General features: G+C 36.7%; 10 protein-coding genes and 1 pseudogene across 11 annotated transcripts in view; 5 read left to right on the forward strand and 6 right to left on the reverse strand.

Moving 5' to 3' along the window:
* The window catches only part of LOC119189848 (YLP motif-containing protein 1-like), a 3,173-nt gene extending 3,152 nt beyond the window's left edge, over positions 1 to 21 (forward strand). The window contains exon 3 of the mRNA XM_037440522.1: positions 16 to 21. Within this exon, the coding sequence (XP_037296419.1) occupies positions 16 to 21 (6 nt within the window). The remainder of the gene's footprint in view (positions 1 to 15) is intronic.
* Positions 22 to 3,094: 3,073 nt separating this feature from the next.
* Positions 3,095 to 4,555, forward strand: LOC119189796 (pupal cuticle protein G1A-like). Its single transcript, XM_037440410.1, has 2 exons — positions 3,095 to 3,116; positions 3,453 to 4,555. The coding sequence occupies exons 1-2, from the start codon at positions 3,105 to 3,107 to the stop codon at positions 4,488 to 4,490; spliced, it is 1,050 nt and encodes a 349-aa protein (XP_037296307.1). The 5' UTR covers positions 3,095 to 3,104; the 3' UTR covers positions 4,491 to 4,555.
* A 3,370-nt stretch (positions 4,556 to 7,925) lies between these two features.
* LOC115441962 (cuticle protein 16.5-like) lies at positions 7,926 to 8,914 on the forward strand. The gene is made up of 2 exons (XM_030166898.2): positions 7,926 to 7,953; positions 8,181 to 8,914. Exons 1-2 carry the CDS (start codon positions 7,942 to 7,944, stop codon positions 8,838 to 8,840), a joined length of 672 nt encoding a protein of 223 aa, XP_030022758.2. The 5' UTR covers positions 7,926 to 7,941; the 3' UTR covers positions 8,841 to 8,914.
* Positions 8,915 to 12,448: 3,534 nt separating this feature from the next.
* LOC119189800 (DNA-directed RNA polymerase II subunit RPB1-like) lies at positions 12,449 to 13,581 on the forward strand. The gene is made up of 2 exons (XM_037440416.1): positions 12,449 to 12,540; positions 12,626 to 13,581. Exons 1-2 carry the CDS (start codon positions 12,529 to 12,531, stop codon positions 13,484 to 13,486), a joined length of 873 nt encoding a protein of 290 aa, XP_037296313.1. The 5' UTR covers positions 12,449 to 12,528; the 3' UTR covers positions 13,487 to 13,581.
* A 2,833-nt stretch (positions 13,582 to 16,414) lies between these two features.
* Positions 16,415 to 24,811, reverse strand: LOC115455028 (calphotin-like). The gene is made up of 4 exons (XM_037440523.1): positions 24,800 to 24,811; positions 23,939 to 24,610; positions 17,086 to 17,233; positions 16,415 to 16,972 (listed from the first exon to the last, which is right to left on the reverse strand). Exons 1-4 carry the CDS (start codon positions 24,809 to 24,811, stop codon positions 16,443 to 16,445), a joined length of 1,362 nt encoding a protein of 453 aa, XP_037296420.1. The 3' UTR covers positions 16,415 to 16,442.
* A 6,349-nt stretch (positions 24,812 to 31,160) lies between these two features.
* LOC115441969 (cuticle protein 16.5) lies at positions 31,161 to 39,661 on the reverse strand. Of its 2 annotated transcripts, XM_030166906.2 has the most exons (3): positions 39,564 to 39,661; positions 38,489 to 39,385; positions 31,161 to 31,268 (listed from the first exon to the last, which is right to left on the reverse strand). In XM_030166906.2, exons 1-3 carry the CDS (start codon positions 39,573 to 39,575, stop codon positions 31,239 to 31,241), a joined length of 939 nt encoding a protein of 312 aa, XP_030022766.2. In that variant the 5' UTR covers positions 39,576 to 39,661; the 3' UTR covers positions 31,161 to 31,238. The 2 variants fall into 2 exon arrangements, with proteins under 2 accessions (XP_030022766.2, XP_037296351.1); XM_037440454.1 differs by lacking the exon at positions 38,489 to 39,385 and having other exon boundaries at positions 31,161 to 31,997; positions 39,564 to 39,638.
* Positions 39,662 to 40,983: 1,322 nt separating this feature from the next.
* LOC115445147 lies at positions 40,984 to 41,488 on the forward strand (annotated as a pseudogene).
* A 593-nt stretch (positions 41,489 to 42,081) lies between these two features.
* LOC119189817 (keratin-associated protein 19-2-like) lies at positions 42,082 to 42,850 on the reverse strand. Its single transcript, XM_037440455.1, has 2 exons — positions 42,702 to 42,850; positions 42,082 to 42,626 (listed from the first exon to the last, which is right to left on the reverse strand). The coding sequence occupies exons 1-2, from the start codon at positions 42,711 to 42,713 to the stop codon at positions 42,132 to 42,134; spliced, it is 507 nt and encodes a 168-aa protein (XP_037296352.1). The 5' UTR covers positions 42,714 to 42,850; the 3' UTR covers positions 42,082 to 42,131.
* A 4,894-nt stretch (positions 42,851 to 47,744) lies between these two features.
* LOC115441973 (cuticle protein 64) lies at positions 47,745 to 48,871 on the reverse strand. The gene is made up of 2 exons (XM_030166910.2): positions 48,808 to 48,871; positions 47,745 to 48,330 (listed from the first exon to the last, which is right to left on the reverse strand). The coding sequence occupies exons 1-2, from the start codon at positions 48,817 to 48,819 to the stop codon at positions 47,953 to 47,955; spliced, it is 390 nt and encodes a 129-aa protein (XP_030022770.2). The 5' UTR covers positions 48,820 to 48,871; the 3' UTR covers positions 47,745 to 47,952.
* Positions 48,872 to 57,784: 8,913 nt separating this feature from the next.
* On the reverse strand, positions 57,785 to 59,300 carry LOC115441952 (cuticle protein 16.5). Its single transcript, XM_030166887.2, has 2 exons — positions 59,209 to 59,300; positions 57,785 to 58,727 (listed from the first exon to the last, which is right to left on the reverse strand). The coding sequence occupies exons 1-2, from the start codon at positions 59,218 to 59,220 to the stop codon at positions 57,861 to 57,863; spliced, it is 879 nt and encodes a 292-aa protein (XP_030022747.2). The 5' UTR covers positions 59,221 to 59,300; the 3' UTR covers positions 57,785 to 57,860.
* Positions 59,301 to 65,504: 6,204 nt separating this feature from the next.
* Positions 65,505 to 66,346, reverse strand: LOC115441954 (larval/pupal cuticle protein H1C). The gene is made up of 2 exons (XM_030166889.2): positions 66,335 to 66,346; positions 65,505 to 66,205 (listed from the first exon to the last, which is right to left on the reverse strand). Exons 1-2 carry the CDS (start codon positions 66,344 to 66,346, stop codon positions 65,519 to 65,521), a joined length of 699 nt encoding a protein of 232 aa, XP_030022749.2. The 3' UTR covers positions 65,505 to 65,518.
* Between the last annotated feature and the right edge of the window lie 5,743 nt (positions 66,347 to 72,089).

The raw sequence follows: 72,089 nt of genomic DNA on the forward strand, positions 1-72,089 counted from the left end.
ATATGTTTGGCGCAGTTGTAACGCGTACACGGTATGCGTTGAACTACCGCGTTGAGGTCCTGGGTTCGAATCAGTTCGGTTAAGTTCATTATTATAGATATTTATGGGTCTATTTATAGTATCAGGAACTATTGGTTCGAATTGTTAAATTCTTTTTGAGTTTAATATCCCATTTATCGATGAAGGCTATATGTAAACCATATAACATCACGCTATGGCCATAAGGCGCAGAGTATTAGTTAAATGGTGCCGAAACGAGGAAAAAATATTTCTTTTGAAAGCTTCCGTTGCGTGCGCTGTTTAAACGGTAAAAGTTACGCAACAATTATGTATGGCGGAATTGTTCCGTTTAAAAAGTTCTATAAAATATATTATAAAACATAGTCCCCCGCCGTATCTGTCTGACTATCTGTAAGGGATAGACTCAAAAACTACTCAACTGGTCTCGATGAAATTTGGTGTGGAGATAGGATGAGATCCTGGAAGGGATTAGGCTAGACTTTCTATCTCGAGTAAATATGTAACGGGACTTTAATTTCGGAAAACTAGATACCGGAAATGTTTATAGCGCGGACGGAGCCGCGAGCAAAAGCTAGTTGCCAAATAAAACTTACTTGAAACTTGAGAGACAGGCTGTGAAAATAAGAACTTATTATTACGTCATTAATGGTAATTATGAAAAATGTTAACTCAAGGACAACCACTGAACTTCTGAAACCAAGAAAACAGAAGAAAGGTCATTATTTCCGATTACGACATCGTTTGCTTCCATTCCGACAACTTTTACTTTGATTAATCCTTTTGTTTCTCACCTTTTACTACCAAGGCCAACTTCTACTTGATTTTGGCATCTTTGGCCGTCATAAAAAGGCCAGCGTTACATATAAGTGATTACTATGATTGGTGTCATGGCAGTTACGTCTATAATACAGTAGCCTACTAATAATATTCTTCATAAATAGCATTACTCGGTCCTTATTTTATAACAACTGAATGACGAGACCAGCATGTCGCTAGCCTGATGGTAATCGATTCGACCGCCTATAAACAGTAACGAACAATACAAAATCATCACAAAGACTGTAGAAGAACTCCTTTGCATTGCATTCATCATTACTCCATTGCATTCGTCGCCATGAGATTTAGATGTTAAATCTTGTAATGCCCTGTAAATATGCTGGCTACAATTTGGGCTTGATGGGCAATCATATCTAAGCGACAATTTGCCAATTTTTCAGTAGAGCGGTTTAAAGTTAGATTTAAAAAATCAACAATTAAACTACTTACTAAACTAAAATAATTGTAACTGTTTTCGGGTAACTCTTATTCTTAAAAAGCATTTTATGTAATATGCGCTATTATTTTAGATATTGATGCACTCTGATGACATGTTAACTTCTTCCAACTTTACTAGAAAGAGAGAAAATTTTATTCGCACAATATACTAGGACGCACACACACACATTTATAACAAGGTACAAAAATACTAAATACATTATAATGGGAAAATGTAATAATACCAGGCTAATTATTAAAAAAAACAATAACGTTGATAGTGAATGAATGGGATATGGTTTAAACTTAAAGTCATATTTTAACCCTGATTAGTTTATCATTTTCATATTGACTAGCTACTTATTAATCTTGCGGGGTTAAAATACAGTTACGGATGCTATATGATAAGCCTTCAATATTTGTCCCAATGCCGTAATGTTTTTGTAGCAAACTACTTTCTGTTAACTACTTCTTATATGTTTAAGATTAAATACTATACTTTTTAAAAAGGCTACAAGATAAAAATACGTCAAGTAAATCGATTGCATTTATGTAAGTTGTCTATAAAAGGATTTTGTTTATACGCATGTTTTAATTCATGATTTTAAGGTCCTTCCTTACTAATAATACTTGAGATCAATTTAAAGAGTGTTTGTTGCTCTCACAAATTATTTTACAGAAGAAATATATGACAAAATAATTATACCTTACCTGGAGATCAATTTAGACACTGATTATTAAACGATATATATCGCCTTGTTTGAATTTTAAACAAATGGCTTCCTAGGAAGATTCCCAGATAAATTTCATTTCCAATAGAATTTCGTTTAAAATCGGAAGTCCTATAAATGAACTACCTGCAAATAACATTCAAATACAGGAAATATAAATACAGTCCCTTCCACTGGTACGAGTCGAGGCAAAGTAATAAATATTATAATTTTCTTAAATCTTGTTAATTGGCGGGCAAGTTAATATTTCATCATAGACAGTGGGTATAATTCGCTGGTGGGTGGTTACAAGATACATTATATTATTTACAGGATTTTTCCAGCGGGTCTGCCTGCATGAAAAGGTTTTTCCGGGATAAAAATCCCCCTTTAGAATTTTCGGAGATAAAATGGTGCCTATATTTTAAGCTAGACTTCTTGCAATGCATCGGTAAATATCTTGTTAGAATGTGAACAGTAGTGTTCGTTTTATGTTTATTAATGCAGTACTTGTGTAATTTCTTTCTTTACTTTTTTAATGTGTTACTGTATTTTGTTCTTCTTAGGTAAATACTAAAAAAACTATTCAATTTCAAGCAGTAGTTTTTGCATGATGCACGTGCACACATACAGACGGACAAAAAATATAAAAACTGTTATCTTGGCTTTCGCTGCTCTAGTAAAGACCCCCATATTAGCTTTTACTCAATTTCTATAATGTAAAAAATTCGGCCTGTTGCAATTATTTTATAGTTATTGTGGTTTACTGAATTGCGAAGTCACTACCTTAGTCCTTAATATGTTAAAAAACGTTATATGGTTGTATTATAGCCCTTCCAAAATTATATTGACGAGTTTACACAGAGAGTGATTAATGGTTGGAGATAGGCTTTAAGAAAAAATAATGAAAAACATGAATAAATTTGCAAAATATATTAATTTACAATATTTAGCTCATAATAAATTCCTAAAGTATAATGGGAAGGAACGACACTGTAAATAAAGTTCAATTCACTTGACAATGAAAGTGGATTGATCAACACAGACTCGGTCCAGTGGTATAAATACCGAAGCACTCCTTGTCGAAATTATTCAGTTGCCAACATCAACAGCACAAACATGTACGCCAAGGTGTGTTATGAAGTTACCTCATTACTCTATTACAACATAAGGATGTCAGTTTGAAGTTATAACTTCAGTGCGAAGGATTGTCGTGAAGTTCAATAATTATGTGCCTTAATATAATTAAATATTTGTAATCAGTGATTAATCTTGTCAGCATTTTGTTTATGACTTTTTAATTATGTATCGCAAAAAGTGTCAAAAAAGTGACAAGTTGATCTACAGTAATTAGTATCGCTTATCAATCCTTTTGCATTGTTGACATGAATACTCGCATCAAATCTTAATACTTCACTAATTTTGTTCTGTAGATGTGTGTTTATTATTTCTATTGTAAATTTACAGTTGATCATCGCTCTGTGCGCCGTGGGTATTGCCCATGCGGGTGGTTTGTTGGGAGCTGCTCCTTTGGCCTACACCAGCCACGCCATCGCCGCCCCTGCCGTTTCGTCTGTGTCCTCCTACTCGACGCACACCGCTCACGCCAGCCCCATCGCTACATACGCTGCCGCTCCCGCAGTAGCCCACTACGCCGCGCCCGCAGTAGCATCTTATGCTGCTCCTGCCGTAGCATCTTATGCTGCTCCTGCCGTAGCGTCTTACGCTGCCCCCGCTGTGGCGACCTATGCTGCTGCCCCCGTCGTAGCCAAGACCATAGCTCCCGCCGTGAGCTCTGTGTCATCTTACTCCTCCCACACCGCTCACGGCGGTCCTGCGTATGCCGCCTACTCCGCTCCAGTCGTAGCCAAGACTTATGCTGCTCCTGCCGTCGCTGCCTACTCTGCCCCCATTGTGGCTAAAACCTACGCTGCTCCCGCCGTGGCGACTTACGCTTCTGCCCCCGTTGTTGCCAAGACAATCGCGCCTGCCGTGTCATCCGTATCGTCCTACTCCACCCACACGGCTCACGGCTCTCCCGCATATGCTGCATACTCCGCTCCCGCGGTCGCCGCCTACTCTGCTGGTCCTGTGATCGCTAAGAGCTACGCCGCTCCTGCAATTTCTGGTTACTCAGCTGGTTCTCTCTACGCCAAGAGCTACGCTACCCCAGGCATCTCTACATACGCTGCCGGGCCTATCTACGCCAAGAGCTATGCTGCTCCAGTCATCTCTTCCTATGCCGCTGCCCCCGTCATCGCTAAGAGCTATGCTGCACCAGCCATCACAAGCTATGCTGCCGGCCCCATCTTCGCCAAGAGTTACGCTGCCCCCGCCTACTCCACATACGCCGCTGCTCCTTTGGTAGCTAAGGCATACGCCGCCCCTGCCTACACCTCATACGCCGCCGCCGCGCCCGTTCTGAAGTCAGCTGTGGCGTACTCTGCTGCTCCCGCTGTATCTCATATTTCATACAGCGGTCACGGTGCCGCTTACGGTTGGTAGACTGAATAGATGTTATAGTTAATATTGTAACTAGACCAAATGAATAAATGATATATTTTTATCTATTCAATGTTTTAATTACCTTAATTTAAAGTTATTACCTTCTTTATAATTATGACGCAGATAAACTATGAGAGTTATCATTGAGAACACTGGATTAGATCTAGTTTTAGATACAATTTTAGTCTTTCGACAGTCACTTAAATTAAGCCGGTCTGGCTTACGGGCTACACCAGTTAACCCTGGGATGCGGTCTGTGAAAGCGCCTCACTATAGGCAGCTTTTTTGTGACGCGTATGATGGTTATCCACACTAACACAAAATAATTATATCACTTGAGTTTACACTTCGGAAATAGAAAGGGCGTGGCCTTACTGTTAAATAATTGTGACAGTAATTGGATCAAGAAGAGCGACTTATCGCTCGCAATATTTATCATCAAGCCGGCTGACAAAGTAACAAAATATTTTATATGTACCTAGGTTTGTAGTGAAATACCCTCGAGGGATCGGTTGCCATACGCATGACGGTTTCTTTTACGTGTAAGTATTTCATGATGGTCACTCATTCTTGGTCACCCTTCGAGATAACTAAAACGAAAAACCCAACTTAAAAGGTTGCTCGAACCTTTTTCTAGATTATGGTTTCTATATTGATGTAAAAAAGGGAAAAATTTATCTTTTAAAAAAGCACAATGACTCGTCATTACATATCCCAGGGTGACGTGCAGTCTTGTGCAAAGTAGTAGGGTGTTTATAAAATGTAAATATAATGTGGGTAGGTTTAGAGGTGAATAAAGTTTGTCTTGTTTATGTCGTGGCGTTTGATTAGCGCATAACCTTTAGTGTTATTTAAACTTTTGGTTTGTATTGTCACTATTTATGGGCATTGCTTACCATCCGAAGAGCGGTTTGCCCGTCTTAGGATTCATTTGAATAAAGAATGTTTTAATTACATAACTACTCCACCTCTTACGATCTGAGGTACCGGCTTCAAAAGCCGGATGGAGAAAAGTACTATTGGGCCTTTCTGTTTGGATAAAAGCGTGATGTGTGTTTGGTTGGTTTTTTTTTTAAACATGCAAATCGATTTCATACATATAAAAGAGGACAGTTCTAATAAGTACAGAGAGGATTAGAGGTATTTACCGTTAGGGATTTTTTTGCAAAATATTGCTAACAGCAGTTTTGAACTAGCGATCTTAATCTCAATCTCCAATCTGATTCCGAGAATTAACTAATCAAAATAACTCATTTGTAGGTATGTCAAAAATACATTATTCTGATTGGTTCATTTTTAAGACAGATCGAAAAATCGATTGGGATCTTTTATTAAAGTGGCGGTAAATCGCCAACTTTAGTAAGAGTAGTATATAACAATGATACCGGTCTGGTATGGATGTGACATAGATATAAAACTTTGAGATCTGAAATATTAGCAGATGGTATATTGTGGGGTAGCATAACTCTCTCAATTGAGCGATTTGTTTATACAGGTTGGCAGCTGTATAAGAATAAATATGGGCTTAGTAAAGTAATTCCGTTATAACTATAGGATATATTCTGGTGGGATTGAATAAAAAACATGGTAGACCTGTATAATAATATATAAAAAATATAACAATATATAAAACATAATATATAAAAAAATATCCCCGTTAACACTATAGTTATACTGTTGAAAGTATTCTTAAAATTTCTTTGACACGGTATAAAAGTTAAAATTTGAAAGCACGTACATAATTATTAAGATTAAGAATAACCGAAGTGCGATGTGGACTCGCGCAACGAGGTTGCCGTACGAATTTACTTATATTTGTTAATAATGTACATATATACGGTTTTCTGATTTTTTCCTTTACATGTACCTTAAAATATAACTGAGAAATACCCAATACGGTTTGATTCTCTTGTGAAATCGCAAAATATGCGTCATTAACGGTCGTATCTTTTCATCGCGTTGACTTCAAGTTTGATTTTTTTTACAGCAGAAAGACCCGAGTATTTGATATAAATTTTAAGTTGATCCCTTGGGGATATGATGTGTACTAATATAATGTATAATGTGTATCTAAAAAAAGATCTTGAAAGACGGACAGACGGACAATAAAGTGCTGCTATAAAGGTTCCTATTTGAAGTACGAAATCTGAAAAACAACTTTTTTCCTCGAATATCGACTTGAGCAAACCACTCTCGTGATCGCACCGCGTAGAACTTGATTTTTTTGTTAAAAGTATTACATAGAATTCAATCGAACACAAATAATATATACCCATAATAATTACAAGCAATGCGCGACATTACGTTGCATTCTTTACCCTTAGACATAAGATGTTAATAAATGAATGACACTCCCTAAAATCTTTCGAACTGGAACAGAATAGTGCCCCATGTTGCTTGATGGTTGAAGTACACATTGCGATTGGACTTCGACAGACTTTTATTTATGAAAAAGGTATCTTCAAGTAAATATTGGTTTTACCGTTTCAAAATTAGATACGATATATTTCATATTAAACAAATTGAATGAAAAAAATATATTCGGCCAAATTGGTAATCACCTTTTTGAAGTCAGTTAATAACCTATTGTATTATTTATGTCTTAATTGGTATTTATGAACCATAGTGCCTAAATCACATCCTACTTACATTGTTTACGAAATCCCTTGAAAAAGAAACTAGTGAGTGATCAACAAAGATTATGATATTTTTATCATTTTTTTTTTAAAGTAAATAAGAATGACTATATACATTATATTATCACCCCATAATTATAATTTATCGCTATAAATATGAATCCTCTTTTATTTATTTTTTTAATTAAAGATACTTTTATTATACTAAGTAATGCAATATAATGTTCAAAAATAAACAAAATTAGTAGATTATATGCCAAACCTTAAACCATTGGAATTTATAGTGCTACCAGTATCAATTTGTTGCAGGAAACGAAACGTGTTCCTCCCAGTAGATGCCAAGGAAAAATATACAAGTCTAATTCATTCATTTCTAGATTAATTTAATGTAGTCGCTATTAACAAGTCTTAGGGCCTGTTTCGCAATGACTAAGTAACTTTTACTCTCTAATGTGTTAAATGTGGTTTAACAATTAACACATTAGAGAGTAAAAGTTAGTATTAAATTAAATTTTTTTTAATTGATAATTTTAAATTGATTATCTGACTTTTCAATTTGATCTTGATATATAAAAAAAAATCTTAGTCAGACGTGGAGAAATAGGCCCTTAATATTTTACGATAAGCTATTGCCTGTAATTATGTTCGATTTACATAAACTAAAATATGTGCAGTAGGAAGGAACGCCAGACTAAATAAAGTTCAATTCACTTGACAATGAAAGTGGATTGATCAACATAGACTCGGTCCAGTGGTATAAATACCGAAGCACTCCTTGACGAAATTATTCAGTTGCCAACATCAACAGCCTAAACATGTACGCCAAGGTGTGTTATGGTGTTTATTACTGTATTAAAATATTGGACTGTCTGACGTAATAAGTTCAGTGCGAATGGGTTTCTATGGACCTTACCTAGTAGTTGAACCGATTTCAATTCAGGAAATTATACAAGCGCATTAAATTGTTACTTCAAAATGTCACTTATATAATTTTCTAGTCCATAAAATATATTTTTGGTGTAGTGTACTAATTATTTAAATTGTGAATTTGCAGGTGATCGTCGCTCTGTGCGCCGTGGGAATCGCCCATGCGGGTGGTTTGTTGGGAGCTGCTCCTTTGGCCTACACCAGCCACGCCATCGCCGCCCCCGCCGTGTCGTCCGTCTCCTCCTACTCGACCCACACCGCTCACGCCAGCCCCGTCGCCACATACGCCGCTGCTCCCGTCGTCGCCAAGGCCATCGCCGCCCCTGCTGTGGCTGCCTATGCTGCTCCCGCTGTAGCATCTTATGCTGCTCCTGCCGTAGCGTCTTATGCCGCTCCTGCCGTAGCGCATTACGCCGCTCCTGCCGTAGCGTCTTACGCTGCACCTGCCATAGCCTCTTACGCCGCTCCTGCTGTGGCATCTTACGCTGCCCCCGCCGTTTCCTCCGTGTCGTCCTACTCAAGCCGCACCTCTCACGGAGCACCCGCGTACGCCGCGTACTCCGCGCCCGCGGTAGCTTCTTACGCCGCTCCCGCTGTCGCCACCTACGCCGCTGGTCCCGTCATTGCTAAGAGCTACGCTGCTCCCGCGATCGCCGCATACGCCGCCCCTGCCTACGCTAGTTACGCTGCTGCCGCCCCTGTCCTGAAGACATCTGTGGCGTACTCCGCCGCTCCCGCTGTAGCTCACGTTGCCTACGGCGGTCACGGTGCCGCCCACGGTTGGTAGACTGAATCCACGTATACGAATACATATTTAATGTTGTAAATAGACCAATAAAATAAAGAACATTTACGTAAATATTCCATGTTTTCAATTGTATGTTAACCTTATTTATTACACCCACTTGAAAGTTTTTCATCACTGAAGTTTAATATTTTTAAGTTACGTATAAATTAAGTCAGATTATAATTATATCAATTGAGAGTTCATTATTCTTTATACATTGTAAACTTAGTGTACTTATTACAAGTCACTTTTACAAGGTAGTTTACCTAATAGATTTTTAGCAGTTCTAGTTAAAAAACAAAATATAGGTCATAACTATTCTGTTAGTGATACATCGAGTCAAAAGAGAGCAGTCGAAAATACATCTATAAAAGTACGTTGTACATATGTATTAATGTATAAAACAGTTAATATTTTTGACATAATTATGATGTTTTTGTATGCCATTTTGGACTCGATGCTGAAGCCATTTTTTGAACAACGAATAGGCGCTTTGATCTAAAAGCTTTCGTATTTTAAATATTTAGATTTTTATCCAACTCTGCCATATCAGTTGAATACTCTACACCTGATAACTAAGAAATTCTCTTGACACGGCATTTACTATTTGCATATTACCTTCGTGATATAAGTAGATTGGTTGTAAAAGGGGCGCGACTAGTCAGAATGACCAGCATAGTATAGCGGATTTCCATCACGTATTGAGAATTCGGTGATCGATAGATGGTCACATCTTTTGTCTGATTCTTTCTTCAAGTAATATGATTAATCTCGGGCCAAATTTTCAGGAAAGGGACATATTTTATATCGTATTAGAGATTTATCGAAAGTTTGAGTGTTTATAATAATAATAATCCTGTAGAGGTGGTTTTGTGGTAAGGCAACCTTGAGTGGCGAGGTCTCCTACCCTGATACCGTGTGGCTAAATAAAATATCCTTTGGCTTACCTTAACTGATCGGCTAGGAGTAGAAGTCACAAGAGCTAAGAACCAAGGTGGAAGTGCTCAATCTGTATCACAGCGAGGAAACCTGGTCAAGAATGCATGTCATGTGGCATCCTTCGCATACGTTACGTTTGAGATGTTCAATGTCTATCTAGTGAGAGGCAGTTGAGACATTTTACTTAGCAGGCATACCGTTCTCTCAATCGATACCCCAGCAACCGGTCCATCTAGATCCTATCTATAGACCCAGTATCATTCACATCATCTTAGCAATAGTTTTTTCACCTTGAGGATGATGTTTTTTGCTGTTTTTTGACTCCGTAAGACAAGGAACCTGCAAGGTCTACACATCCTTGAAATGGCAGCCATGGAAGAAACTCTTTATTAGATATTCAAATAAACTAAAATATATTTAAATTATAAACAGTTTTAAAACTTTCTATAAATAAATTTAAATGCGTTTTAGGTATAAGAGTATCTACTTTAAATGCAAATGCGTGTCACAATCAACTTGGGAATGCAATGAATAGTGAAAAAACAAAACTGACCTATCATATTATCTAAAATTAATGAGCATCTGACGCGGATATTATAAATATACTTGGGATACGTCGCGGTTTCGTTCGGGTTATAAATTAAAGGAAATACACATACACACAAAATCACGCATTTATCCCTGAAGGGGTATGCAGAGGCATAACCAGGGGACCCACTTTTCGCCAAGTGTGTTCCGTCCCATGATGTGGTAGGGGACGAGCCTATCGCCATATCGGGTACAAATTCCAGACTTCGGATTGAGTAGAAAAACCCAATATTACTTTGTCCGATCCGGGATTTGAACCCAAGCCCTTAGTACAGCAGTCGATAATATTTTTTAGTTATCAGATAAAATATTCGTAAAGTCAAATGCAACACGAACATATTAAAATTTCAGCTGTATGAATAAAGTTGTTCAATTTTCTTAGTTTTATATTTAGTCAGGTTATAATTTATATAATGCGTAACTGACAATCGAAAAAGCAGTTAATTAAATGTGACAGTTCCAATGATAAAATTGATAACCACGAGTCTCACTTTCATATTCAACCAGGGGCCTTATTCTCTATCCCGCACGTTATTTTGACAGTGCGTAACAAGCACGTAACACAACGCATCATGTTTAGTACTATAGAAATTTGGCTTACAGAATACCATTCCACACACATTTCTCGAAGATAACATGACACGGCCGCGTTACGCGTTTACACTATCATACAGAATAAGGGCCCAGAAGCATTATTCTCTATACTACACGTTATTTTGACGTTGGGTAACAAACACGAAACGCACCGCATCGCGTTTGAGACTCTGAGTTTGAGACAAAAGTAATTGGCATACTGAATACCATTCCACGCTAATTTCACGAAGATAACGTACCCATGATCGCATTTACCGTACTGTAGCTTTCACAGTCATAGAGAATAAGGCCCCAGGATATCATAAATCATATTTTGTGGATAAGATTTATAGTCCATTGAAATGTTACATTTTTTAGGCCTTACCTTGCGTTTTTTAGAGGACGCAATTTTATTTTTTTGAAGTGTAGGGGGGGTCAGTGTAAAGCTAAAACCAAGTTTGTGGGGTCGCCACCCTTGTCCCACGGCCGCCATCTTGAAAATAGGGGTTGAAATGGTTTTTACGATGTATCTCTTAAACTATTTATCTGACAAAAAATATAAACATTTTTGTTGCAAATTAAATTCTCTACAACTTTGGTTCAGTAACTTTTTGTCGTAGAACTATAAATAAAAAAGTTATAAGCGAAAATGTTAAGAAATTCAATGTTAAGCAATGTCCATTGCAACGTCATCAGAACGTGTGTTTATAAGGTTCATAATACTTTTTTTTGTACTCTCATTACGTACAACACAATCCCGCTGTTGTAGGCTTGTACGCGAATTACTTGGATCCTGAATCGCTTTGGCACAGATGAAGCAATTGTTCACAAAATCAAAGTCTTTGGGTGGTAGGAGGATCTTGTAAGACGTTACGATGCGTTACACGGGCGGGAGGGGGGTCTCGTACAAAGCGTTGCAGCAGGTTACAAAGGTTACAAAGTTGTATCAGGAAATAAAAGACTTTTAAATTATATTAAATTTAAAGGTAACTATTTTTTGGTTTTCATCTATTACCTTAGTTACACCATACAAAGAGATAGTCATAAATTGACTAGATGACCTAATTGAGAAACAGGGGAATTGTTTTTGATAATAATATTCATATGACTAAAATCTCTAGATAAATTCATATTTTTTTTACTTATTAATAAATTGAATTACAATCTGTTCACTATACAATATGAAAAACTCATTAAAAAAAACATTTTTTTATGTAATGTTCCATAATTTCTCCATCTTTAGTAAATTATGTTATATTTTTTGCATTAAATGGTGATATTATTCATGTTTCTTGATATGACCCGTCATTTCTTACCATTAATTTTCCTATGACCTATACAATAGTTTGAATTAATGTCATAAGGTTGCCGTAGTATTGTTATCATGCTAAACACAAGTCGATTGACAAACTTGTATCTGCAGATATTTAAATCTTAGTTCGAAGCTTATAAGGTCAATTCGCAGTGAGTCAGTAAGTTTCCATTTGCATGAATCCACACAGATGATTAAATACCAGTTTGACCCATGAGCTATAAAAGAAGATGCAAATTATTTTTTAAATTAAATTGTCATCGGAACGGCTGAAATATGTACACGAAGGTATACTGTTTCATTTAAATTATATTAAGATAATATTTTTATACAATAATTTATACATTATATTAATAATCATATTTATTTATAGGCGGTGATATTGTTTTGCGCTACAGTTGTGGTGATAAGCCACGAAATAGAAATCACCACGCCAACACCTCTAAGTAGTGCTGAACTAGCGCTTGCGTCTCAACCAGTAATCTCGAGCTATTCAGTTCCAGCCCATTCAAGCCACATCTCCAACACGTACCTGCCTGCAGCTGCCAGCTCCGAAGTGAAGATCGGCAGTTACTACGACAAACACTCTAGCGCTCATTCAACATATGTTCCACTGCATGCTGGCCATTCTACGTATCACTCTTCACCACAGTATACTACAGTAGCTCCAGTTTATTCAACAACTCCAGTTAGTTACCAGTCTCACTCCAGTAATTTTAAATCTTATCCTTCTGTAGCGTCGTATACCAAGTCGACTTTCGCACCTAGATACAGTTATAGTATTGCCTCCAACCCCGTGAGCCACGTAGCGTCTTATCCTTCTCAGTCGTATTCTTACTCCCACGGATCTTCGTATAGCCAACCTCAGTCTCATTACCATTCTGCACCTGTATCGTATACTGTCAGCCCGTCGTATTCAACATATTCTGGTCAGAATTATGTTTCGTATCCATCCTCAACCCCAGCTCCTTTGGTAAGCAGCACACTGGGATACGGTAGCAGTTCAGCATTATCTTATTCCGTAGCTCCATCAGTGGTTTCCTATAGTTCCCCTTCATATTCTATTCAACAAGCTCCTTTGAAAGCCCAATTTTCGTACGCAGTTCCTTCACACGGTGTAGCATATGGTGGCCAACAATGGGCCCATGGTGCTAGTGTTCCTTACCACGGGGGACATTATGATTATTCCTCATACTCTTCTGTACCACACGTTAGCTCCGGCTGGAAAAAATAGAATATCATAAACTATGTAACTTTTGTTATTGTTATTATCTTGTGTATGAAATTTACCTTCATTATGTGTCTATTAATAAAACGATTCTAAAGTAATTATTTTTAATTTATGTAAACCTTTTTAATTAAATTTATGATTTTTTCAAAGCTACACACCCAAAACAATAATAATAAGTTGGAACATCAATCAGCATCGATGTCGCTTTTATTTGGTGTTATATGGATTCCGTCTGCATCCATTTAAATGTCACTATAATTTAGCGTATCTAATAGGAAGTATTTAAAGTTGTCAAAGGTTAATTACCAAAATAGAATCTAATATGACGAATTAATGATAGACCTAACTTGTTCTAGAGACATTTCGGGATGTAACTAAACCGACCGCCTATAAACAATACCAACCTGCAACATTCAGAACTTTAAATTACAAAGTATTGCCTGTTTATCCACTGCGCTCGGCATCCTGAGATATAAGTTGATAATAGTATATTAGCTGCTATGTATATATATATTCCAATGAAAGAAAAAACGGAAATAAAAGCAGAAACAATAGAGAAAATATCTTCCACATTTAAACAAGCAAATGAAATTATATTGAATAAAATGATTTAAATGTTTTTTTTTGTGTTACAAACAAAATAGAGACTGTATGGTAACAGAAAATGAAATAACATGTGAAAAGATCAAAATGTATATATTTAATAGGGTTACATTTGTTTAAGGACACACTTACAAACCATAGCCAATAAAATAATAAAAGCTTTAAAACGATTTTATCTAGTACTAATTATTTTAATACAACAATAATAAAGTAATAAATAATTTCTAGGAAGTTAATCTTTGCATATCTTCGCCTTCTTAGGAAACAAAAATTTCGGGGTGCATTACTACAAAGCAAAAAAACTCATGCCTGTTGCATATTATAAAATTATGAATAATAACCTTGAGATAGAAAGAGCAAGCGACTGATATCCGTTCTGTGAAGATTCACATTAATAATCTGAAGGCGATAGATAATATAAAAGCGAATTTATTATTATTTTATTTAGGATTACCAGTACACGATGCATAGTAACATAACAAACCAAAAAATATACATTATCTTAATTCTGTGCTCTTCAAGTAGGCATGCACAGCATACATGTATTATACTTACACCACAATACTGGTCTCTCACAAGTCACATGTGGGTGTCCGTGAGTAACACCGGGGTAGGCTGAAGGACATTGTAACCAGTGTAACTACTGGACATAATGAGATTTAACATCTCATGTATCAGGATGGCGAGCGCAGTGAAATAACAAACGTGTATTGGATGGTGTTTCTACTGTTTATGGGCAATCGTATCGCTTACCATCAGGCGAAGAGCAAGCTTGTCTCGTCATTCAAAGCAATAAAAAATACAATATATTATGGTTTACGACAAAATTGGTAAGTCTAACAAATAAAGCAACGACAGTTGGTTAAAAAATGCACATACACACACACAAACACTTCCAAAATCTCAGATATACCTATATACATACATACACATTCATTTTCAAGTAGACATAAAAGTAAGACTTAATTTGTTCCTTAATTTCTGCAAATATGCATATATGCGTATTCGTGATATACATCAAGTAAACGTAGGAATAGAAGAGATCTAGAATTGTTAGTCCATCCAGAATACACGTCATGTACCTACAAAAATAAATCACGTCCGTTTCAAATTATTTTTAATTTGCAGAGTTCTAACATTATATAGAGCTGAAATTGGAAAATTTGTCATACAACATTTTGCGCTCATGCGATGTTTATTCACCCTATCATGAAATAGTAAAAAACCAATCCAAAATACTTTATATTCTTTCTATATCGTGATTTGCCTATTTAGTGCGCCTATTAGCATATTTTCTGTAAATATGTTATTTTTATATTAATATATAAGGACGCTGCGACATCTTGTCACTCGGACCGGATATTTCAAATAAGACAACGACTTATGACAAATTGGTTATTACTTTTGCAGCACTGGTTCTGATGTCCAGTTTTCAACTAACTGTACTTTTTAATGCTTTTGTTAGTTAGAAATTTAGTTCAACTACGTTTTGCTGAATACTATTGATGAGCACTTCACACAGTAAATGTACGTAATAAAATAGTTTTTACGAAATATTATTTCGATGTTTTCTTTTCATATATATTTTTTTGTTGTTTGACTAAATTAATTTATTCCACGTATTATTAAAAAGGAATGTAAAATAAAACAAATAAAAATAAATATAGATGAGAATTTTGTAACAATATTAAATGAAAACAATTTCGTTACGTACATTTATCTTGAGAAATACCCTAATTGCTTGCATAAATGTTGATACCGTTGACCGTACTACGTTTCGTAGATATCTGTTAATCCCCTATTTTTTTCCAACTGGAGTCTCTACTGTGCGCAGTGGGCATTGCGTCCATTTTTTCATAATATAAAAGTGTATAACACCACTGTAAAGGTTAGTGTCCGATCGAAGTGTCGTTTTCAGTTTCGATCTCCGAAAAGGAAAATTAGAGACTGAAATTATAGACGTACCTATTAGGTACTAGTACATAATTGTGAGTTTCTACAGAGTATAATATTACAAGCCTTAGAAATAAAAAAACTATTATAATTAAATTAATTAAGGAAAACATAAGTATACGTGAAATCATTTTCACTGTAGTGTTCTATGAGCAAACCCATTGGATCTTTGCACGATCAAGATTCAAAACGGTCTTATTTCAATTATATTCATCACACATAAATAAACAAACTACAATCTGGATGTTAAAATAAGAGCTAATTGTGTGTTGTAAGAACGGTCATTATGTGATTAGGGGGTGAGTGACTTTGAAGAAAAATCTTTAGTCAATTTTAATATTTTTTATTTTTAAATCAGCTTTTGTAGTTCTTAAATCATTAATTTAAAACAAAATCAATACGCTCATTTTTTCCATGCGGGGAGGTAGGCCGACATAACAGGCGACGAATGTACGGCTGAGATAACATCAGCGTGGTGGACGGCTGAAACAACCGGTGCAGCATCGAAAGCCGAAACAACGGGTGCAACTTGGACGGCTGAGATGACCGGGCTAGCGGAAACTGCTGCCACGGCAGGGGCAGCTTGGTAGGCAGACACTACAGGGGCAGCATGGTAGGCAGACACTACAGGGGCGGCACGGTAGGCAGATACTTGGTGAACTGGAGCTGAAACAGTCTCAGTCACAACTGGAGTAACTGTTTTGCTGACCACTGGACCGGACGCGTAGGTCTTAGACGCGACGGGCGCGACGTGTGAGACGTGGCTGGAGTAGGCGGGAGCAGCACTGTAGGCCAATGCGGGAGCAGCGGTGACTGCTACTGCGGGGGCAGCGCTGTACGAGACTGCAGGAGCGGCACTGTACGCCAGGGCGGGAGCAGCCGTAACGGCTGCTACTGCGGGAAGCAACCCTGTACGAGACTGCGGGAGCAGCTCTGTATGCCAATGCGGGGGCAGCGGTGACTGCTACTGCGGGGGAGCAGCGCTTGTACGAGACTGCAGGAGCGGCACTGTACGCTAGGGCGGGAGCAGCCGTAACGGCTGCTACTGCGGGAAGCAGCACTGTACGACAGCGCGGGTGCAGCGCTGTATGCCAATGGGGGAGCAGCGGTGACTGCTACTGCTTTGTATCCTAGCGATGCCCCGTGCCAGGGAACAGCAGACGCGATCCCTAGGGCGCACAGGAAAGATACCACCTGGAAGAAAAACAATCAATTCAATATAATGTTAAAAAACTAAGTGAAATTAATTAAGAAAATAGTATATATAATATAATATATTATTTAGTCATACAAAGTAATTTTTTTTTGTTATACTGCACCAATTTATTATACTCGTAATAATTAACTTTTTGCATATTTGTAAATATGATGGGATTTTGGTACCTTGGTGAACATGTTTGTGCCGCTGCAGGTGCTGGTTGGAATATTTTTTAGATCACTTGCATTCGCTTTTATATGATCGTTTTCGAACTGGTATTATTACTTGTGAATCCTCAAACTTGTCGTATAAACTTTCTGTTTCAAGGTCAGAAGCACTAAGCAACTAGTTTATAGCTTAATAAATTATATTAAAAATAGTTATTTTCAAAAAAAAATTTTTTTTTTAAGGGCTGGTTTGTAATTTATGTACTTTTAAGTTTGTACGGGCTAACGCCCTACATTTTACTGTAGCTTTTGTGCATCGCGCATCATTAGCCATGTAGGTAATTAGTACGTAAGCAATTATCATCCGCGTCGCGTGTACTCAAGCTAGCAACTTATTATCAATTATAATATTTAGCTTTTATCCATTCATCGTCATCATCATTGGATATAATTAAATATCCCGCATAATAACAAGCTAATATCATTTACTAAACTCTACAAAGCTAGTCGAGCTTTCCAACCTATTTCAAAAACATTTATAATTTATGTTTATTTATACTAGTTTTTGCTTGCGACTTTATGCGAGTAATTTTATTGAACAAAAGTTACTTTTAGCATATTGATGAGGTAAATTTATAACTTATGTCGTTATACGGTACGGTATACACAAAATTTGCGATTTATGCGAAATGGAATACGGAAATAAAAATATCTTGAAAACAACTATTTTTAATTTATTATTAGGATTAAGTCAGTGTCAACAGAGGTCAATTGTTGTGTGCTTTTGTAACCTCAGTTAGTAGCAGCGCATTCGGTCCACAACTATACGATATTGGGTTTTACTTCATAATAAAGCAAATCATATTATGCAAGTATTTTTACAGGAAAATAAAAAATATTTTTATTGCCTCAGTAGGCAAATGGATAATTGGTGATGATAAGCAGCATCCGCCGGTCATGGATTGTAGCAATGCCCGGGGCACATCAAGCCGTTGCCCACCAGGAGGTGATCACTTTTTTTAAGTCTCGTTTAAAGGACAGGCATGTGTTGTCAGTGCTCGGGAAACACCTATACAGGGGGTGCATTCCAAAGTTTGCACGTACGTGGTAGAAAGGGTCGTCGAAAGCACACCGTGGTACTACAGACGGACTCATCGTAGGATGGATGAGCTCCTGCTGTGGCGAGTGGTGCGGTGATTAGCAGTACCTGGGTACACTCCTCGTGGAAGTGGCGTTAAAATGTACAGAGAGATGCGATTAAAAAAATTGTCATACATCTTGCGCTCATGCGATGTTTACTCAATCTACCGTGAAATAGTAAAACATTAATCTAAAATACTTCAGATCCTTTCCATATCATGATTTGCACGGTTTTAATACGATTATTAGCATATTTTCAGTAATATGTTAGTTTTGTATTAATTTTTAAGGACGCTGCGACACCTTGTCTGCCGGACCGGTTATTTCAAATAATTTCACATACTTAACAGGTATATGATGGATAGCAATTTTTGAGTGGGTGCCTAATTAAAATTGTTTGTTAAGCTATATGAAACCCACATTTAACCAGCTATATGTAATAAGGGAAGCATTGGGGAAGTGGAGTTTGTTCGCTGACAGCACATTGTTTTCGTATATTTGTTTATCTATTTATCAAGCGTAACTAACAATTTTATTAGGCACCGACTCTTAAATTTACTTTCAGCATATACCTGTTATGTGAAATTATTTTTTGGTTTCGAGTGGTTTTTGAAGGTGGTTTAATTTTTTGACACTTTTATTTAGTTTTTGCTTTGCTGTGTTAGTAAAAAATAGACTATCTCGATGGCGTACTTGTGTTTCGTTGTTAGGCGTCTGTCTATCCCTGAAAAGGGGAAAAGGTGTTATGCTATATTTATAAATATGTCCATAAATGAGCGAGTTCTGAGGTAACATTGAATAAAAAATATGCGTCGAATTGATAACCTCCTTTTTTAAGTCGGTTAATAGCAACGACTTATGACAAATTGGTTATCACTTTGCAGCACTAGTCCTGATGTCCAGTATTTAACTAACCGTACTGTTGAACGTTTTTGTTAATTTGAAATTTAGTTCAACCACGTTTTGCTGAATACTCATTACTAAATATTCATGAATATCTCACAAAATAAATCAGTAGATAATAAAATAGTTGTTTCGAAATATTATAACGATGTTTTGTACTTAATATTTTATTTTGTTTATTGACTAAATAAATTCATTCTATATATTATTCAAAATAATGTAATAAAGTAAATAAAAATAAATATAGATGATACAAAAATGTTGTAACAATATTTAATGAAAACAATTTATTTACGTAGATATATTTTGAGAAATATAGAAAAGAAAGAAAGAAAGAAAATACATTTATTGCGGTAACTCACACTAAACATAATTTATAAGTATTAACAGTAATTATACCAAATTATAGTAATTTAAAAATAAAAGGAAAAGAAGCTACAACTAATAGGACAAGACTACAAGCCGCACAGGTATAACAAGCAATGTGTACCATACCTATTTAACAGTTGTTTGCATTATTGTTGGTACCGTTGACCGTACTACGTATCGTAGATATCTATCTGGTAAACCCCTATTTTTTTCCAGCTGGTATCTCTACTGTGCGCAGTGGACATCGCCTGCGCTGGTTTTTGGCATTGAGCATCGTCAGTAATCAGTATACAGTTTTTTTTTATAATATGCACCACCGTAAAGTTGTTATATAAACCAGAATTTAGCAAACACGCAGTGTTATAGGTAAATAGCGACCAACCGATCATGTTGTGTTTGCCTGTTTAATATTACAATTTTTTTTTTTTTCTCTTGACTGAAAAATTATGATTGTAAATGTAGGCGAATATACGCTGTACGCCGTTATTTAAGTATGAATTTATGTTCTCTTTTATTTCCTATCTTTAATTTTATTTTATGCCACTCCAGGTTTAATCGATTGGTTTTCATCTTATCCCATGTTAACGGTGATGTGCATGCATTAGCTTATATAACTATTGTGACTATGTACAAGAAAGACTTGGAAAAAAAATACAAAATATGTACTGAACAATTGATGACAAAAAAGAAAGTCTGGGGTTTCTTTCTGCCTTTCTTCTTCGAGTAGTCACCACATGGGTAGCTGAGTGAAAGACTGATGGGTTAGCAAGGTTAGGGCTCATGTTCTCGCCGGTGAGGATCGCGACACGTTATCCTTCTATTCCCCCTACCTGCCAGCCCGAGCTGGTTACTTCGGTTTGTACCTTGTTTTTATTATAAATTTTATTCTTATTTAAAATGTCCATAGTTATATAAGTAATTTCAATAGTTGTTTAGAAATAATAATAATTATTCTTATGCTTTGTTTTGTATCATAAGTTGTTCGCCTAGGTGATAAATAAAGTATTTTATTTATTTTATTTTAAATTTCAACTACATCACCATCATCACCCACAACCTGTAGAGTCCCATTGCTGGGTATAGGCCTCTCTCACATCAAGCCACCTTTTTCGGTCCCGAGCCAATCGCATCCAGGTTCGACCCGCAATTCTTACAATATCGTCCACCCATCTTGCCGCTGGACGGCGCACGCTACGCTTGCCTTGCCTTGGCCACCACTCAGTCAGCGCTTTACTCCACCTATCATGGCTGCGTCTAACTATATGGCCTGCCCAACTCCATTTGAGTCGCATAACGAATTGTCCGATATCCCGAACTTTTGCACGTCGTCGAATTTCGCTGTTTGGGATTCGATCTTGTAATTTGATGCCGAGCATAGATCGCTCTATAGCCCTTTATGTCACGCGAAATTTTTGCAGGATATCGTATGTGATGGTCCATGTCTCGGCACCGTATGTCATGGTGGGCAGAACGCATTGGTCAAAAAGACGAGCTTTTAAGCTATGCGGAATTTGGCGTGACAGGAATATGTCCTTCAACCGTCCGAAAGTAGCCCAACCGAGTTGTAAACACCTCAATATCTCCCTTGTTTGGTGATCCTTACTAAAAGACAGAACATGACCAAGGTAAACATAGGTTTTAAGGATTTCCAGCCTCTCACCTCCCACCATGATATTCGGAGACGAGACGTTGGAAAGATTAGTTAGGACTTTGGTCTTAGTCATATTCATTCTTAGGCCTACCCTCAAGGAAGTATCAAAAAGGTCTTTAAGCATGCACTGGAGATCTTTAAGACTTGTTGCAAACAACACCAGGTCATCTGCAAACCTAAGATGAGACAAATAGGCACCACTGATATTTTCACCAGAAGCATTCAATGCAAGCATTTTTACGACGTCTTCCAAAACAGCCGTAAATAGCTTGGGTGAATTGTGTCACATTGCCTCACCCCTCACTTGATCGGGATAGGTTCGGTTAAGTTATGTAGCTTGACTTGAATTGTAGCCGAATTGTAAAGCTCACAGATTAGATCTACATAGCGGGCATCGATCGAACAGCGATGTAGAGAGTCAATCACGGCCCAGTGTTCGATACTGTCAAATGCCTTCTCGTAATCAACGAAGGCCATACAAAAAGGCTGGTTAAACTCTCCACTTTTCTCCATAAGTTGTTTTACCGTATGGATTTGGTTTATAGTAGAGAAACCACTCCGAAAGCGGGCTTGCTCGATGGGCAGGCATTCATCAAGTTGACAAGTAAGCCTATCAGAAATAACTTTGGCAAAAAGCTTGTAAGTGTGTGAGAGAAGACTTATAGGTCTATAGTTGACAAGAAATGAGCTGTCACCTTTCTTGTGAATCATGGCGACTATGGCATATTTCCAAAGTTTTGGGGTACGTCCACTAGACAATACAGAATTAAAAAGCTTCATCAAAACACTAATTACAGACTGCCCGCCAGCCCGAAGCAACTCGACGGTAATCCCGTCTTCTCCAGGTGACTTTTCGGCTATCATCTGCATTAACGCCATTTGTATTTCGGAAGATAGTATTGAGGGTATTTCATCTGAGCTATGATGCTCTGCAGCCTCCGCTCGCAGATCGTTTCCTGATGTAATAGAAATCGTTGGCTGAGAAGCATATAGCTTGTGGTAATACTCTTCAACTACTTTCAATGTTTTTACCCTGTCTTTTACTATATTTCCAGTTTCATATTTTATTTTATTATTTGTTGTTTCCCTGTTTTAATTTTACTTTGGAATACTTTTGGGCCTCTGTATTTTGTTGTTGTATCTATAATTATATTTGTATTGTATTTACGGACATCATATTTAATTGACTTCTGGATTTTCTTATTAAGTTCCGTTATAAGCTTTAAGCGCGCATTTGTTGTGTCTTTTATTAACCTTCTCTCTTCAATCAAAGCTTGAGTTTATGTAGAGAGTTTATGTCCTTTTCTACAAGTATTGCCAATATGTTTATATGTCATCTCCGTAATCATTTTAGAAAGCATTTGGTTGATATAGTCAACATCCAAATTTGCTTCTTCCAATTGTTCAAACTGATTTTTCAAGTCGTCTCGATATTGATCTCCTAACAAACTGACAATAGGGGTTTCATACCATTTTTTGAGAATTAATCATCTTAGGTCGTTCACCTCTAAGATCAAACCTGAATGTTGCCCTTATCAACCTATGGTCGCTTCCTGCTTTAAATCGGCTAATGGTTGACACGTCCGTAATTATGTATTTGTGTGAGCTAAATATATAGTCTATTTCATTATTTGTGTTACCATCTGGGCTTGCCCATGTCCACTTCCTTGCAAGTCACTTTTGGAAAAAAGTATTCATAGCGTAAAGATTTTTCTTTTCAAGGAAGTTTACAAGGGTTTGGCCGCTGCTATTTCGTAATCCTAGTCCGTATTTACCAATAGACTTTTCATATGATAGTGGTGGGCCAATTTTAGCATAAAAGCCTCCAATTATGGTGTTATAATGGCACGGTGTATCTACAAGAGCTTTTTCTATATCATAATAAAAGATATCCCTTTCTTCATCAGTACTTGCAGATGTTGGGGCGTATACTTGGATAACTTTGATAAAGTAGCACGGGTTCACTTTTATAATAATAAAACAAATGCGAGCTGAAATATTCTTTATGTTAAGTATAGATGCTGCAACTTTTTTCCCTATAAAAATCCAACACCCCCGTAGGCGGAGTCTTCATATCTTCTATAATAGAATAGATCACCAGAAACTAATTAGATTAAGTTTTCACCTGTCCTACGTGTCTCCGATAGGCCTATTAGGTCCCATTTAATGCTTTATGTTTCATAAATCAGTTCATCAAAAATAAATAAACGAACTACAATTTTGATGTTAAAATACGAGTTAATTTGTTTGTTGTAAATATGTTCATTGCTTGATTAGAGGATGAGTGAATTTAAAGAAAAATATTTTGTCTATTTTAATATTTTTTATGTTAAATCAGCTTTTATATTCGTTAAATCATTAATTTAAACTAATCAATGCGCTCATTTTTTCCATGCCGAATGGTAGGCCGATAGAACAGGCGATGAATGTACGGCTGAGACAACATGAGCGGGTTGAACGGCTGAAACAACCGGTGCAGCATCAAAAGCCGAAACGACGGGTGCAACTTGGACAGCCGAGATAACCGGGCCAGCGGCAACTGCTGCCACGGCAGGGGCAGCTTGGTAGGCAGACACTACAGGGGCAGCATGGTAGGCAGACACTACAGGGGCGGCACGGTAGGCAGATACTTGGTGAACTGGAGCTGAAACAGTCTCAGTCACAACTGGAGTAACTGTTTTGCTGACCACTGGACCGGCTGCATAGGTCTTAGATGAGACGGGCGCGACGTGTGAGACGTGGCTGGAGTAGGCGGGAGCAGCACTGTATGCCAATGCGGGAGCAGCGGTGACTGCTACTGCGGGGGCAGCGCTGTACGAGACTGCGGGAGCGGCACTGTACGCCAGGGCGGGAGCAGCCGTAACGGCTGCTACTGCGGGGGCAGCGCTGTATGCCAATGCGGGGGCAGCGGTGACTGCTACTGCGGGGGCAGCGCTGTACGAGACTGCAGGAGCGGCACTGTACGCTAGGGCGGGAGCAGCCGTAACGGCTGCTACTGCGGGAGCGGCACTGTACGACAGCGCGGGTGCAGCGCTGTATGCCAATGGGGGAGCAGCGGTGACTGCTATTCCTTTGTATCCTAGCGATGCCCCGTGCCAGGGAACAGCAGACGCGATGCCTAGGGCGCACAGGAAAGATACCACCTGGAAGAAAAACAATCAATTCAATATAATGTTAAAAAACTAAGTGAAATTAATTAGGAAAATAGTATACATAATATAATATATTATTTAGTCATACAAAGTATTTTTTTTTTGTTTTACTGCACCAATTTATTATACTCGTAATAATTAACTTTTTGCATGTTTGTAAATATGATGGGATTTTGGTACCTTGGTGAACATGTTTGTGCCGCTGCAGGTGCTGGTTGGAATATTTTTTAGATCACTTGCATTCGCTTTTATATGATCGTTTTCGAACTGGTATTGTTACTTGTGAATCCTCAAACTTGTCGTTTAAACTTTCTGTTTCAAGGTCAGAAGCACTAAGCAACTAGTTTATAGCTTAATAGATTATATTAAAAATAGGTATTTTCAAAAATATATTTTTTTTTTAAGGCTTGTATGTAATTTATGTACTTATATGTTTGTACGGGCTAACGCCCTACATTTTACTGTAGCTTTTTGTGCATCGCGCGTCATTAGCCATGTAGGTAATTAGTACGTAAGCAATTATCATCCGCGTCGCGTGTACTCAAGCTAGCAACTTATTATGAATTATAATATGTAGCTTTTATCCATTCATCGTCATCATCATTGGATATAATTAAATATCCCGCATAATAACAAGCTAATATCATTTACTAAACTCTACAAAGCTAGTCAGGCACTTTCCAACCTATTTCAAAAACATTTATAATTTATGTTTATTTATACTAGTTTTTGCTTGCGACTTTATGCGAGTAATTTTATTGAACAAAAGTTACTTTTAGCATATTGATGAGGTAAATTTATAACTTATGTCGTTATACGGTACGGTATACACAAAATTTGCGATTTATGCGAAATGGAATACGGAAATAAAAATATCTTGAAAACAACTATTTTTAATTTATTATTAGGATTAAGTCAGTGTCAACAGAGGTCAATTGTTGTGTGCTTTTGTAACCTCAGTTAGTAGCAGCGCATTCGGTCCACAACTATACGATTATTGGGTTTTTACTTCATAACAAAGCAAAATCATATTATGCAAGTATTTTTACAGGAAAATAAAAATATTTTTATTGCCTCAGTAGGCAAATGGATAATTGGTGATGATAAGCAGCATCCGCCGGTCATGGATTGTAGCAATGCCCGGGGCACATCAAGCCGTTGCCCACCAGGAAATGATCACTTTTTTTAAGTTTAGTTTAAAGGACAGGCATGTGTTGTCAGTGCTCGGGAAACACCTATACAGAGGGTGCATTCCAAAGTTTGCACGTACGTGGTAGAAAGGGTCGTCGAAAGCACACCGTGGTACTACAGACGGACTCATCGTAGGATGGATGAGCTCCTGTGGCGAGTGGTGCGGTGATTAGCAGTACCTGGGCACACTCCTCGTGGAAGTGGCGTTAAAATGTACAGAGAGATGCGATTAAAAAAATTGTCATACATCTTGCGCTCATGCGATGTTTACTCAATCTACCGTGAAATAGTAAAACATTAATCTAAAATACTTCATATTCTTTCCATATCGTAATTTGCATGGTTTTACGCCTATTAGCATATTTTCAGTAATATGTTAGTTTTGTATTAATTTTTAAGGACGCTGCGACACCTTGTCTGCCGGACCGGTTATTTCAAATAATTTCACATACTTAACAGGTATATGATGGATAGCAATTTTTGAGTGGGTGCCTAATTAAAATTGTTTAAGCTATATGAAACCCACATTTAACCAGCTATATGTAATAAGGGAAGCATTGGGGAAGTGGACAGTTCACAAATTTAAATATTGCCTTAATAGCTTCTATTTGCTGTGCTGCGATGGTGTGTTCATCCATGGCAACGATCTGACTTGCTAACTTTGTTCGCTGACAGCACATTGTTTTCGTATATTTGTTTATCTATTTATCAAGCGTAACTAACAATTTTATTAGGCACCGACTCTTAAATTTACTTTCAGCATATACCTGTTATGTGAAATTATTTTTTGGTTTCGAGTGGTTTTTGAAGGTGGTTTAATTTTTTGACACTTTTATTTAGTTTTTGCTTTGCTGTGTTAGTAAAAAATAGACTATCTCGATGGCGTACTTGTGTTTCGTTGTTAGGCGTCTGTCTATCTCTGAAAAGGGGAAAAGGTGTTATGCTATATTTATAAATATGTCCATAAATGAGCGAGTTCTGAGGTAACAATCAATAAAAAAAAATATGCGTCGAATTGATAACCTCCTTTTTTAAGTCGGTTAATAGCAACGACTTATGACAAATTGGTTATCACTTTGCAGCACTAGTCCTGATGTCCAGTATTTAACTAACCGTACTGTTGAACGTTTTGTTAATTTGAAATTTAGTTCAACCACGTTTTGCTGAATACTCATTACTAAATATTCATGAATATCTCACAAAATAAATCAGTAGATAATAAAATAGTTGTTTCGAAATATTATAACGATGTTTTGTACTTAATATTTTTATTTTGTTTATTGACTAAATAAATTCATTCTATATATTATTCAAAAATAATGTAATAAAGTAAATAAAAATAAATATAGATGATACAAAAAATGTTGTAACAATATTTAATGAAAACAATTTATTTACGTAGATATATTTTGAGAAATATAGAAAAGAAAGAAAGAAAGAAAATACATTTATTGCGGTAACTCACACTAAACATAATTTATAAGTATTAACAGTAATTATACCAAATTATAGTAATTTAAAAATAAAAGGAAAAGAGAAGATACAAATAATAGGACAAGACTACAAGCCGCACAGGTATAACAAGCAATGTGTACCATACCTATTTAACAGTTGTTTGCATTATTGTTGGTACCGTTGACCGTACTACGTATCGTAGATATCTATCTGGTAAACCCCTATTTTTCCAGCTGGTATCTCTACTGTGCGCAGTGGACATCGCCTGCGCTGGTTTTTGGCATTGAGCATCGTCAGTAATCAGTATACAGTTTTTTTTTATAATATGCACCACCGTAAAGTTGTTATATAAACCAGAATTTAGCAAACACGCAGTGTTATAGGTAAATAGCGACCAACCGATCATGTTGTGTTTGCCTGTTTAATATTACAATTTTTTTTTTCTCTTGACTGAAAAATTATGATTGTAAATGTAGGCGAATATACGCTGTACGCCGTTATTTAAGTATGAATTTATGTTCTCTTTTATTTCCTATCTTTAATTTTATTTTATGCCACCCAGGTTTAATCGATTGGTTTTCATCTTATCCCATGTTAACGGTGATGTGCATGCATTAGCTTATATAACTATTGTGACTATGTACAAGAAAGACTTGGAAAAAAAATACAAAATATGTACTGAACAATTGATGACAAAAAAGAAAGTCTGGGGTTTCTTTCTGCCTTTCTTCTTCGAGTAGTCACCACATAGGTAGCTAGTGAAAGGCTGATAGGTTAGCAAGGTTAGGGCTCATGTTCTCGCCGGTGAGGATCGCGACACGTTATCCTTCTATTTCCCCCTACCTGCCAGCCCGAGCTGGTTACTTCGGTTTGTACCTTGTTTTTATTATAAATTTTATTCTTATTTAAAATGTCCATAGTTATATAAGTAATTTCAATAGTTGTTTAGAAATAATAATAATTATTCTTATGCTTTGTTTTGTATCATAAGTTGTTCGCCTAGGTGATAAATAAAGTATTTTATTTATTTTATTTTAAATTTCAACTACATCACCATCATCACCCACAACCTGTAGAGTCCCATTGCTGGGTATAGGCCTCTCTCACATCAAGCCACCTTTTTCGGTCCCGAGCCAATCGCATCCAGGTTCGACCCGCAATTCTTACAATATCGTCCACCCATCTTGCCGCTGGACGGCGCACGCTACGCTTGCCTTGCCTTGGCCACCACTCAGTCAGCGCTTTACTCCACCTATCATGGCTGCGTCTAACTATATGGCCTGCCCAACTCCATTTGAGTCGCATAACGAATTGTCCGATATCCCGAACTTTTGTACGTCATCGAATTTCGCTTTTTAGGATTCGATCTTGTAATTCGATGCCGAGCATAGATCGCTCCATAGCCCGTTGTGTCACGCGCAATTTTTGCAGGATATCGCATGTGAGCGTCCATGTCTCGGCACCGTATGTCATGGTGGGCAGAATGCATTGGTCAAAAAGACGAGCTTTTAAGCTATATGGAATTTGGCGTGACAGGAATATGTCCTTCAACCGTCCGAAAGCAGCCGAAGCGAATTGTAAACACCTCAAAATCTCCCTTGTTTGGTGATCCTTACCAAAAGACAGAACATGACCAAGGTAAACATAGGTCTTAAGGATTTCCAGCCTCTCACCCCCTACCATGATATTTGGAGACGAGACGTTGGAAAGATTAGTTAGGACCTTGGTCTTAGTTATATTCATCCTTAGGCCTACCCTCAAGGAAGCATCAAAAAGGTCTTTAAGCATGCACTGGAGATCTTCAAGACTTGTTGCAAACAACACCAGGTCATCTGCAAACCTAAGATGAGACAAATAGGCACCACTGATATTTTCACCAGAAGTATCCCATGCAAGCGTTTTTATGACGTCTTCTAAAACAGCCGTAAATAGCTTGAGTGAATTGTGTTTGGTTGATCGGGATAGGTTCGGTTAAGTTAATGTAGCTTGACTTGAATTGTAGCCGAATTGTAAAGCTCACAGATTATATCTACATAGCATCGATCGAACAGCGATTTAGAGAGTCAATCACGGCCCAGTGTTCGATACTGTCAAATGTCTTCTCGTAATCAACGAAGGGCATACACAAAGGCTGGTTAAACTCTCCACTTTTCTCCATAAGTTGTTTTACCGTATGGATTTGGTCTATAGTAGAGAAACCAATCCGAAAGCTGGCTTGCTCGATGGGCTGGCATTCATCAAGTTGACAAGTAAGCCTATTAGAAATAACTTTGTCAAAAAACTTATAAGTATGTGAGAGAAGGCTTATAGGTCTATAGTTGCCAAGAAATGAGCTGTCACCATTCTTGTGAATCATGGTGACTATGGCATATTTCCAAAGTTTTGGGGTACGTACACTAGATAATACAGAAATAAAAAGCTTCACCAAACACTAATTACAGACTGTCCGCCAGCCCGAAGCAACTCGACGGTAATCCAGTCTTTTCCAGGTGACTTTTCGGCTTTCATCTGTTTCATCTTTTATTTGTTGTTTCCCTGTTTTAATTTTTCTTTAGAATACTTTTGGACCTCTGTATTTTGTTATTGTTTCTATAATTATATTTGTATTGTATTTACGGACATCATATTTAATTGACTTCTGGATTTTCTTATTAAGTTCCGTTATAAGCTTTAAGCCCGCATTTGTTGTGTCTTTTATTAACCTTCTCTTCAGTCAAAGCTTGAGTTTGTGCAGAGAGCTTATGTCTTTTGTCTACAAGTATTGCCAATATGTTTATATGTCATCTCCATAATAATTTTGGAAAGCATTTGGTTGATATAGTCAACATCCAAATTTGCTTCTTTCAATTGTTCTAACTGATTTTTCAAGTCGTCTCGATATTGATCTCCAAACAAACTGACAATAGGTGTTTCATACCTTTTTTGAGAATTAATGATCTTAGATCGTTCACCTCTGAGATCAAATCTGAATGTTGCCCTTATCTACCTATGGTCGCTTCCTACTTTAAATCGGCTAATGGTTGACACGTCCGTAACAATGTATTTGTGTGAGCTAATTATATCGTCTATTTCATTATTTGTGTTACCATCTGGGCTTGCCCATGTCCACTTCCTTGCAAGTCGCTTTTGGAAAAAAGTATTCTAGCGTAAAGATTTTTATTTTCAAGGAAGTTTACAAAGGTTTGGCCGCTGCTATTTCGTAATCCTAGTCCGTATTTACCAATAGACTTTTCATATGATAGTGGTGGGCCAATTTTAACATAAAAGTCTCCAATTATGGTGTTATAATGGCACGGAGTATCTACAAGAGCATTTTCTATATCATCATAAAAGATATACCTTTCTTCATCAGTATTTACAGGTGTTGGGGCGTATACTAGGATAACTTTGATAGAGTAGCGCGGGTTCAATTTTATATTAACAAAAAAAATGCGAGCTGAAATACTCTTTATGTTAAGTATAAATGGTGCAACTTGGTGCGGACGTTCACTCCGACCATACTCATAGACCATAATGTCCGACCAAAATATGGTTTACAGTTTTGATTTCCGAAAAGGAAAATTAGGGAATGAAATAATAGACGTAATAAAAAGAACTAGTAAATAAATCTGAGTTTTTACGGAGTATAATATTACCAGGCTAAAAAATAAAAACTATTATAATGAAATTATTTAAGGAGAACATAAGTACTACGAGGAAGTACTGTGACTGCAGTGTTCTATGAGCAAACCAATTGGATCTTTGCACGATCATGACCCAAAATGGTCCTATTTCAATTATATTCATCAAAAATAAATAAACTAACTACAGTTTTGATGTTAAAATACGAGTTAATTTGTTTGTTGTAAATATGTTCATTGCTTTTTTAGAGGGTGAGTGAATTTAAAGAAAAATATTTAGTCTATTTTAATATTTTTTATTTTAAATCAGCTTTTATATTCGTTAAATCATTAATTAAAACTAATCAATGCGCTCATTTTTTCCATGCGGAGTGGTAGGCCGATAGAACAGGCGATGAATGTACGGCTGAGACAACATGAGCGGGTTGAATGGCTGAAACAACCGGTGCAGCATCGAAAGCTGAAACAACGGGTGCAACTTGGACAGCTGAGATAACCGGGGCGGCGGAAACTGCTGCCACGGCAGGGGCAGCGTGGTAGGCAGACACTACAGGGGCAGCATGGTAGGCAGATACTTGGTGAACTGGAGCTGAAACAGTCTCAGTCACAACTGGAGTAACTGTTTTGCTGACCACTGGACCGGACGCGTAGGTCTTAGACGCGACGGGCGCGACGTGTGAAACGTGGCTGGAGTAGGCGGGAGCAGCACTGTAGGCCAATGCGGGAGCAGCGGTGACTGCTACTGCGGGGGCAGCGCTGTACGAGACTGCAGGAGCGGCACTGTACGCCAGGGCGGGAGCAGCTGTAACGGCTGCTACTGCGGGAGCAGCCCTGTACGAGACTGCGGGAGCAGCACTGTATGCCAATGCGGGGGCAGCGGTGACTGCTACTGCGGGGGCAGCGCTGTACGAGACTGCAGGAGCGGCACTGTACGCTAGGGCGGGAGCAGCCGTAACGGCTGCTACTGCGGGAGCGGCACTGTACGACAGCGCGGGTGCAGCGCTGTATGCCAATGGGGGAGCAGCGGTGACTGCTACTGCTTTGTATCCTAGCGATGCCCCGTGCCACGGAACAGCAGACGCGATGCCTAGGGCGCACAGGAAAGATACCACCTGGAAGAAAAACAATCAATTCAATATAATGTTAAAAAACTAAGTGAAATTAATTAAGAAAATAGTATATATAATATAATATATTATTTAGTCATACAAAGTAATTTTTTTTTGTTATACTGCACCATATTATTATACTCGTAATAATTAACTTTTTGCATATTTGTAAATATGATGGGATTTTGGTACCTTGGTGAACATGTTTGTGCCGCTGCAGGTGCTGGTTGGAATATTTTTTAGATCACTTGCATTCGCTTTTATATGATCGTTTTCGAACTGGTATTATTACTTGTGAATCCTCAAACTTGTCGTTTAAACTTTCTGTTTCAAGGTTAGAAGCACTAAGCAACTAGTTTATAGCTTAATAAATTATATTAAAAATAGGTATTTTCAAAAATATTATTTTTTTTGAAGGCTTGTATGTAATTTATGTACTTATAAGTTTGTACGGGCTAACGTCCTACATTTTACTGTAGCTTTTTGTGCATCGCGCGTCATTAGCCATGTAGGTAATTAGTACGTAAGCAATTATCATCCGCGTCGCGTGTACTCAAGCTAGCAACTTATTATGAATTATAATATTTAGCTTTTATCCATTCATCGTCATCATCATTGGATATTATTAAATACCCTGCATAATAACAAGCTAATATCTTTTACTAAACTCCACAAAGTTAATCATTTTCCAACCTATTTTAAGAAACATTTATAATTTATGTTTATTTATACTAGCTTTTGCTTGCGGTTTTATGCGAGTAATTTTATTGAACAAAAGTTACTTTTAGCATATTGATGAGGTAAATTTATAACTTATGTCGGTATATGGTACGGTATACACAAGATTTGCTATTTATGCGAAATGGAATACGGAAATAAAAATATCTTTAAAATAACTATATTTAATTGATTATTAGGATTAAGTCAGTGTCAACAGAGGTCAACTGTTGTGTGCTTTTGTAACCTCAGTTAGTAGCAGCGCATTTGGTCCACAATAGGAGACCGGACTCATTTTTGTTCTTTATTATTATCAAATATTTACGTTATATAAATTATAACACAGAAATAATTATTTAAATCCGGTAAAAAATCAACAAGTTATAAGTGTTTTAATTTCGGTAGAAGGGGTAAGTAACAAGAAACAGAAAAGAGGCGCAATACCCACGTGTGACGTCATCGGGCTTTACGACGCGTGCGAAAGAAAGAGATGAAGCGATATCCCCACTTCGCGCCCACTTCGGCACATAGTAATATTTGAAATATGAATTACTGGCTCATTTTTTAACCAATTTTAATGCAGTTTTCGCAGGAGGGTTTCTTTTTCGTATTATCAACCATTTCATATAGAATAATGTACAAAATTGAACACAGGCCGGTCCCCTATTGTACGATATTGGGTTTTACTTCGTAATAAAGCAAATCATATTATGCAAGTATTTTTACAGGAAAATAAAAAATATTTTTATTGCCTCAATAGGTAAATGGATAATTGGTGATGATAAGCAGCATTCGCTAGTCATGGATTGTAGCAATGGCCGGGGCACATCAAGCCGTTGCCCACCAGGAGCTGATCACTTTTTTTAAGTCTCGTTGAAAGGACAGGCATGTGTTGTCAGTGCTCAGGAAACACCTATACAGGGAGTGCATTCCAAAGTTTGCACGTGCGCGGTAGAAAGGATCGTCGAAAGCGCACCGTGGTACTACAGACGGACTCATCGTAGGATGGATGAGCTCCTGCTGTGGCGAGGGGTGCGGTGATTAGCAGTTCCTGGGCACACTCCTCGTGGAAGAGGCGTTAAAATGTACAGAGAGATGCGATTAGAAAATTTGTCATACATCTTGCGCTTATGCGCATTTACTCAATCTACCAATAATAGTAAAACATCAATCTAAAATACTTCATATTCTTTCCATATCGTGATTTGCACGGTTTTACGCCTATTAGCATATTTTCAGTAATATGTTAGTTTTGTATTAATTTTTAAGGACGCTGCGGCATCTTGTTACTCGGACCGGTTATTTCAAATAATTTCACATAACAGGTATATGATGGATACCAATTTTGGAGTGGGTGCCTAATTAAAATTGCTAGTTAAGCTATATTAAACCCACATTTAACCAGCTATATGTAATAAGGGAAGCATTGGGGAAGTGGACAGTTCACAAATTTAAATATTACCTTAATAGCTTCTATTTGCTGTGCTGCGATGTTGTGTTCATCTATGGCAACGATGTGACTTGCTAACATTGTTCGCTGACAGCACATTGTTTTCGTATATTTGTTTATCTATTTATCAAGCGTAACTAACAATTTTAATTAGGCACCGACTCTTAAATTTACTTTCAGCATATACCTGTTATGTGAAATTATTTTTTGGTTTCGAGTGGTTTTGAAGGTGGTTTAATTTTTTGACACTTTTATTTAGTTTTTGCTTTGCTGTGTTAGTAAATAATAGACTATCTCGATGGCGTACTTGTGTTTCGCTCACAATACGACTATCGCGTTGAAATGTTACGCGTCTGCCTATCTCTGAAAAGGGGAAAAGGTGTTATGCTATATGTATAAATATGTTTAATAAGATTTTGTTTGTTTGAAACTAAACTACTGAAGCAATTTCGAAAAAAAATCTATGGGACCAATCTGGAGCTATATTATTTCGAATAAGAAAAGAATTTTCCAAATCGGTCCATAAATGAGCGAGTTCTAAGGTAACAATCATTAAAAAAAATATATGCGTCGAATTAATAACCTCCTTTTTTAAGTCAGTTAATAGCAACGACTTATGACAAATTGGTAATCACTTTGCAGCACTGGTCCCGATGTCCGGTCTTTAACTAACTACACTGTTGAACGTTTTTGTTAATTTGAAATTTAGTTCAACCACGTTTTGCTGAATACTCATTATTAAATATTCATAAATATTTCGCAAAATAAATCAGTAGATAATAAAATAATTGTTACGAAATATTATAACGATGTTGTACTTAATATTTTTTTTTGTTTATTGACTAAATAAATTCATTCTATATATTATTAAAAAATAATGTAATAAAGCAAATAAAAATAAATATAGATGAGACAAAAAATGTTGTAACAATATTTAATGAAAACAATTTCTTTACGTAGATATATTTTGAGAAATATCTTTATTGTTTGCATTATTGTTGGTTCCGTTGACCGTACTACGTATCGTAGATATCTATTTGGTAAACCCCTATTTTTTTCCAGCTGGTATCTCTACTGTGCGCAGTGGACATCGCCTGCGCTGGTTTTTGGCATTGAGTATTTTCAGTAATCAGTATAAAGTTTTTTTTTTATAATATGCACCACCGCAGAGTTGTTATATAAACCAGAATTTTGCAAACACGCAGTGTTATAGGTAAATAGCGACCAACCGATCATGTTGCGTTTGCCTGTTTAATATTACTATTATTTTTTTTTCTTTTCTCTTGACTGAAAAATTATGATTGTAAATGTAGGCGAATATACGCTGTACGCCGTTATTTAAGTATGAATTTATGTTCTCTTTTATTTCCTATCTTTAATTTTATTTTATGCCACTCCAGGTTTAATCGATTGGTTTTCATCTTATCCCATGTTAACGGTGATGTGCATGCATTAGCTTATATGACTATTGTGACTATGTACAAGAAAGACTTGGAAAAAAAATACAAAAGATGTACTAAACAATTGATGACAAAAATAAAGTCCGGAGTTTCTTTCTGCCTTTCTCCTTCGGGTAGTCTTCTAAGTGATGACTACCGTAGTCATCGCTTAGGTAGCTAGTGAAAGGCTGGTAGGTTAGCTAAGTTAGGGCTCATGTCCTCGCCGGTGAGGATCGCGATGCGTTATCCTTCTATTTCCCTCTACCTGCCAGCCCGAGCTGGTTACTTCGGTTTGTACCTTGTGTTTATTATAAATATCCTAATTTAAAATGTACGTAGTTATATAAGTAATTTTAAAAGTTGTTTAGAAATAATAATAATTATTCTTATGTTTTGTTTTGAGGTATCATAAGTTGTTCGCCTACGTGATAAATAAAGTATTTTATTTATTTATTTTATTTTAAATTTCGACTACATCATCCACCATCATCCATCTCGCCGCTGGACGGCCCACGCTACGCTTGCCTTGCCTTGGCCACCACTCAGTCAGCACTTTACTCTACCTGTCATCGCTGCGCTTGACTATATGGCCTGCCCAACTCTGTGTGAGAGAAGGCTTATAGGTCTATAGTTGCCAAGAAATGAGCTGTCACCATTCTTGTGAATCATGGTGACTATGGCATATTTCCAAAGTTTTCGGGTACGTCCACTAGACAATACAGAATTAAAAAGCTTCACCAAACACTAATTACAGTCTGCCCGCCAGCCCGAAGCAACTCGACGGTAATCCCGTCTTCTCCAGGTGACTTTTCGGCTTTCATCTGTTTCATCTTTTATTTTTTTACTTGTTGTTTCCCTGTTTTAATTTCTCTTTGGAATACTTTTTGACCTCTGTATTTTGTTATTGTATCTATAATTATATTTGTATTGTATTTACGGACATCATATTTCATTGACTTCTGGATTTACTTATTAAGTTTTGCTATAAGCTTTAAGCCCGCATTTGTTGTGTCTTTTATTAACCTTCTCTCTTCAATCAAAGCTTGAGTTTGTATAGAGAGCTTATGTCTTTTTCTACAAGTATTGGCTATATGTTTAAATGTCATCTCCGTAATAATTTTGGAAAGCATTTGGTTGATATAGTCAACATCCAAATTTGCTTCTTCCAATTGTTCAAACTGATTTTTCAAGTCGTCTCGATATTGATCTCCTAAAAAACTGACAATAGGGGTTTCATCCCATTTTTTGAGAATTAATCATCTTAGGTCGTTCACCTCTAAGATCAAATCTGAATGTTGCCCTTATCAACCTATGGTCGCGTCCTGCTTTAAATCAGCTAATGGTTGACACGTCAGTAACAATGTATTTTTATGAGCTAATTATGTAGTCTATTTCATTATTTGTGTTAGCGTCTGGGCTTGCCCATGTCCACTTCCTTGCAAGTCGCTTTTGGAAAAAAGTATTCACAGCGTAAAGATTTTTCTTTTCAAGGAAGTTTATAATGGTTTGGCCGCTGCTATTTCGTAATCCTAGTTCGTATTTACCAATAGACTTTTATCTACAAGAGCTTTATCTATATCATCATAAAAGATATCCCTTTCTTCATCAGTACTTACAGATGTTAGGGCCGATAACTTTGATAGGATCCGATAACTTTGATAGAGTAGCGCGGGTTCAATTTTATAATAACAAAACAAATGCGAGCTGAAATACTCTTTATGTTAAGTATAAATGGTGCAACTTTTTTCCCTATAAAAAATCCAAAACCCCTGTAGGCGCAGTCTTCATATCCTCTATAATAGAATAGATCACCAGAAACTAATTTGATTAAGTTGTCACCTATCCTACGTGTCTCCGATAGGCCTATTAGGTCCCATTTAATGCTTTGTGTTTCATGAATTAGTTCTGTCAATCGTTCGTGCGTTCTTAACGTCCTGGCGTTGTAACACGCCAGGGTCAGGGTCAGGGTGTTTTGGCAGCCGGATCTGCAGGGTCGCTGGGGACTGAGGGCCATGACTTTTTAGACAATTGCATAATATGAGAGGTTTTAGCCATAAAACGACACGCTGGCCAGTGCGTCTTGGCGAGTTTGCTTCTATTACGTTGGCCTACGGCGAGTAATATTATAGTAACAGAAATGCTAACTATCACATTACTCTTTGTAGTAACCGAGGGGGACCACGAGGAGGTGTAACTAGGAATTGTCATCTCAATCTAGCAGAGTGCAGCGTAAAACATCGCTTTGTTACACTTTCCACCAGTACGTTATTAAGATGACCTTCTCCTTACAGCTATACCAGAAATAATTTAATTGTAATTATATTTCTATAATTCTACAGAATATTAGTAACTTGCTCGGACGTTCACTCCGACCATACTCATAGACCATAATGTCAGATCGAAATTTGGTTTACGGTTTTGATTTCCGAAAAGGAAAATTAGGGAATGAAATAATAGACGTAATAACAAGAACTAGTAAATAAATCTAAGTTTCTACGGAGTATAATATTACAAGGCTAAATTCTCCTTAATTAATTCTTTTTTATTTTTTTAATTGAATTAATTAAGAGAACATAAGTACTACGAGGAAGTACTGTGACTGCAGTGTTCTATGAGCAAACCAATTGGATCTTTGCACGATCAAGATTCAAAATGGTCTTATTTCAATTATATTCATCAAAAATAAATAAACGAACAACAATTTTGATGTTAAAATACGAGTTAATTTGTTTGTTGTAACTATGTTCATTGCTTGATTAGAGGGTGAGTGAATATAAAGAAAATTTTTAGTCTATTTTAATATTTTTTATTTTAAATCAGCTTTTATATTCGTTAAATCATTAATTAAAAAAAAAGCAATGCGCTCATTTTTTCCATGCGGAGTGGTACACAACAGGCGACGAATGAACGGCTGAGACAACATGAGCAGGGTGGACGGCTGAAACAACCGGTGCAGAACGGAACACAACAGGGGCTGCTTGGTAGGCAGACACTACAGGGGCAGCACGGTAGGCAGACACTACAGGTGCGGCGTGATAAGCAGATACGTGATGAACTGGAGCTGAAACAGTCTCAGTCACAACTGGAGTAATTGTTTTGCTGACCACTGGACCGGATGCGTAGGTCTTAGACGCGACGGGCGCGACGTGTGAGACGTGGCTGGAGTAGGAGGGAGCAGCACTGTAGGCCAATGCGGGAGCAGCGGTGACTGCTACTGCGGGGGCAGCGCTGTACGAGACTGCGGGAGCGGCACTGTACGCCAGGGCGGGAGCAGCTGTAACGGTTGCTACTGCGGGAGCGGCACTGTAGGAGACTGCGGGAGCGGCACTGTACGCCAGAGCGGGAGCAGCTGTAACGGCTGCTACTGCGGGTGCAGCTCTGTAGGAGACCGCGGGAGCGGCACTGTACGCCAGGGCAGGAGCAGCTGTAACGGCTGCTACTGCGGGGGCAGCTCTATAGGAGACTGCGGGAGCGGCACTGTACGCCAGGGCGGGAGCAGCACTGTACGCCAGGGCGGGAGCGGCCGTAACGGCTGCTACTGCAGGGGCGGCTCTGTACGAGATTGCGGGAGCAGCACTGTACGAGACTGCGGGAGCGGCACTGTACGCCAGGGCTGGAGCAGCTGTAACGGCTGCTACTGCGGGAGCGGCACTGTACGACAGCGCGGGTGCAGCACTGTACGCTAACTGGGGAGCAGCGGTGACTGCTACTGCTTTGTATCCTAGCGATTCCCCGTGCCAGGGAACCGCAGTCGCGATGCTTAGGGCGCACAGGAAAGATACCACCTGGAAGAAAAAATCAATTCAATATAATGTAAAAAAAACTATGTGTAAATAATTGGGAAAATAGTTCACATAATATATTATTCCATCATACATTTTTTTTTTTGTATACTAAATTGATTTATTATATTCGTAATAATTCAATTTTGGCATATTTGTAACTATAATTGGACTTCGGTACCTTGGTGTACATGTTTGTGCCGCTGCAGGTGCTGGTTGGAATAATTTTTAGATCACTTGCATTCGCTTTTATATGATCGTCTTCGAACTGGTATTATTACTTGTAAATCTTCAAACTTGTCGTTTAAACTTTCTGTTTCAAGGTCACGATCACTAATGAACTCGTTTATAGCTTAATAATTTATATAGAGAATAGGTGTATTAAAAACATAGGCTTTGAAGGCAAGTTTTTAATTTATTTAATTTTAAGTTAATTACTTTCCAACCTAGTAATTTTACTGAATAAAAGTTACTTGTAGCATTTTGATGAGGTAAACTTATAGCCTATATCGGTATGAAAAATATATATTTTTATTGCCTCAATAGGCAAAGGAATAACTGGTTCCTGATGGTAAGCGGCTTCTGCGGGTCATGGATTGTAGCAATATCTGAGGCACACCAAGCCGTTGCCTGTCAGGAGGTGATCATTATTCTCAAGCCTCGTTTAAAGGGCAGATGATGTGTTGTCAGTGCTCGGGGATCATCCATACAGGGAGTGCACGAATGTTCCCCGAGCACTGACTACGCGGTAGAGAGGATCGTCGAAAGCGCACCATGGTACTACAGACGAAATTGGCGGCAAAGAAACAAAACAGGGTGGACCAATAGTGAATAATTGCAAAACTTAGACACTATCCTTTTCAACTCTGTGCTGTTCTAATATCTCATGGAGTTTGTGTCCACTATTAACACATATACAATTTTTACCCTGTGAGATTTTATAAAATGTTAGAGTATTATTTCTATATTTTAGTCCGGTCAATCTAGACCTAAAATTGAGGGCGAAGCTACATAAATTCCCATCAAGCTGAAAATCAGTAAGGTTGTTAAAAATATGGTTAAAAATAAAATTTGAAAGTTCCCCATCTTTCCCCTGTATGGAAAAAAAAATATTCAAGGTCAAAGGTAAAAAATATGAGTTTTTCAGCTAAACGGTAAGTTTTATCATAAAAATATCTGAGACAAAATTGTAGATCATAAAATAATCTACAAAAAATGTATCAATACTTTTTTTCCTACGAGCTACCGTTTTTGAGATATAACGTATTTAAAAAGTTGTTCAAGTTGTTATCGTCATAATATGCATGAGTGCGCCACGTATATACATCTCTTATCTAGAGTTGTTATATATGTTGAAATATTTTTCTATCGGTGATTGTAATATATACTTAAAATATAAAATATACACAAGTTAAAAGAATATCAGGTCAAATTAAACCCAGTCTCTTACTTCATACGCCAGTGTAATTTCGAGACAACATCTGTCTCTTGTTCTATTGTGTGCGTGGCTAGGGTCTTATACCTGCTATAATAAATGAAAATAAAACAGTAATTCAACTCAAGAAGAAGTTATCACGAACGGCATCCGCTTTCTTCTTTCTATGTACGGAGCTCCTAAAAAAACTACCAGATAAGCATCGATATGTATGTTTCGTTAAAAACACTAAGAATAAAAAACAAGTTCAATTAGCTTCTCTTCCTCCAACCTCAGTTGCTGCTCATCAACATCTTCTTCGAGTATATTACCAAGTTCAAGTGTGGCTTGGTTATCAGCTAGACCCCACAGACTGGGGTTGGAAGTTGGTCGACAATACATTGGAACCAGTTCAAACTTTACTCCCACCTGCACCGGAAATACTGCTGAACACAATTTTTTGCAACTGCAAAAAGGGATGCAGTGCTAAATGTGGTTGCAAAAAAGTCGGACTGTTTTGTTCTCTGGCATGTACAAACTGTCAAGGCCGGCCGTGCTCCAATGTTGAATCACTAACAGAGGAGGATTCGTGTGATTCCTACGAGGATACATCGCTATTGACGCAATTTACTTGCACTCAGAATGAAGAAGAAGAACGAGAAGAGTTTGACGGTTACAATTCAGACGAATAAAATTCACCACTTTTTTAATTTACATCGCTTTTTTATCTTTTCCAATATTTACAAATTTCCGTAATTTTGCAATAGTTTCAAATTAAACAGGATCACAACTGACCGGTGGAGTAGGCCTACGGGGGAAACCACGTTAAAAAAAACGCGCTAAATACACGACCTCATAGGGGGCGTGGAACGTGTGCATATCATGACGATTGCAACTTGTACAACTTTTTGAATCGTTATATCTCAAAAACGGTGGCTCATAGGAAAAAAAGTATTGATACATTTTATGTAGATTATTTTATGATCTATAATTTTGTCTCAGATATTTTTATGATAAAACTTGCCGTTTTGCTGAAAATCGCGAAAAACTTATATTTTTTACCTTTGACCTTGAATATTTTTTTTTCCATACAGGGGAAAGATGGGGAACTTTCAAATTTTATTTTAATCATATTTTTAACAACCTTACTGATTTTCAGCTTGATGGGAATTTATGTAGCTTCGAATGTTTAAATTGACCGGACTATGCCTAATGTAACTATTTCATACAGTTTTGATTGGTCACCCATGGAAAAAACCCAAGGAAGGTTTAAAAATACATACAGTTCAATTGATATCATTTATTTGACATCTACATTACTTAAATACTGTTTAACTACCAAGCTAGTTTGTTGCCGTAACCGCTGTAGCCATGTCCTCCGAGGCCATGGGAAACACCACCGTAGGCACCATGAGCGTTCTCATGGACGCGGTAAACTGAAACTTCGGAGACAGCTGGAGCACCAGCATATCCAGCATATCCTCCACCAAGTCCATAGTGGCCGTAGCCACCAGCGTAACCAGATCCATAGCCTGATCCGAGACCAGCGTAGGCTGCGTTGGCTCCATTGTAACTAAGGTGTCCTGCGCCTGCGTATCCTGCGCCATAGTGACCACCATAAGCCGATTCGTGGCTTGGAATCACTCTAGTGACACTGGTGTGGGACGTGGCGAGACTAGCTCCGAGTCCGCCATAGCCGTATCCGCCATATCCTCCGTATCCGCCGTATCCCCCATATCCGCCGTATCCAGAATATCCGCCATAGCCAGCGCCGTGGCTAAGACCACCTGCGTTGGCTAAGCCAAAGATGCAGACTGCTACAGCGATAATCTGAAGTAAAACAGATTGAATAGATTAGTACCAACTTTAGATTTGAGTTAAATGCCGTGAAACAGCTGTTCTTACCTTAACGAACATCTTGCTGGTAATTCTTCAAGTGTGATGAGTTGAATGTTTTTTTGGTTGCATTTACAGTCTTTTATATTAAAACCGTAGGAAATAAACATTCTTTTTCAAGGTACTATTAGATTTTTGGAAAACGGAGCGTGACGAGAATTACTAAGACTGAATGCAATAACATGTGTAATCACTTACGTTTTCGGCGAAATATATCCATGCAATTAAAAACGTTATTGCGCGGGTGAAAAGGCGATAATTGCGTGAGTTGTTAATCAGATGTTATCTTCATTTACACCTACAATAATGGTTTTATCAATATGTTAAGCAAGGTAATTACTAATTAGTGTTGAATGTATATCTTAATAAATTATTTTGTGCATTATTTTTTGGGAATCGAAAGTCAAATGTAAAAATTACATTTTTTTGTAGAGTATACAGGGTGGATTTTCAAGACGGTGCTGTAAGATCAACTACCTTAACCCCTGTAGCTACAAAAAAAAACTTTCTTAGGACACAGTCCATATTCTTTTTAAATAATAAGGTCTAATAAAACCCCAAGATTTTTTTTGATATCAATTAATCCCGTGGCTTATAAGGATTAAAGGATTCTATGGGACCACGAGAGGTTTGAGTGCTTTTAAGGACAGAAATTGCAAATATCTCCGTACATTTTGTGTATAATTGTATATAATATAATTTTTCCGTACATTTTGTAGAAAACATCTCTCTAATCCGCTTTTAAACATAACAAAACTTTACAGTTAGGGTGGATGAATCTACAAAAATGAATGATAAAAATTTTCGAGGTTCATGCACCCCCATAAAACCCAATCTATATTTGTTTTATTAACCGACTTCAAAAAAAAGGAGGAGGTTATCAATTCGACGTGATTTTTTTTTTTATTTTTTTTTTTTTTTCTATGTTTGTTACCTCAGAACTCGCTCATTTATGAACCGATTTGGAAAATTCTTTTTTTATTCGAAAGAATTTCTGTCCAGATTGGTCCCATAAAATTTTATTCAAGATCGCTTCGGTAGTTTGGTTTTAAAATAAAAAAAACTAGAATAATTATGTCGTCCAAGAACACGAAATCGCGAATTTAGCTTTAGGCAGAGGCGTAACATTTCATCGCGATAGTCGTACTGTGTGTGAAACATATCAGTTGTGTTTTTGGGTTGGGTTTAATTGACTCTATTTCTTATATACGTACATATATGTATATAGCATCACACCTTTTCCCCTTTTTAGGGGTAGGCAGAATGTAACACCACAGCGCAATAGTTATATTATGATCGAAATATATCAGTTGTGTTTTTGCGTTAGGTTTCCTTGAATCTACTTCTTATACACATATATATAGTATTACACCTTTTCCCCGTGTCAGGGGTAGGCAGAGGCGTATAATTTCATCGCAATAGTCGTACTGCGTGCAAAACACATTAGTTGTATTTTTGTGTTGGGTTTAGTGGACTCTACTTCTTACATACATACATACATATAGCATCACACCTTTTCCCCTTTTCAGGGGTAGGCAGAGGTGTTACACCACAGCGCGATAGTTGTACTGTGAGCCAAAGATATCAGTTGTGTTTTGCGTTAGGTTTCCTCGAATCTACTTCTTACATAAATATATATAGCATCACACCTTTTCCCCCGTGTCGGGGGGGTAGGCAGAGGCGTATAATTTCATCGCGATAGTCGTACTGCGTGCGAAACACATTAGTTGTGTTTTTGCGTTGGGTTTAGTTGACTCCACTTTTTACATACATACATATATGTAGCATCACACCTTTTACCCTTTTCGGGGTTAGGCAGAGGTGTAACATTTTAGCGCGATAGTCGTACTGCGAGCGAAAGACATTAGTTGTGTTTTTGCGTTGGGTTTAGTTGACTCTACTTCTTACATACATACATATATATAGCATCACACCTTTTCCCCTTTTCAGGGGTAGGCAGAGGTGTAACACCACAGCGCGATAGTCGTATCGTGAGCGAAACACAACTATGCCATTGAGACGGTCTATTTTTACTAACACAAAAAAGCAAAAAATAAAAATAATTTTAACAAAAAATTAAACCGCCTTCAAAAACCACTCAAAACCAAAAAATAATTTCACATAACAAGTATATATTGGATACCAATTTTGGAGTCGGTGCCTAATTAAAATTGCTAGTTAAGCACATCGCCGCAGCACAGCAAATAGAAGCTATTAAGGAAATATTTAAATTTGTGAACTGTACACTACCCAAATTCTTCCCCTGTTACATATAGCTGTTCAAATGTGGGTGTATTACACTCCCTGCCTCGAAAAAAGAGGAAATAAAAAGAAGAAACACCATACATGTGCTTGGTATTACACCTTTCACTATGTATGCTGTAGTACACGCAAACCTACTCCTTTTAATTGATTTGAAAGAAATTTAGCTCATAGACGGACTATGCAACAAATATAGCTAACTAGCAATTTTAATTAGGCACCGACTCCAAAATTGGTATCCAATATATACTTGTTATGTGAAATTATTTTTTGGTTTTGAGTGGTTTTTGAAGGCGGTTTAATTTTTTGTTAAAATTATTTTTATATAATATAATATTTCTTTTTGATATTTCTTCTAAGGCCAGTAACACACCCACAGTTCGTGTGATGTGGCTTAATATGGATATAATACCATTTGACAGACTTGCTCGTGTGAAAACTAGTTTTAAAAAAAACCTCGTACGAGCACAAAAAATGAAAACAACAACTACCAATTTACATAAACTATAAGTTTTAGACGAAAAAAATATCACACGGATGTCACTGGTCTACATTTAGCCAGATGTAAATCACTGATCTCGTCTGTCAATGCATTATAAAATGTTAATAACTATGCATTAGATTTATAATAGTTTGTCATCGCTTGAAATAGTCCAAATGGTCCGATATCTTCGAATGACACATCATTTTTACTAGCTTTTGCTCGCGGCTTCTAATGTGACAAAATTTTTTCAGGGTACAAGTCCCACTTTAGTTTCCCAGTATAAAAGGCAGCCTATAGCATTAATGAGTAATGTACCTTTCTATTAGTGAAAAACAGGATTGATTTAGTAGTTCCTGAGATTAGCGCGTTCAAACAAACCTCAGCTTTATATATTAGTATATTGTGTCTTAGTTTGTAAGTCAAAGTACCAATTCTTCTACCAATTATCATTTCTATTTGGTTATTGAAATGAAAAACCTTTGCTGAGATGAACCAGGTAATAAAAGTAACACACTGTAACTGTTTATCATACTATTATATTATAGTTCATCTACTGTATAGTATTGAAATGAAATAAAATGATTCATTTGAATCTGTAAAATGTTATACATAATTTAGATTCCGTCAATATTAACTCTACCATCAGTTCGGAAAGTAGTTCTCACCACAGATGAACGGGCAAGAAACTCCGGTGTTGCTCTTTTCAAAATCAGTTTAAGGTAAAGATTACAGTACATGATAAAGAGAGGAGAGAAAACAAATTACAATTGGTTTTTTATTGTTGTTTAGAGCAATTCATTTATATGCTCGTAAAATAAGGAATAAATTAATTTAAATTTTCATATGACTGCAGCATCCTCTCAGGAATCATGAATTTTTTTTATTGCTGTAAAGTGTGTGGGGCGTGCCCTAAGGAGATGTGACATGTATCTCTCGGTAAAAAATATTCCTGGATTTTTTTTTACTCACATGAGTACGCGGTATTAATATAATTTTCGCTGAATTTACTGTAATTATTAGTTGTGTTTAACAAGTTGTTTATCGGAGAGTATCGAGATCCACTATTCGATACCTAAACCCTAGATTTGAAGGAAAGATTACCCAATATGTCCTTCTGTACTCGTGACACGTAAATACAAAAATTTCATGATCATCCGTTTGAGTTGTAAAGGCGTGAAGGCGTAACAAAATAGCATACTTACTTTCATAATATTAGTACTTGGATATTTGGTGAGCCCCCTGGCTTTCTTTTCCCTGCATTGAAGGGAAGGTGAGCAAAGGCATATCTATTTTAGGCAGCAGGGGTGGCGTGGCCAAATACTTTGGGAACCCTTGCTATACCGTATAATATTGTATTTGATTGACTACTGCTAACTGTTAGTTTTGTTCTTGTTAAGGCTTAATTTTTCTACTTCCAAATCACTTTAGTACAAAGGATATTAAACTTTTTAGATTTTAAAATAACTCTAAAGTTTAGCGTTTAGATCATAACTCATCCGTTTTGTTATTAAAGTAAAATAGTATTTTATACAATATGATTTAATGATGAATAATTAGGATTCCTTATGCTTTTTGAAGTCATAAATGTGTGGGTATAATACGACGAAAAATATATAATAATCTTTTTAACAAGATAAATTTTAAAAAGAATTTCGTGCACATGCGTATTATAAATCTAGAATGAATATATTATCTAACACCTATATGGCGACACCACATACATTTTTCAAAAATAACTATGAAGAAACTTGTTATCAATTAGTCTTAACAGGTTGTAAATTATATCTGTTTAATTTAGTGCTTTATACAAAATCATTTTTCTACACTACTATACAAAGTTATGTTAGTTGTTTTTTCTAATTTATGCTCTAATTCAATGGTAATTACATACGTGATTAACATACACATATTGACATGTTTATATTGGCAAGGAATCAATAAATAGACCCTAAAATATTTTTTACAATTAAGTGCAATCAATAAAATCCTCAGCAAGCAAATAGCAAGCAGTGATAGCCTAGCTGGGAGTGAGACGCACTGCTGAACTGAATGTACAAATATTTAAAACCCAAGGGCACGCAACACGGAGTTTTCTAAAATGAGTAATTTGAGTATACTTTGTGAGTCATCGCTTGCTTTACCGGTGAAGGAAAATATTTTTGACGGTATGTGAAATCTGCCAATCACACTACGTCAGCATCGTGTACTAATGCCCTCACAGTAGTAGAGTAGGACTGTACCCAACAGTGGGACAGTACATAATACAGGGCTAATATTATTATTATTATATAAAATGATACAACTAATAACTTTTTATACATTTATTTACAACTTAAAGTATATCACATTTTCTGAAGCTAATATTGCACCGCACGATATCCACCGCACATCATATACAAAACTTTATATCACATTTATTGCACAAGAAGAAAGTTCTAGATACACTTGGTATGTTTAATAAGACGTAATTTTAAAGAAGAAGATAGTGTAAAACCACTAGGTTTTTATGTATTTTTACCATAAGTATTTGCCGCCGTAGCTTCCATAGCCTCCATAACCGTGACCATAGCCTCCATATCCGTGCCCATATGCTCCATAAGACAGAGAAGGGGCATACGCGTATGACGCAACTGGGGCATACGACTTGATTATGGGAGATGAGTGGACGTCATAGCGGGAAACTGAGGAGACGGCCGGAGCGTAGGACACGACCGGGGCTACAGCCTTTACGATAGGAGCGGAGTAAGCGCTGTACGCAGGCGCGGCATAGCCGAGAGAGCCGTAGCCGTGACCATAGCCGCCATAGCCGTAGCTGCCGAGACCATAGCCAAGTCCAGCGCCGTGGAGGTATCCGGCACGGGTCATGCCCAAAAGGCAAAGGACGACTGCGAGCTGAAAATAGTATGTAATTACACGTTAGATACCATGTCCCGGATTATCTATAAATGAAAAAAAAAAAATACGGGAAACGCTACTAATAAGTCACAAGAGTTATACAAATGTTTTGATGGCGCAAGCTTTTTAGATATTCTATCATTATATTCTGTGACCTCCACAATTATACTACTACAAACCGTAACTTAATTTTGCATATCATTTGATCCTATTCAATGGTTTCTAACTACTGTCTAAAGACCTTTCGTTGTCAAAATTAAGCGATCACACGGTTTGGTTTCAATATTTCCAGCGGTCGTTATTCGGTTCTATACCAATTAAACACAAGTTTTTCCAAATGTTTTTAAGTGTAGCAGTTCGACTAACCCCAATAATGTTAGTTGAGTAAGTAAACAAACAATAGGTCACTATTGTAGTAATGTGAGCATAAAAATATAATTATATTTAATTAATTAGGTAAACAATTGTTCTTACCTTAGCGAACATTGTTGTTAGTTTGAGTTTGATGCGTAGAATGCGTGTTTGTTTTAAAATGTCAGCTTATATAGTTGGCCAAAACTCGGAAACAAATGGCCTCGTCATTGTCAAGTCTACCGATTTTAGTTAAATTGGTGTATAATCGTAATGCAAATGTTGGTCAAAGGTCTATTACGAAATTAATATTTAATTTCATATTATTGAAGGTGAGCTTTCTGTTAAACGAGGGATATTTAGGATATTTAGGATAAGGATGTTAGGTTATTGTTCTTTGTCATGATATTTTGTTGGTTGCTTTTATATTAATGACAACATAAATCTAAATCTACAGCTTTTTAACTAACGCTTTTAATACTAAACTAGTGTTTGACTTAACACTTTGTAATTTTTTACTTTTTAGAGGTATAAGGCGACAGTGTATACTGATTAAGTACTTACATTTTTTTAATACAACACTCAAGATGTTTATACTTTTTTATGAAACATCATTACCATCTTCAAAATTTCGGTAATGATCTAAGCGTTCGTTCTGAACCTTAATTTCATACCACTCACGTTTGAAATTTCGCATCAAAGTCGATTTAATGTAGAACAATATTTTAGCCTTGTATTAAGTTGGGACAGTTCAGTGGTTCGTATAATAGTCATGCGTGAGACTCTCGGATCTTATCCACGTCTTTGTGATGTTATATTCAAGCCTATTATTATGAAACCCATATTAATATTATAAATTGTTGTTATATTAGAGCCAGTGTAACTCGAAATAATGAGACTTAACATCTCATGTCTCAGGATGGCGAGCGCGGTGGAATACCAAATAATTCTTTGTATTTTAAGGTGTTGGATAGTGTTTATACTATTTATGGGCGGTCGTATCGCTTACTACCAGGCGAATGGCAAGCTTGTCTCGTCATTCAAAGCAATAATAAAAATAAAAATGCAAAGTAACTCTTTTTCGCCTTTATTGCTAAACCATTGAACTGATTTTGATGAAATTTGTTAGAGGGGAAGCTTGAACAAGAAGAAAAGATAGGCAACTTTTTCTATATTTGTCACAAACTCAACCCCTCGGTTTACTTGGTGCAAGAACAATCCAATATACCAATTTTCATACCATTACGTAATACCAAGTGTCCTTTTTTTTCGGACACGAATTCCCATATCATTAACCCATGCATGTTTCCGCACTGGGAATCGAATTCAGAACCTCGCCGATTATAGTGCGCTAAGACCAAACTGGTCAATCGATAATGTTTAACAATAGACAAATATATAATTGAAGTTCATTGACCCGTCCAGACAAACAAGTCACGAAAACATGATCTGATTGAATAAATGTTTCGTAAAACATGTGTACAACAAGCCCTGCGGGTATGTCGTGTTTTTAAATGGCTTATAGCTGCACTTATAGTATTGCTTGATTATCGATAAAATCAGTTGTAAATAGAAAAACATATGTTAGTGTCACTATTAATTTCTTAATAATTATGCTGGTAGGATATATTTTATATCTGTCGTACACAAGGTGTTAAAACCCGCCATAGTGGCCCACGTAAGTGTGACACGTTCTGGGATCAGCCTGTGTATCAGGTTCCAAAAGACCAGCATAATTGTATCGACTGTCTAGGGGTAATCATCTCTGATAAGAGATGTCGACTGATAAGTCAACATTCTATTCATTAAGTCATTAAGGGTCACTTTGCTGTGCCCGTATAAAATAAAAAAAGTTGCAACTGTCTATGCGAGTGAGTTTTAAAATAGAAGTTTGTAGAATTGTAACAAATCACTGTTATGTATAGACATGAATAATGCCACAGGGACTTAGACAAGATGCATTTTTACAAACTTTAACGTTAATAGAAAACAGAAAATGTAAGAGAATAATATTAAAACTATAAGATAAGTAATTAAAGCGAACGAATAGATAAGAAAAACTTGTCTAAAATGTTATGCTTGAGAGACGTTATACGTTGCCCCGTATGGAGAATTAAAGATTGAAACGGAACATTCTTTGATACAATAGGACTCTTATTTATTTTATTTACGAATAAAAAAAAACATTTTTGACGTTAGGTACGCAAAATCCTGTTTATATTTCGCGGGAAAAGTTTTTAATCATGCTTCATGATAACAAATATTTTAGGAGAATATAATAGTGTTTCCATATATCATTATCGCATGATGTTCAAGCGTGTCCATTAGTATAAAATTGTCTTAAATTAGATATTCTTGCTTTTAAATAATAAAACCATAGTATTATGTCCTGATTAGATATTCTTGCATTCAGATAACAAAATATGTCTACTCTATACTTATTATTCTTTGCTTGTTATGACCACCTTTATTGCATAATTGCAGTTGGAAATGCAAATTACATTTAAAAAAACAATTAAGATTGTATTAAATTGTATGAAAATATAACATGGCCTTCTAAACGCCCCGTTTCCTACAATATAGTTGAACCAACAAGGACAACGAGCAGTGGAAATTGTATTTTTATGTCATAAAAATGTATAAAACTAAAGGTTTTTTCGGTAATCATGTATTTTGTGTCTTAACAGCTCGTTATGAACATTATTACCAGTGAATTTAACAAAATTGCGACTTATTAATATACGTTTATTGAAGATTTTTTTAAACCTAGCGAACCTCTTAGTTATTTTTGATCATATTCGATTTTAAATAGCATTTAAACACATCTTGGTTGTCGAGATTTGGTTATTTGCAGCTGATTTTGCTTTGACGTGTGGATCTCGTTTACTTGTAAAATCGAATTCGCGATTGATTTCAGTTTAATTTTGACCAATTAGTTTCTTGATGTCTGCTTTCGCTTTGATATGTCATTTTAAATAATTTAAATATGTTAGCTTGTTGTTTAGGTATTCTTGTAGCGTCAATTTCGTCATCACAGTTTGCTGATTTAAGATACTACATATTTTTTTTCTATATTCCGTGCTATTTATTCTCGCCGCCGTTTAATTAAAAAGAAGAATATTGTTCAACAAGTCTATTTCCATGCAAACAAACATATATGATAATGACTTAATATGTTAAACAAACATTATTGAATCATCTAAATATAAATTTTGACAAAAGACATTGAAGGCAATGAAACCTACATGGATATTTTTATATAATGTGAAATTACCACTAAATTAGTATAAGGTTCAAAGAACAGTGTTGCTAATATTTATGGCCAATAATCGCAGTTATAGCATTTATTCAAGTTGCAGACTTAGAGCTAAGCTAAAATAGCTTTTCTCTAACCTGAAATATTTTTTATACTGCATTCAGTTTGTACTAAGCTATGTGTGATAAGTTTAGCTGTGTGAGCTTAGGGTACATTTATGGATCGGGGACACATAAAGAAATCTACCACGGTATCCCCTGCCTGTCGTAAAAGGCGACTAAATGGGGCCTCAAAGGGGTCGCGTTGGGGTTTCGTTTATCCACTCCAATATGGCGATCCCTAGACGGATTACACTAGTACTTGGCCTCTCGCTGTCCTAGCCGTCAAGAGCGTCTTTCGAAATTCAGGGGGCCCTTTAGCGCCTTACTAAATGAGACGGGACACAACGCCGGGACCGTCTCATATGCACCAAAAAAGGCTATCGCGGGTTTTGATCGGTGTGTCGGTGTGTATATAGTGTTAGGGCCTCGGTTCAATGCTCGCTCGGAGGATCCTATACTCCCGAGTGTAGCCATGGGGTCGGAAGACCGGTGAAACCAATATAATCGTTCCACTTATCCCGCCAGTAGCGGTAGCGATACAAGCTTTTCCTCGCGATAAAAAAAAACAAACAACCCTTAGTTATTGGTCTGCAACCAGCGTTGACCTGACAAACGTCTTCCTATCTCATCCTTCAATTTTTTAAAACTAAATCGATATATTAAAAAGAAAAATCCAAAAATAGCTATTAGCCGAATGGCCTTAACATACGTAGATTCAATAATTATTACGAAATACTCCGGCTATAACATTAATCAGGGTATCTCGATTTTTGCAATAAACAGCACGATTTGAGTCATGACAAGGTGTAAATGTGATACTGGTGGTCGACACCGTGCGAAATGGCCATAATAATGTGTGTATACGACGCATAATTTACTTTTAATGTCCGCGTGCTCTTTCAATCGTTGCTAATTATAATTGCCGCCAATAATTGCTGCTTTTTATTAACATAAATATATTTAATTGATTTTTAAGTGGGTTAACGTTGTATGTAGTCTTCATAGCTTATGGAATAAAATATATGCTATGGTATGTACATATGTGACTTGCGTGCAATAATAACACTATGCAGTGAATAAAGAAGTTTTTTTTTTTTTTCAAATTCTTACAAATATATTCGACAGTCGAATTTCGGTCACTGAATTACCACTAGACACAATACATTATCTCTACACAAAAAAATATTAATTTTGTATTTCTGTTTCTGTATCAAAGAAGCAGAAAAAAAACTCACTTTCGTATTTATCTATACTAATAATATAAAGAAGAACAGTTTGTTTGTTTGTACGTAGGTAGGGGCTAATCTTTGGTACTACTGAACAGATTTTGAAATTCATTCGATAATAGGACGATCTGGTGATTTTTGGAGGAGGCCCATGTTCAGCAGTCGATATCCTGTGGCTGATGATGATGATGAATAGAAAGCTACTTTATTTCTGATTGCTACGGGCTACTATTACCCTGGGAAAATATTTAACACGGAATATCTTTTTCACGCGAGTGGAGCCGCAAGAATTAACTATAAGTAATAATTTCAACAACTTAATCATAAATCAGTTCTACTGGCAAATATGTTAAAAGTTTTACATAAATCAAACTGGTTGATATTGATGTTAGGTTTAGTAACGCGAACTTCAATGACGGTGTAACATAAATTAGTATAAACAACGCATTAAGAGTGTGGAAATGATTTATTCTCCCCGTGTGCATGATTCGGTTTGGATTGCAAATCTGGTTTAATGATGTGCCTACTTAAGCCTAGTTGCACACTAAGAACTAAGCTAATTAAGCTTTATTTGCAAAGCTTAGAAAATTACATAGCATTGTACACATCTTTGTTTACATTAACGGCCTAGTTGGGAGTGGAACGAATTGCCGAAATGTCCGCAGGTTCAAATCCAAGGGCACGTACCTCTGACTTTTCTAAAACTGATGTGTGTATTCTTTGTATATTATCGTTTGCTATAATGGTGAAAGAAAACATCTTGAACAAACCTGCATACCTGAGTAGTTCTCCACAAGGATTTCGCAGATATATGAATTCTGTCAATTCAGCACTAGGCCAGCGTGGACTACGGCCTAAACCCTCTAAGTAGTAGATGAGGCCCGTGCCTAGCAGTGGGACAGTTTACAAGACATGACAATATGATATCACATCAATATCATTAATTTACATATATTGTAGTCTGTAGTATTAAAAATATCTTAGCTATGCGAGCTAGGCTAAACCAGCTTAGCCTTTGACCTACAATCGCCATAAGAGTAGTCTTACGAAATGGCTTTAAAATAGAATACCATTCCTAGACTACTGAGCGAATATAGCTTTCTTCTAGCTAGAATCTGCAATTTCTTGTCCTTAATATTTCTATACGATTTCAATATAAGGAGGACGTTCACAAGTAAAAGTTGAATTTATTTGGTTTTAGTGGTTTGACTTTTTGTTAGAAAATTGTTGCATCTGAAGACAGATGGGATTACCTGAAGGTAGGTCACCGTCGTCCATGCACGTCAATGCTAGAGTGCGCATGTGCGAAATAAAAATGATCTCTGGAAACGCCTTATGGTGGTAGTAGGAATTTACTGGTGCAACTAATAAACTATCTCCGAGAACGGATCCACCAACGTATCGTAACTTAACGTAACCCGATTTCTATCCTATTATTGTTACTACTATTCTTGTACGTCTGCTCGTACTATAATTACCTCGGTGAGATAAACGTGCCGGTTTGCGTTTCAACAATGAAAATCCCACGTTGCGATATCTCATCTGTCACACTCAGCCTGCTTGTCACAACACGTTGCGTGACGAAAGTCAAGGCCTATGTGTGCTTTCAACACCGACCTTCTTGAGACAATGATGATTATAAAATGATAATTATCTCCTTGTTACGCGTATTTAATGATTTTATATAAATTTCAAACATTTCCTCTGTAGATGGGTTTTATAGATTTGCAGTGAGTTAATAAGAATGTTTTATTTAAGACAAAAAACTTCTTTTTTATTAGAAAATAATCATTTATGACTGTGTTAGTCAATACGAAAAGGCAAATTAAAATTTATGTTATAGACTTATAAAACTATAATATATTTCTAGAATAATTCCCAAACACTATCACATAATTTTGTTAAAATTTATTAATTAGTGTTTCCGATAAAATTCATTTTAACCTTACCTTCATACGTTATGTTTACTCTAATTAAAATAATAATTTGTTCCTTCCGCCTACCAACATAATTGTTATAATTATTTGTGCCGGATTACCGGAATTTCATGCTCCAGTTATTATGATTCTAGGTAAAAATAAACATAGTGTTTAAATCCAATTACGTTAAATATATCAAAAGATACATGTATTTAATTTATATAATAAAGCTAAAGAGTTTGTTTGTTTGAACGCACTAATCTCAGAAATTACTAAACCAATTCTGTTTTTTTTTACTAATGGGTAGCTAAATTATTCCTGAGTGATATATAGTTTTTTTATACCGGAAAAACTTTTAAATGGTGCGGAACAGCAGGCATAAGTTAGCATATTTTTTTTTTATATTAAGCCTAGTACACACCGACGCCTTTTATCCCGGAAGGCGTAACTGGTGCACCCACTTTTCGCTGTACGTGTTCTGTCGCATGGTATGATACAGGGCGAGCCCATAGCCTTATGGGTCATAAATTCCACACTTCAGGCTGTTACTAAGTAGAGAAACCCTATATTACTAAGCTTTACCCAGGGATCGAACCCGACACCTCCACACTCCATTGGAACCATACCACAACTACACCACCGAGACAGTCATTAAGGTTTCTTCATCTTTTTATCTCGGGCCTATTATCCTGTTATGTTTATATGATCTTTATAATAATAATAATAATATCAGCCCTGTATCATATACTCGCCCACTGCTGAGCACGGGCCTCCTCTACTACTGAGAGGGATTAGGCCTTAGTCCACCACGCTGGCCTAGTGCGGATTGGTAGACTTCACACACCTTCGAAATTCCTATAGAGAACTTCTCAGATGTGCAGGTTTCCTCACGATGTTTTCCTTCACCGTTAAAGCGAACGATAAATTCGCAAAGAATACACACATGATTTTAGAAAAGTCAGAGGTGAGTGCCCTTGGGATTTGAACCTGCGGACATTCGTCTTCGCAGTCCGTTCCACACCCAACTAGGCTATCGCTATATGATCTTTACTATTATATAAAGCTATTTAGTTTGTTTGTTTGAACGCGCTAATCTCAGGAACTAATGGTTCGAACCGAAAAAAAATTTTAGTATTGGAAAGCTTATTTTTTGGCAAAGGCTATTATAGGGTGTCTAACATTATGGTATGATCGGTAGGAGCAAAAACGGGGAAAATTGATTCATCTGAAGAGTGTCTGTTGTGCGCTTAGTAAACGGTTAAAGTTTCTATCCCGGGAAAATATATAGCGTGCCTTTTATTACGGAAAAGTTTATCCCGGAAAACTTTCTCACGCGGGCAGAGCCGCGGGTCTAAAGCTAGTAAAGAATAAAATGGTGACATCTATCGACAAAATACTCGTGAACTAAATTTAAAAAAAAATACTTTAGTATCACCTACAATAAATATTACATTAATTAGATTAAACAGCTATTTAGGTTGTAGTAGTAAAGAAGTTTCAAGGCTAAATTCTAACCTAGATCCTAAGTTTCGGACTCCACGCCGTCACAGGAAAAATAATCTGATTTTTATGGATTGTGTAAAAGCTATATTTTGTCAATAATAAAAATACAAATAGCACTAACTACAAAATGGAACCTTTATATAGCTATATAAATCTAAAGTAAAAGTCGCGAAAGGAAGCAAAAATTAATTTTAATTTTGAAACTATATTATACTCAGTTTCGGGCTAATTTACTCCTTAGTAAAATAATAATATTGCATATTTGTCAAATCAGCTTTCTTATTTGTTTATAAACAGAATTTGGATTTTTAAAGATAATGGTTATACTTAATTATTGTCATATGTTGCAACGCATGTAGCTGTGTCATTGTTTACGAATACGGGTGTTAGAAATATGTTACACGTGGGAATACTTCATGTCGCCATTCTTGTTCTAGCCTTCATTTTATTAATATTTGAAGAAATTCACACATTAATTGATGATTATAAGTTGCCACGGAAATGTCAAGCTTTGTTTCTTTATTAGAACGAGTATTGGCTTCTAATCAATTTTATCACCATTATGTCATTAGTAAATGAACAAAAACAAATTTCTGCTATCAAGGTTTATTAGTTTAGAGAAAAATGTTTACCGTCTTGTTATTTTGGGCATCAAGGTGAAAAAAATATTCGGACCTTCGAATATTATGGCCTGTTAAATCTTGATACCAAGTACAAAAAATAATATTATCATCTAAATAAATCGGTACGGTATTACTTGAATTTAGTAAATGGGCGTAATTCCACATATGTGTAGCAAATCCCATACATGTAGCGATATGATCTTATTTAGATATTTATAGCCTAACAAACAAGGTTTTTACGAACGAGTTTATTGGTGCAATGTACATACAACGTGTCCCTGCTGACCTGATAAAGCTAATAAATGTTAATCAATTCAAGGCGTATGAGAAATATTGCACACGGCGCAATACCCTCGGCTTAAATATACCGATAAAATTGTAAATAAGATAAAAGTAGTTCAATGAATTCACTTAAAATGTTTATTTTCTATACATTCGAGAAATAGGTTCGTGTAAGAATAAAATTAATATATAAATTGACTTTTTAAATTTTATTCGCATTGTATAAAAATATAACAACTAGATTCTGTACATAGTTGGTAAGGCGATCACCAGCCGTAGTGGCCAGAGAGACCGCTGTACGCCACGTGGGAGACAGCGGGCGCTGCTGAGTAACTGATTGCGGACTTGAGAACCGGGGCGGAAGCGTACGTTGCCAGAGGAGCGGCGTGAGCGGCGTATGTGGCGACGGGTGCAGCGGCGGTGTAGCTCGCCACTGGGGCGGCGAAGGTCTTAGTCAACAGAGGCGCGGCGTGGGCGGCGTATGTTGCCACGGGAGCGGCGGCGGTGTAGCTAGCCACCGGGGCGGCGGCGGCGTATGTGGCTACTGGAGCAGCGTGAGCGGCGTATGTGGCTACGGGCGCAGCGTGAGCGGCGTAAGTAGTCAGAGGTGCGCTGGCGTAAGTTGCTACGGGGGCAGCGGCGTAAGTGGCGACGGGGGCGGCGAAAGTTTTCGCGACTAGAGGTGCTGCGTGGGCAGTCTGAGTGGTGTATGATGAGATTGATGACACAGCAGGTGCAACAGCCTTTACAATTGGTGCAGAGTAGGCGACAGACGGCGCGGCATATGCGGCCGAGTATGCTGGCGCAGCGTAGCTCTTGATCAGAGGAGCTGACGCGTAAGATGCGATTGCAGGAGCGGCATAACTTTTGATAACTGCCGCAGGTGCCGCGGTGTAAGTTGAGTAGGCGGGAGCGGCATAACTTTTGAAGACAGCTGCAGGCGCCGCGGCGTAAGTTGAGTAGGCGGGCGCGGCATATGACGCGATCGCTGGGGCACTGTAACTCTTGATGATGGGGGCCGCTGCGTAGGAGGCGATGGGTGCTGCGTAGGATGCGCCGTATGATGCTCCATAAGCAGCGCCGTACAAACCACCAGCGCGGGCAGTCGCCAACGCGCACAGGAGTACTAGAAACTGCAAGGAAACATCTATGTAAGTACTAATGTCTTGTGAGTCATGAAGTTGTTGCGTTAGTAACTGGTACTATTTATCGTCGTTGCGACAACATACCTATTTGGATCTTATAAGGATTAGCTTATACAGGGGACACTAAAGGTCCACGGGTATACAGGTTTAGCGAGACATACATCCGTTGTAAGCACAACACTAAATGCCAAATGAAACTATGTGGGTCAACGCAGTTTTCGTGAAGTCGTAAATGCAACGCAATTTGATCACATAAATCCTTAGAACAATCCACGGTTATGGGAAGGTATACTCTAATATAAGAACGCATGAACGGCCTATTTAATCCTGCACTATTTTGTCTTTCAAAGCAGTTTTCTTAGATTCTATTAATTCCAATTTCTCCCTCTAAATTTTCCTATATTTTAAATTCCAATATGTTTACATAGCACACTTTACGGTTGTAAAAGAAAACTTTTTTACTTAATACCTTAGCGGCCATTTTGTGATATAAAATCCACTACAGCAAGTGATACGGTTCATGTGTACTCGAGGACTTTTATACTAGACTCATTACCCCCGTATGTGCGTACCGCGCCCATGTGCCAAATGTGGACCGTAGGTCTTGAATATTAGACCCTGCCGCGCCACCGACATTATGGACAGCCCATGTCCGCTCATACGTTACGTATGCATTATGAAATAGACGTTTGATTTAGATTTTGATCTGAATTGTCTTGTCAAGTAAGTTTCTGAGCAGCATTATAGGGTTGGTTCTAGATTTTATTATTGAATAAATTACCCTGGTCAGGTAACAGTTTCCGATTTGAGGTTAATCTTTTTAGGGTAATTTTAATCTGCTTTAATTATCAGCAATTTGCTATTTTTAAGTTATAGCGTCATCTTGCGGAACTTGCTTGAATTACTTTTTGTTTCAAGAAAGTTTCGTAGCGTCATAGTGTCGTTTAACCTTTTAATTCTAAACCAACGCTACTTTTTTGGATTAAGGCTATCCTCTTAATTTTTGCATAGAAAATATTTAAAAGATACTCATCCCAGGTCTGCATAGGAAACCGTTATATTTCTGATATCCTAACTCTAATTTAGACCACTTGTATTATTCCAGTTAGCATAAAACATCCGGTTTATAAAATTACTGAACGCTGTTCATTTAAACTTGTTTCGGCAAATTGATTTCAGTGTCACCCTGTTGACATCTATTACACAGGACGCCATCATTCTAGCGATCGCTGAGGAACGCAACATCTCTTATCTGTCTACATTATACGGTATTTACTGTCAGGCCAAGGGCTAATTTATTGAACTGAAAAGATAAATAAGATCAGATGATTTGATTCATTTATCTTGTATACTGATATAGAGTTGTTATTTCATTCATCTCTAAAATTTTGCAAGATATTTTAAGCAACAATATCAAATACATAAATACATTCATCAACAATCTCTAGGTCTAGTCCCTTAATTAAGATAAAAATCCTGCATACTTTGGAAGTTGAAATATTTTTGGTACCATAACCATAGGTCCATAACATTTTTATACCCCGCTATTATTTGTTTCGTTAAGGGAATCGAACCCGTGACGTCTCTAGGTCTCTACTACCCTTCAGTGCAAATAAAAATAAACCCACTCAGCCTCTTCTGGCTGTGTCATCCAATAATGGCGTGCCTATCGCCTTAACGGGTACAAATTCAAGACTGGGTTGACACTAAGCGGAAAAATCCAATATCATTCATCACTTACATATATATCTAAAGAAAAAGCTTTGTTTAAATAAGCAGCATAGTTCTAAAATCTATATAAGTAATGTCTAAATTCCAACGGCAATCAATTAGGAAATCGACATACCGATAAGATAATTATTTCACAGGCCTACCTCATTCTATTAGTACGGTTGTTGATAAAACTAATTAAAACAAACAACTGCCAGAAGGCTTGTTGTTTGTTTGATAGCATAGCATTTACCCGCGACTTCGCTCGCTCTTTGGTCCTTGAACTTTGAAGCAGTTTTCTCAATATCTTAAGTTAATGATTGCTTGAAATAATATTTAAATGTGACTTTTAATGAACTGACCGTTAATGTATTGAGATCATGCGGAGTTTTGTAAAATTACTCATTTGAGAATAACGGAGGTAAATACAAAAATTATGTTAATCATAGTACAATCTATCGTAGTAAGCAATAATCGTCGACAATAGCAGGTATCAATATCAGGTGGCTGATATATTATAATCGTTTAATGCCTTTATCATATCAAATTGGTACAAGGTTATAAAACACTTTTCACATACGGTTTATTAATTAACTAAACGTTCCTCGCAGCTTCGTTCGCGTGACAGAAACTTTCCATTATAAAACTTTAATCGTGTGATTTTACGGGATAAAAGGTTGCCTATGTATTAATCAAGGATATAGTCTATTTGTGTGTTAAATTTCATCGAAATCTGTTCAGCGGTTTTCTCCTTTACAAAACCCCTATCTTTCGCATTCATATTAGTAACGCTATACAGGTTGTCCCAAAAAATAGTATCAAGCAGAGGTCCAGAGATAGAGCACCCCTTTGGGTATCCGAATCACGCCATGTACAACATACACCTATCTCTGGATATAATCTCTCTCCATGTTCTATCTATGGACCTCCGCTTGATACTATTTTTTGGGTCACTCTGAATACGTATACCTTCTCATTTTTTTAATGAACATATTGCTAATTAGATAGAAGGGCATAAGTAACTTTAGTTACTAAATCTAGAAATTTATAATAAACACACACACACACACACGCACGCACGCACGCACACACACACACACACTCACACCTTTTATCCCCGAAGAGGTAGGCAGAGGCGCAACAGATGCACCCACTTTCCGCCGTGTATATTCCGTCCCATGTTGTGACAGAGGGTGATCACAGGGTGATCGCCATATCGGGCTTAAAAATCCAAACTCCCGACTGATATTGAGTAGTAAAACTCAATATCACATTGCCGAGGATCGAACCCGACACTTCAACATTGGAGACGCACAGTAATGCAACTACGCCACTGAGGCAGTCTATATAATTAATAGGTAATTACGGCCAGCCTTAAGTCTCTTGGGTATTTTCTATAAGTTTTACTTATAGTTAGTGTTAAGACTATATTAAGATGCTCTACACGAATAGGTAAATTATACAAAAAATGCCATAAGATATAGTACAATTTTTCAAGCCGTGTCGAAATCTCTTAAGTGTTATTGAGATAAACAAACTTATGTTTCTAAACAAACAGGACAAATGTCATAACGGTTTTATGTATTTCCACGAATATGAGTGATAAATAAGCTTAGTTGCTTGTAAAATGTGACTCATTGTAAAGTAGGTTCGCAAGTAATCAAACTCGTAAATGGATAGGTCAGTTCACTTTTTAACCTATTGCACAATTTATTAAATTTGCTCGAGGTTTCGGTTGAATTTAAATTAAAAGGTGACATTTTTTGTACAAACCCTTTTATGAAAGTAGTCATCAGATAGCCACTTAATTTGTATATTTTTTGGGTAATTAAAACCCCACATTAGGGAATTTAATTACTAAAAAAGCGGCGATAGCCTAGTTGGGTGTGGAACGGTCTGCCAAGACGAATGTGTCCGCAGGTTCAAATCCCAAGGGCACACACCTCTGACTTTTCTAAAAAATCATGTGTGTATTCTTTGTGAATTTATCGTTCGCTTTAACGGTGAAGGAAAACATCGTGAGGAAACCTGCACATCCGAGAAGTTCTCTATAGGAGTTTCGAAGGTGTGTGAAGTCTACCAATCCGCACTAGGCCAGCGTGGTGGACTAAGGCCTTAATCCCTCTCAGTAGTAGAGGAGGCCCGTGCTCAGCAGTGGGCAAGTATATAATACAGGGCTGATATTATTTATTAGGGAATTACCGCGATTAAAATAGTAATTTATCCAGAACTTGATCTTTTTTACAAGTTTTATCTAAATGTATTGAGCGATGTAAATAATATGCCACAAATATTTATAGGTTATAAAAAATCATCAAGTAATTCTAACAGATAAATGGCGAATATTGTAAATATGCTTAAAATCTTTTTTTTTTATTGTTCGAAATAGACTAACGAGCAAGCGGTCCGCCTGACGGGAAGTAGCATCCGCTGCCCATGGACTTTGCAATGCCAGAGGCACAGCAAGCCGTTGCCTACCTGGGAGTGAGCACTCTTTTTAGGCCTCACTTACGACTCGTTCTGTCTAATTCGAGCAAAATTAGGTTTTTTTCCTCAGTATGCCCGAATGGATGAGGCGATAGTCTCTATCATATCATGGGACAGAAATTGTATGGCTGTGCTAAGGTTATATGTGAACTGCACTAATGATAGAATAAAAATTACTTTATAATATTTATTTTATACGAGCCGGCGAACTTGTTGTGCAAGTAGGACTCGCGTGTGGTAGTGCCTTTGTCTAAGGGCAACCGCTGCAGCTGCGCTAAGGGCGATTACACATTGGTTATTACGAATGAGTAGCGATAATTTAATTTATAAAATGAAAAAACACGAAGAATTTGAAATTATGCTTTGGTTTATATTTAAAAGACTGTAGTGGGTCGCTCGCATGCGAAAGCCCGGTTGGGTATGAACTACCGCAATGATTATTTCTGCTGCGAAGCAACATTGTGCAAGCACTGTAATATTGTTCCAGTTAGACGTATAGTCGTCAGTGTAAGTGCTACTGCTGGTGGATAGCGATCATAGTACACAAGGTGTTAAAACCCGCCATAGTGGCCAACGTAAGTGTGTGGCGTTCCGGGATCAGCTTGTGTATATCCGGTTCCAATAGGCCAGCTTAATTGTGTGTGTTCCATTGGAACCCATTACACTTACCATCAGGTGCAGTGGGGTCCCTTTGCCGTGTCCGTATAAAAAAAAAATGCCGGGCATTATAACAATATCACTGTATCAGGATCACTAGCAAAGTGCCTTGTCCCGCACTGCTTTGTAATTCAAACTTCAGGTGGCCTTGTTTCTGTTAATGTGTGAACATATTGCTTCTCATCAGGCGAACGACATCGTTTCTTCATTCAAATGCATAATATAAAAAAAATCCTTCCTATTTATTCCTGATCAGTGATATGAAACAATTCATTTGAACCTGTAAAACGTTATACAGGTTATGTAAGCAGTTCTCACTAGAGAAGAACGAGCAAACTCTAGACAACACTCTCTGGTTTGTCACGGAAATTATACCTTTTTTGGAATAATTTAAGTTTCACTTGACAGGTTAATCTATCGCAATCGATTTTAAATAATTACGGTAATTATGTTACTATTCAGTAGAAGTATGTATTGATATTAAGACATCAATATATAGGTAAATCTTATCCACGTTTCTGTGGCTTATATACAGCGGTAATATAAAACATTATATTGAAGTTACGTCTATGCTTTTAGACTTTTAGAAATTTTGGAAAACGTCATATATCCTTAATTATAGCGATTTTGGTTAAACGTCATATCCTTAATAGATATTTTGGCGTCTCGTCATATCCTGTTTTCACTAATACCCATTAACGCGACGTAATTCCGCATTATGTCGCAATATCCTGCCTTCAAATCCTTCTGTACCCTGCCTAACATGTCGTAATGGACAGGTCAATCGTGCGAGCAACTGGCGACCACAATCCGGTCCGCATACGTATCAACAACTATTGTAACAAATGAACCTCAGGTGATTGATAACGGTTGTTGCATGTTTCAAAATTGTTCTTAAAAAATAAAGATTTAAATCTTTCAAATCTTAATACTTTGTTTATTAAAATATTTTAGGGGTTGACTTTAGAATTCTGACGAATTAATGAGTAAAGATTTTATTAATATTTTAATATTATGTGACTAAAGTATTTTAACGGAAACAATCTAGTTTAATTTACTCATTGAAAAAGACATTAAAAAAACCTTTATAAGGCCGCCAACGTAATTTTACTTAATGTTCTTAATTAAAAGAAACTAATTTAAATCCCCTTTACCCTTGAGACGTCAAGTCTAAAACACGGAGTTGTTTAGTTTTCTCTGCACATAAATGGTTTAGTTATTTTAGCAAAGTGCGTAATTGGCACACAGAATGTTGATTCGGTCTAGACGTAGGTAACCTTAATGTGCATATGGAACTTATATAAGGTGATTGAAACATATTGCTTAATAATGACCGACTATTAGAAGACTAGCTACGCCCTGTGGGTGGAAAATTTTGTGGGTAACATTTGTAACCAACATTTTAGATCGTTTATCAATATTTTACGTGTCTCAAATGTATGAATTACGGTTTACACCTATTGCTTAGTATTTATATTCGAATATCTATCTCTCTTCTAAGATATAGATCCCACATGGTAGTGGGGTTGGCTTTCCGTGTTTTTTTCTCCAATTCGGTCTATCTATGTTGTCGTTTTCGGAAACCTGTCATTCTCTGACATCACGACACTACAATATCATTCCACATTGTTTTCGTGCTGCGTATGGATGTTTGGCCTTATCCATCACATTTGATAAGTTCTATTTAGAAATATAGTATATGAAATATTTTCAAAATTATACATTTTTCTTCAGCATTATACGAGTGATTAGGAATATTAATTTCCGCTAAAAATATCCAAATTTATAATTAAAATACGTAAAATAAAACAAAAATTTGCAAAGTAAATAATGTATTAAAAATAATTTATTAATAATTTACTGTAAGAATCTTATGACATAAAATAAATAATCATTATAGTCAGTCGCGCATAGAAAAATAAGAATTACCATCCATAGGACGCACCGAGGCCAGAGAAAGTCATGTGGGATACTAGTGGTGCATCCGAGTAGGTGATAGCCGTCTTCACTGGTGGAGACACTAGCACCGGAGTGTGAGACGAATAAGTTGGTATACCTGATGTTATTATTTTAGTCTTAGTGTACAGGGGTGTACTAATTACCTTAGTTGTTTTTGTTTTAGTCACAGGAATAGAGTGGGTTGTGTAGATGGGAACCGAAATCGACTTAGACAAAGCTGGATTCGTCACAGTGTGGACGACAGGAGCGGCAAAGTTGTATGTCGGATGGTATACATATGGGTTTTCATGGATACCCGTAGAGTAGATGGGGAAGTGATGACCATATCCATTGCCATCTGTGGTACGCGATTCATATTTCTTAATGTCTGCGTAAGCCGTATTCAAAGACTTTGAGTAGATAGTTTGTTCTGAACCATCACTGTTTTGCAGCTTGCGCTGTTCCGTGGAAAGAACCGATTCATAGTAAGGCGCTGGGGTATAAGCCTTGCTGTAGACGAGCGGAGAGCTGATGACCTTTTCCAGCTTTGGCGATTCAATGGTTTTGATGGTTGGCGTCGAAATGGAAGAGTAAGAGACTGAGGTTGCTGGAGAATAGTCAGTGCCGATAATGCCAGCACTGGCTACTGCCAGAACGCATAGAAAAATGGTCACCTGAAAGTAAAAATATTGTCAATAAAGATTTATAATGCTAAACGAATACGAGGCAATATTCTGTACAATAAAAATATAATAGTGAATTTGAACATACAGATGATGAGACGTAATATTAAAATATTTTACCTTTGGAGACATTGCTTCTCTCGTAACAGTACTCGATGGGAATGACGAATTTCTCATGATTTTTTGAGCTTTTTATACAATGCCACGTAGTCATATCGATATATGTATATTTTGCCTTGGTGAGTTTAATAAGCAATACATCAGAATATAATAGCTGTCAAACCAGTGGTCAACCTTAAACTCCGACTTACCTCTGTAATGACGCACCATAGTGGAAAGAGCAATTACTCTCCGAACTCGGTCATCGTAATTCAAGAGATATATTTAAAACATAATTATCCATTCATTACGTTTGCATTTAATTTTAACATGTTTAAATTCACCATGTAAGATTTTCAAGTGCGACGAGTAATTTCTTATAAATATGTGTCGATTGGTAAATTTTTCGTCATAAGATCACCATTAGCTGATTCTTTATGTTCTGTGTAAAGGTACCCATTATTTTATATTTTTTTTTTTTTAATTTACTTTATAGACTGATTCTGGTATATTTTTAATCGCTATAGTTATTGTAGTATCTCTTGTACTTATAGCGTCGTGGATGAAGAAAATTAATCTTCAACAATGGTTACTAAAATTGATTTACGATGATGGAGGTATCGTGCAGATTTCTTCATAATATTTAATGTTATCGTTATTATTTAGCTGCAAAAGTTCAATAGATGTTGGTATCTTATTCCTTACACGACATGAGGTTGTGAAATGTAATTTTTTTAAAAATAATTACGTAGTACAAACTAAATAACATAAAAGACATTTTTTATTCTGTATACTTAGTCTGGCCATAAATACTGTTACACTTAATTATAAAAAAATATTACATTTGAATTTCGAATCTGTCATTTTTATACGATTGTTCATTGTGTTTTCTCATTTTGGCGCCAATACATTGTAAAATATTTTGCGATATTAAAATGGTGTGGGGTGATAAAGAGAACCGAATCGCTGTGATAGCATTACACAAAGTAGGTATGGAGCCAAATGCAATTTTTAAAACTCTCCATACACTTGGTATTAGTAAAATGTTTGTGTACCGGGCTATTAATAGGTACAATGAGACCTCCTCTGTTTGTGACAGAAAAGATCTGGCCGTCCACGTAGTGTTCGTACGAAAAAGGTGGTCAAAGCAGTAAGGGAAAGAATTCGAAGAAATCCTGTCCGAAAGCAAAAGATTTTATCTCGGGAAATGAAGATAGCACCTAGAACCATGTCGCGTATTTTAAAAGATGACTTAGGACTTGCAGCCTATAAGAGACGCACTGGCCATTTCTTAACTGATAATTTAAAGAAGAATAGGGTGGTAAAATCGAAACAACTACTGAAGCGGTACGCAAAGGGAGGTCACAGAAAACTTTTGTTTACGGATGAGAAAATTTTTACAATTGAGCAACATTTTAACAAACAAAATGACCGTATTTATGCTCAAAGCTCTAAGGAAGCTTCCCAATTAGTCGACAGAGTGCAACGTGGACATTATCCGACTTCAGTGATGGTTTGGTGGGGTGTTAGCTATGAAGGAGTGACTGAGCCATATTTTTGTGAAAAAGGTATCAAAACATCGGCACAAGTGTATCAAGATACCATTCTTGAGAAGGTAGTTAAGCCCCTTAACATCACCATGTTCAATAACCAAGTATGGTCCTTCCAGCAAGACTCGGCGCCGGGTCATAAAGCTCGGTCCACGCAGTCTTGGTTGGAATCGAACGTTTCGGACTTCATCAGAGCTGAAGACTGGCCGTCGTCTAGTCCCGATCTTAATCCGCTGGATTATGATTTGTGGTCAGTTTTAGAGAGTACAGCTTGCTCTAAACGCCATGATAATTTGAGTCCCTAAAACAATCTATACGATTGGCAGTGAAGAATTTTCCCATGGAAAGAGTGCGTGCTTCTATTGATAACTGGCCTCATCGTTTAAAGGACTGTATTGCAGCCAATGGAGACCACTTCGAATAAGCTTTTTATATTTTTAATTGTTTTATATTTATGTATTAAACTGACACACTGTAAAAGTAATAAATGTTATTTGCAGTTAACAATTTTCTTTTTTCTTTATTACAATATTTATGGCAAGACTAGGTATTATTATGGGACCTATAAATTATTATAAATTAATTATTTAATTAGACATTTTCACTATTAATAATTCTTAAAGACGATTTTCGTATTTCACGCATATTAGAAAGATGGATGCTGTGTTTACAAAAGTAGAGCTTCCTTCTACTAATAACGTATTAGCATTACGCGATCAATGTATTTACGATTCCTACACTAAACTTCTTTGATATGTGACGACTCATAATTATTTAATATCACGATTCAAAATAATACAACAGCATTAAAGGTTTAAACAATTAAATCATTGTTCTCAATATCGTTATGCTCATTAATATTCATTTAATTGGCATTTAATAACAATTGAGCGAGATCATCGGTGTTTGTAAATCACAATCGATTATGTATTATTCATATCGTTTTTGAATGGACCGATATACGCTCTTTGATTAATAGTGGTTTGGGTGGTCCTTAGGCAGTCTCTCCAATGTTTGAAAGTAGATATTATAGTGATTGCTGACTGAGGGCATCGTCTTCGAAGACATCTGTCGATCAACACCTTAGTTCCCGCACGTGACCATGAAGGCTACAGTCTTCGGAATGTCGGGAGTAAAATTAAGCAAATTTATCACAGAAAATCCGTAAAGTAGCTTTATTTCAAAGTAGATATAAGATTAACTATTTCTAGTTGTTTTTTACAGCGATAAATTGAAATTAATCTAGTTGTTCACTTGGTCGCGATTGGTGACCACCGAAAAGACAAAATTAATGCTATAGATGAAATATCGCACTCCAATATAGAGTTGGCGTAAAAGGTTTTGAAGTTTACTATAGAAAGATTTAGCTAAGTTTTATGACCAAGCCGTTCTCTGATGATAGCGCCCTCTGGGTAATAAGGCGAGTCGTATTACAACCTGTTGCCGGTTTTGGGATTTAAACCTAGGACATACCGGTCAACTGCCTATATACGCCACCACTAGACAATACAGGCAATAAAATAATACGTAGGCCGATTAATAGGGAACGAATTGTAATCTGTTGTTGTATTGTAACCACTTTATCATCTATTGGTGTATGAGGTCGGGTATAGAATATAGACTCAGTCGGACCATTTCATTTAAACTCTTCATTATTGAAAGATTTATGTTTAAAGAATAAACTTAATATGCACGTACATAAATGCTATATAAAAATTGCGTGTGTCGATTTAATTACCAATTTATATGGTAACTTAGTCGGTTTTATTGCTGCGATAAACTGACCACACCGACAGCGGTGATAAGTTCACTGAAGATCATCATGACTAATAGGTTAGGAACGTTATTAGTTGCAATTATTATGCTGGCAAATCTAAGTGTTTTGGTAAATATGATGTCCGTTTCTAAACAAGGCATAAAAGAGTGCCAACCTCCCGATAGGCAATGGCTTGGCTGTGCCCCTGGCAATACAAAGTCCATGGGTAGCGGATGCTGTTTACCATCAGGGCGGCCTGCTAACTCGTTTGTCTTCCGAGGCAATAAAAAAGTGAGGTATACATAACTAATTCACTAATAGAGATTAAGGAATGTCTCAATATAGTGCTGCTTTTTCAGAGACCATAAGACCATTATATACATACTACCTCATAAGATCGCTGGATTCCTGGATTAATAAATACCTGATCCACCTCCTAAATTTCCTTCATAACAAATTGTAAAACAAATAAATCATTCAAAATTTTCGTCTTCAAGTCCTTGTATACTTCCTCTTACGTCTTGCAATAGCTCGTTTTTATCTCCGACGATGGTGTTTGCAATCTCGTCTGTCAAAACTGTTTTATTAACATCTGTTAGCGTGTCCGTATCAGCGTAGGTGTGACCTGAATAAGCTTGAATGAGATCGTATCTTTTGTTGCGTACGGCGTTTGGTATATGCATGTCTTTGTTTACTGTTTGTTTCTGTATGAATATAATTTTGATGCTGCTTAATTGTATCATGACTATCATAATTGTTTCGTAATTTATTCATCATTATAATCATATGGAGTAGACTGCATACAATGTCACGCTTCTGTAACATCATGATCATCCATTCTATTGCCTTTCAGTAATAGACCAGGCCCGTGATAAGCAATGGTATAGTATACAATACTGATTTGGTATAAATTACCTCAAAAGAGGTGTTACTAGTATTTGATAATTCTCCTTATTTAATTTCTTACTAAGAGATATAATTTCATAATATTAAAACTCAGTTAAATGTTTTTTGAAATGTTTTGTACTGAATAACATTCAAATTCAAGTTTCGAATTTATAATATTATTTTATTTTATATAGTATATAAGATTTCCTTTGTATCTCGTAAATTGGTTACTGTCTCATCGACAATGGTTGTAATGAAATATCAACAACATTGGGTACATCAAGTTAAATATTCTTTATTGGACCCACGACCTGACATCGGCCAGTTTAATCAGTAGGTTTTGCAAAGAAAGTAAACATACCGCTTGGAACGAGAGCTTGATATACATATGTCTAATATTTATGAAGTCATATCCAACGAGTGACTAGGGAAAGTTCTTATTTAAATCATATTTCTTGAAACGAATCTCATTTTCTTCCATTGCTCGGATCATATTAAACCAACCTCCAAGAAAGACACGATTTACTGTTCAACCAAATGTTACGTATAGATGTTAATACATAATATATTTTAACTTCGACCAACGTGCGGACTTCTCGATCCTGTGTGCTTTTTAAACACACATACAAATAAATAAATTTATTAACTCACCCCAATTTCCTTTATAATATTTGTCCTTTATAATATTCGCTCTTTATAATATTTGCTCCCGGGAGCCCTTTTCTTGTCACGGATTAAGGCTTAGAATTCAAAATCAAACCACCAATGATTTAGAGCCAAATATATCCAGCTCATATATCATGGTTTAATTTTATGACGAAATTACATTAACAGCATTATTTTAAATTTAGAATCATTATGCAATGTCGATAAGATTACCATAAAGGTTTTCATAAAGCCGGAACAACGCCGAAGCAATTACTAATCGCATACATAACACGGGGTGATAGGACGATGAAAATTTAATGGGGAGACCTTGTGGGGCGCATCCATAAAACATGCGGTGGTAAGTGGCAACCTCTGTCGAACCACTATATACGCCCGTCATTCTTTTGAGCTAAGAATGAATTAAAGCTCCAAATAGACGACTTGGTTGATCGAAAGGATTCAACACATGGATTTTTAAAAGTTAGTTTTGGGGATGTTGAAATGTATTATGAATATAGTGTAGATTATGATTTTTAGTTTGATGAATTTCAGATAAATTAATAATATATAACAGTGTTAACTATAATGATTATTACTTTAAAGAGTTGAGACAAATAATGTATAAGTAACTTGAGAAGAAATAAATCACATCGCGGAATATTTTTACGTTCTTATAGCAAAAGAAATTAGCAATAAAATAGTAATCATTATGGAGCTTCATGTTTCAGGCCACAATTATTAAAGATTTTGAAAAAACCGCCATTTAAGAATAAACATGGAAAATTATATAAATGTAATAAGATTGAAGTTCACTTCAGAAAAGTTAACCAGTTATTTTGAGCTCTTACTTTTATGGATTTTCAATGTCAAAATCACTCTTGCTTCGGTGCTTTAATGCTGATCCGGTTTTCTCAATTATAGTTTATGGTATTGA

The sequence above is a fragment of the Manduca sexta genome, chromosome 19, assembly GCF_014839805.1.
Source record: "Manduca sexta isolate Smith_Timp_Sample1 chromosome 19, JHU_Msex_v1.0, whole genome shotgun sequence".
Classification (NCBI taxonomy): Eukaryota; Metazoa; Arthropoda; class Insecta; order Lepidoptera; family Sphingidae; genus Manduca; species Manduca sexta.

What these genes read in the sequence shown, in the direction of transcription:
- LOC115455028 (XM_037440523.1), bottom strand. An exon ending in CGGCTTTTGATGCTGCACCG is followed by an intron (nt 17,234 to 23,938) that starts GTTGTTTCAGCC and finishes TTTTTCTTCCAG; the next exon opens with GTGGTATCTTTCCTGTGCGC. An exon ending in GTACAGTGCTGCTTCCCGCA is followed by an intron (nt 16,973 to 17,085) that starts GTAGCAGCCGTT and finishes ATTGGCATACAG; the next exon opens with AGCTGCTCCCGCAGTCTCGT.
- LOC115441969 (XM_030166906.2), bottom strand. An exon ending in TTCATTCGTCGCCTGTTGTG is followed by an intron (nt 31,269 to 38,488) that starts TACCACTCCGCA and finishes TCGCCTGTTCTA; the next exon opens with TCGGCCTACCACTCCGCATG.